The 72089-nt window shown below is 34.5% G+C and overlaps 1 pseudogene; it reads right to left on the minus strand.

Moving 5' to 3' along the window:
* Positions 1 to 36029: 36029 nt before the first annotated feature.
* Positions 36030 to 36621, minus strand: LOC123591369 (annotated as a pseudogene).
* Between the last annotated feature and the right edge of the window lie 35468 nt (positions 36622 to 72089).

Here is a 72089-nt window from a genome sequence, read left to right on the forward strand (position 1 = left end):
TCTCCGTTCCACCCACCTTAATTGCCTTTGCTCCAAGGAAATGACATTGATATTGGATATACCAGGTTAATGAGTTGCTTCTTAGTCAAACTAAAAATAATCCTGAGCTAATTTTATAATCTATTGATTTCCAGAACAAGTTTGACAAAACCCATGCATTTCCATAGAGAGACTCAACTTCTCTATGTGGATGCTTTGAACATATACAGATACTGGCTATTTGTAACAAATAATCTTGTGTTTTGAAGGCTTAAACAACCTGGCTAAATGTGGGGAAAATGTTAAGTATCAATAATAAAAACTGGCTAAAATGTTGAACTCACTTTGTAAAATGTGTATTTTGATTCCAGTGTAAAGAAGCATTTATATATGACATACACAATACACAAAATACTGAAACGTTACAGAAGCTATAAGTGATGCACGCAGGCTACAAAAAATTGATTTATCTGTTAAGAAATGCAAGACTACAGAAATGTTTATATGATATCTGTTCTAAGGATGGTATGGTAAAGTTGGTGCAGCCATAGGAAGACATGAAAACTAGACTTAGGAGGAAGTTTATCATACTTACAGGTCCCAGAAAGAGAGTCACTGCATGCCATGCAGGGCCACCTGGCCAGGAGAGGTGCCAGGTTTTGGTCAGTTGGCAGAAGATAAGAAAGAAAGGAAAAGTCTAGGGTAGAGATTTTATTGTTTTTTTTTTTCTTTTTTTGTGTGTGTGGGAAAAAACAAGGCAAGTCAGAATAAAGAGTTTAGGATTAAGTAATTCTTGGGAACTTTGGGCTCCAGGGGTGGTCTGTGGTTGGTGGTACCTGGGTCAGGGATGACTTAGACCTTGGTGTGTGAGAGTTAGATAAGCAAGTGGTTAGGGTGTAGACTTGAATTGATTGGTTTGTTCTTGAAAAGTGTGCCCTAGGAAATGGTTAGCCCTATTAGGATCTATCTCTCCTTGGCCAGGAAGCTTTTTAAGATGTCAAATCATAAAATACAGAATATTAAAAAATTATCAATATGGCATCTTTAGTAACTTTCACAATAAATTAGGTGCTATGAATGTTAAAATATATAGAAGACATAGTTTCTGTATTTCACAATCCCATACTGTGTGGAACAAGGGAATTTTTAAGGGAAATGATTATACAAGAGAAAAAATAAAATATCTTAGACTTCTTGATAAAGTAGGAGTGAGTAGGATCCAAAGCACAAATAGAAGTAAGGGTCTCAAGTCTAAAAAGATGCTGCTCCACTGTTGTACACGTTGTTCAATTAAAAAAATATATTACTAATATTTTTAAAACCTTCTTAGTTGCCATCCTTAATAAATTCTTACCTCTGCTCTCAGAGCTAACTAACTTTTGTATCTATCTTGTTCTTTTTTTTTTTTCACTCTCCAAAGTCTAAATCGTTTTTTTTAAAGACTTTATTTCATGAAGAAATTTTAGGTTTACAGTGAAATTAAAAAGGTACAGAGATTTCAGTTTTGTTGATTGTTTCCTTCACTGTGCAGAAGCTTTTTATTCTGATGTAGTTCCAATAGTTTTGCTTTTATTTCCCTGGCCTTAGGAGACATATCTAGAAAAATGTTTCAATGGCCGATGTCAGAGACATTACTGCCTATGTTCTCTTCTAGGATTTTTATGATTTCAGGTCTCACATTTAGGTATTTAATTAATTTTGAGTTTATTTTTATGTATGGTGTAAGAAAGTGGTCCAGTTTCATTCTGTTGCATGTAGCTGCCCAGTTTTCCCAACACGATTTGTTGAAGAGACTGTCTTTTTCCCATCAGATATTCTTTCATCCTTTGTTGAAGATTAACTGGCCATATAATTATGTGTTTATTTCTGGGTATTGTTTTCTGTTGTATTGATCTATGTGTCCATTTTTGTGCCACTACCATACTGTTTTGATTACTACTGCTTTATAATATAATTTTAAGTCTGGAATTGTGGTGCCTCCAGCTTTGCTTTTCTTTTTAAAGATTGTTTTGGCTATTCAGGGTCTTTTGTAGTTTCATACAAATTTTATGATTGTTGGTTCAACAAAACTAAAAGGCAACCTACTGAATGGAAGAAGATATTTGCATATTACATGTCTGATAAAGGGTTAGTACTCAAAATATATTAAAGCTTACACAACTCAATACCCAAAGAATAATCCAATTAAAAATGGGAAAAAGACATGAATAGACATTTCTCCAAAGAAGACATCCAGATGGCCAACAGTCAAATTTTTTTCTCAGAGACTCAACATCACTCCTCATCAGGGAAATACAAATCAAGATCACACTCAGATACCACCTCACACCAGTCAGAGTGGCTAAAATGAACAAATCAGGAGAATATAGATGCTGGAGAAGATGTGGAGAAACGGGAACCCTCTTGCACTGTTGGTGGGAATGCAAACTGGTGCAGCCACTCTGGAAAACAGTGTGGAGGTTCCTCAAAAAAAAAAAAAAAAATAGACCTACCCTATGACCCAGCAATAGCACTGCTAGGAATTTACCCAAGGGATACAGGAGTGTTGATGCATAGGGGCACTTGTACCCCAATGTTTATAACAAAGACAGTTTTATGTTTTCCTTTCCAATCTGTGTAGTTTTTATTTCCCTTTCTTTTCTCATTGCATTAGCTAGAGCTTTCAGCATGATGTTGAAAGGAGTGATAAGATGGGCCATCTTTACGTTGTTTCTGATCTTAGTTGGAAAGCTTCAGTTTTCTTAAACATTAATGTTAAGTTTTTTGTAGATGTTCTTTACCAAGTTGAGGAAGTTCCTTCCCAGTTGACTGAGAGTTTTTCAATATCATGAATGGGTGCTGGATTTTGTCAAATACTTTTTCTGCATCTATTGATTGGACCATATTTTCTTTTTCAGTCTATTAATGTGGTGGATTACATTCACTGATATTTGAATGCTGAACCAAACGTGCATACATGAGATCAATCTCATGCTGTCATGGTAGATATTTATTTTTATATATTGTTGGATTTAATTCATTAGGATTTTGTTGGGGATTTTTCCATCAATATTTATGAGAGATTTGGGTCTATAATTTTCTTTTCTTATAATACCTTTATCTGGTTTGCTATTAGGGTAATTACAGTTTCATAGAAAGAGAATGACTTAGCATGTAGTCCTCTTTCTATTTTTGAAAGAGATTATTGAGAACTGTTATAATTTCTACCTTCAATGTTTGGTAGAATTCATTAGTGAATCCATCTGATTAATCAGTTCAATTTATTTAGCATATGTATGCCTACTAAGATTGTCTATTTCTTTTTGTGTGAATTTTAGAAGATTGTGTCTTATAAGGAATTAGTCCATTTTATCGTGGTTATCAGATTTGTGGGCATAGAGTTGTTCATAATATTCATCATAATCTTTTTTTTTAAATGTTTATTTATTTTTGACAGAGAGAGAGAGAGAGAGAGAGAGAGAGAGAGAGAGTGGGGGAGGGGCAGAGAGAGAGAGAGAGGGGGAGACACAGAATCCGAAGCAGGCTCCAGGCTCTGAGCTGTCAGCACAGAGCCCGACACGGGGCTGAACTCACAGACCACCAGATCGTGACCTGAGCCGAAGTCGGACGCTCAACTGACTGAGCCACCCAGGCGCCCCTGTCATAATCCTTTTAATGTCTAAATTATCTGTAGAGATGCCCCTCTTTTATTTCCAATATTAACAATTTGTGCTGTCTCTCCTTTTTTTTTCTATTAATTTTATTGATATTTTCAAAGAACCAGCTTTTGGTTTCATTGTTTTTCTCTATTGGTGTCTTGTTTTTAATTTCATTGATTTCTACTTTAATTCTTATTATTTCCTTTCTTCTGCCTACTTTGGATTTAATTTGTTCTGCTTTTTTTCCTAGCTTAATTTTTATGTGCAATTTATTTATTTTTATTTATTATTGAAGTGTAATTGACACACAATGTTGTATTACTTTCCAATGTACAACATTGATTTGACAATTCAATACATTGCTCAATATTCACCACAGTAAATGTAGTCACATTTGTCACCATACAACATTATTACATTATTATTGACTATATTTTCTATGCTGTACTTTTCATTTCTGCGACTTATTTATTTTATGACTGGAAGTTTGTGACTCTTAATCCCTTTCATCTATTTCATCCATTCCCCCACTCACCTCCCCTCTGGCAACAAGCAGTTTGTTTTGTTTTTGGTTTTTTTTTTTTTTTTTTTTTTTGTATTTAAGAGTCTGTTTTTCTCTTCATTTATTTTTCCCCTAGTTACTTAAGGTGAAAGATTAGATGGTTTATTTGTTTTTTTTTTAAGTTTATTCATTTTTGGGAGACAGAGAGACACAGAACATGAGTGGGGAAGGGGCAAAGAGAGAGAGGGAGACACAGAATCCCAAGCAGGCTCCAGACTCTGAGCTGTCAGCACAGGGCCTGAAGTGGGGCTTGAACCCCCCAATTGTGAGATCATGACCTAAGCTGAAGTCAGTCGCTCAACTGGCTGAGCTACCCAAGTGCCCCTAGATGATTTATTTTAGATCTTTCTTGTTTTCTAACATATGCATTGAATACTATAAATTTCCCTTTACTGAATCTCACAAAATTTAAAAAGTTGTATTTTCATTTTCATTTAGTTCAAAATATTTTATTATTTCACTTGATATGTCTTCTCTGACCTATGTGTCATTTAGAAGTCTATTGTTTAATCTCTAAATTTTTAGGGGATTTTCCAGCTCTTTTTTTTTTTTTTGTTATTGATTTCTAGTTTAATTTCATTGTGGTCTGAGAGTAGGCATTGAATAATATATACTTTTTCAATTTGTTGAGGTGTGTTTTCTGGCTCAGAAATGGTATATCTTGATGAATGTCCCAGGTGGTCTTGAGAATTATGTGTATTTCTGCTGTTTTCGGATCAAGTAGGCTATATATGCCAATTAAATGTAGTTATTGATAATGTTGTTCAGGTCAGCTCTGCCTTTTGATTTTATACCTGCTGTGTGTGTCCATTTCTTTTTCTTTTTTTTAACTATTTATTTTTGAGAGAGAGAGAGAGAGAGAGAGAGAGAGAAGGGCAGAGAGAGGGAGAGAGAGAATCCCAAGTAATATCAGTGCTGTCAGTGTGAAGCCCAAAGTGGGACTCAATCTCTGAACTGTGAGATCATGACCTGAACTCAAATCAAGAATAGGCCACTTAACCAACTGAGCCACCCAGGTGCTCTGGATGTGTCCATTTTTTTTTTTTTAATTTTTTTTTCAACGTTTATTTATTTTTGGGACAGAGAGAGACAGAGCATGAACGGGGGAGGGGCAGAGAGAGAGGGAGACACAGAATCGGAAACAGGCTCCAGGCTCTGAGCCATCAGCCCAGAGCCTGACGCGGGGCTCGAACTCATGGACCGCGAGATGGTGACCTGGCTGAAGTCGGACGCTTAACCGACTGCGCCACCCAGGCGCCCCAGGATGTGTCCATTTTTGAGAGAAGCCTCCTTAGTCTCCAGTCATAAAAGTGAATTCATCTATTTCTCTTTTCAGTTCTATCCATTTTTGCTTCTTGCTTTCATTTAAAAGAAAAGTAATTTCACCATTATCAGCATTATTGCTGTCAAACACTAAAAGATACAGGGGAGTAGTTCCCAAACCATTTGCCTTGGAAATCTGGGACACAGAGGAGATGTGGTACTGAGAGATCAAAGAATTTATGTATTTATATGTGTGTGTGTGTATGTGTTGTGTATGTGTGCATGTGAATATATATATATATATATATATATATATATATATATATAATATATTTTAGTATCCATTGACCAGAAAAAATATATATATTATATTATATATATTATATATGTATATATATTATATATATATACATACTTATATATAAACAATTATAATGACATTTTTTAAAGTAAAAAAATAAATGTTCAGCTCCACTAGTGAATTTTGATGGTATTTACTGGCAAACATGAAATAAAATAAAATAAGATAAAACAAAATAAAATGCAGAAAAAAACCACAAAAAATAGAATATGAGAGTTTAAAGTAAAGGAACGGTCAGATCCAAAGCAATAGTATATTTCTCCATCCATTTACTTTTTTTTGTAGCACAAAAATCTTTATTTTTATTATGTGTTTTTTTTGTTAAGAAAATTTTTTTATTTATATAAATAAATTTACTTGTTTATTTTTAATTTATTTTTATTATGTGTTCTTTTTGTTTATTTTTAAAATTTTATTTATTTATTTTTCTCCCAAGTTTTTATTTAAATTCAAGCTAGTTAACAGTGTAATATTGGTCTCAGAATTAGAATTTGGTAATTCATCACTTAAATATAATATCCAGTGCTCATCACCACAACTGCCCTCCTTAATGCCCATCATCTATTTAGCCCATCCCCACCACCTCCCTCCAGCAATGCTGTTTGTTCTCTATAGTTAAGAGTCTCTTATGGTTTGCCTCCCTCTCTGTTTTTATCTTATTTTATTTTTCCTTCTCTTATGTTCATCACTTTGTTTCTTAAATTCCACATATAAGTGAAAACATATGGTATTTGTCCTTATCTGACTGACTTATTTCACTTAGCATAATACACTCTAGTTCCATCCACACTGTGGCAAATGGCAAGATTTCATTCTTTTTGATGGATAAGTAATACTACATTGTATGTATATACCACATTTTCTTTATCCACTCGTCAGTTGATGGATTTTGGGCTGTTTCCATAATTTGGTTATTGTTTATAGTGCTGCTATAAACATTGGGATGCCTGTGCCCCTTCAAAGCAATATTTTTGTATCCTTTGGATAAATATCGAGTAGTGCAATGCTGGATCATAGGGTAGTTCTATTTTTAGCTTTTTGAGCAACCTCCATACTGTTTTCCAGAGTGGCTGCACCAGTTTGCATTCCCATCAAGTGTATAAGAGGATTTCTCTTTCTCCACATCCTCACCAATATTTGTTCTTCCAATCCATGAACTTGAAATGTTTTTTTTTTTTTCATTTCTTTGTGTCTTCTTCAATTTCTTCCATAAGTGTTCTATAGTTTCCAGAGTAACCATCCATTTACTTTTAATTTATATGTGTCTATATATTTAAAGTGGATTTCTTGTACACACCATAAAGTTGGCTCTTCTTTTTGATCTGTTCTGATAATTTTTGTCTTTTAATTGATGCATTTAGACCATTGATATTCAAAGTGATTATTGAAGTAGTTGGATTAACAATCTAGGGTATTTGTTACTGTTTTCTATTTGTTTACCTTATTCTTTTTTCCTGTTCTTATTTTGTCTTTTTCTCCCTTTTGTGATCTTAATTGAGGATTTTATGGGATTCCAACACCTCCTCTTTGGTGGGGTATGAGTTATGTTTTTTTTTAAAAACTTTTTTATTGGTCACACTAAAGATTGAAATAAGCATTGACAACTAATCCAAGACCACTTTTAAATAACACTATACCACTTCACAGGTAATGTAAGTACCTTACAATAACAAATTAATCCTAATTCTTCCTTCCAACTTCTTGAATCATTCCCTTTATTTATTTCACTTATACATGAGCATACATAAGCAAGTATATACACATAATCATTCATAATCAAAGATATTGTAGCTATTATTATTTTCAACAAACTCTTATCTGTTAGATCAATCAAAAATAAGAACAAAATTTTATTTTACCTTCATTTTTTTTGATGCTCTTTTCTTCATGTCTGTCTTTCTGACCTATATCACTTTCCCTATCTTTAGAGAATCTATTTTAATATTTCTTGCTGGGCAAGTCATAAACTCCCCCAATTTTTGTTTGTCTGGAGAAATTCTTTATTTCTCCTTCAATTTAGAAAAATAATTCCACTGGGTACAGAATTCTGGTTGATGTTATTTTTTTCTCACAACACTTTAAATAGATCACTCAACTCTCTTTTTACTTGCATGGTATCTTAGGAAGACTTGTAATTCTTATTGTTGATTCTCTATAAGTAAGGTGTTTTTATCCTCTAGCTTCTTTTAGGATATTTTATTTATCTTTGATTTTCTTTAGTTTGAAAATAATATGCCTAGGTGTAGGGATTTGTTGTTGTTGTTTTGCATTTGTTCTTGTTGGTGTCTCTGAGTTTCCTAGATCTACAGCTTGGTGTCTGACATTAATTTGGGGAAATTCTGTGTCCTTATTGTTTTTTTAAAAATTTTTATTGTTTATTTATTTTTGAGAGAGAGAGACAGTGAGCGGGGGAGGGACAGAGAGAGATGGAGACACAGAATCCAAAGCAGGCTCCAGGCTCTGAGCTGTCAGCATGGAGCCCAATGCAGGGCTCACAAACCACGAGATCATGACCTGAGCAAAAGTTGGGTACTTAACCAAGTGAGCCATCCAGGTGTCCCTGTGTCCTTACTGTTTAAAATAATTCTTCTGTTTCTTTATTTTTATCTTTTGATATTCCCACTACATATATTTTATGCCCTTTATATTTACCCCATAGTTTTTGGCTATTCTTTTTCATTCTTCTTAAAGTTCTTTCTCTTTGCTTTTCATTTTGGAGGTTACTATTGAGATAACCTCACACTGAGAGATTTTTTTCCTCATACATGTTCACTCCACTAATAATCTCATCAAAGGCATTGATCTATATAGCATTTCTTTTTGTCTCTTAAGATTTCCATTTCTTTGCTTACATTGCCCATATGTTCTTGCTTGCTGTCTACTCTATCCATTAGAGCCTTTAACATATTAATCATAATTAATTTAAATTTCCAGTCTGATAATTCCAATATCCCTTCCATATCAGAGTCTCGTTCTGATGCTTGTTTTGTCTCTTCAAACTGGGTTTTGTTTTTCCTTTTAGTGTATATATTAATTTTTTTCTTGATAGCTGGACATGATATACTAGGTAAAGGAATTTAGGTAAATAGGCCTTTAGTTATGTGATGGTAATGTTTAGGGAGAGGGGAAGTGTTCTATAGTTCTATGAATAGGTCTCAGTCTTTTGGGGAGGTTGAAACTCTGGGCTATGAATATCATACATGTTTCTGGGTTTTTTGCTCTTCATTCCTTTGTTGAGACAGGATGACTTGAGTGAACTGAAGTTGAGTATTTCCTTTTCCTCAAAACAGTGAGGCTCTTCTAAACCCCTAGTCATTCAAGCTCTTACCCTTCTTCTAATCAGAACCATGAGGGGATTTTTCTTTGATATTCACTGTGAGAACCATTTCAGGCCCTTGGAGTTAACATTCACAAAAATGTGAGGCCCCACCATGACCAAATGGTTTCCTCTGGAGTTTTTAACTCTCTGAGTTGTCCATACTAATCTTCCAACAATTTATCAAGTACTATTCAGATTTTCCTACTCTGGCCTGGTCTACAGAGATTTCAGCTCTTGAGTTTCTACTCTGGTAGGTTGTGATTCTCTGTATTTGCCTGATGGTCTCCAATTTAAAAAAAAATCTTTATTTTTGAGAGAGAGACAGAGAGAGACAGAGAGAGACAGAGAGAGAGAGAGAGAGAAAGAGAATCTGAAGCAGGCTTCAGGCTCTGAGCTGTCAGCACAGAGCCCGATGCAGGGCTCAAAGTCACAAACTGAAAGATCATGACCTGAGGTGAAGTCGCTTAACCAGCAGAGCCACCCAGGAGCCCCAATGTTGGTCTCCAATTAAAAGCAATAGTTTGTCCTATAACTTCCCTTCTCTTACAGACCTAAGAAGAGTTGTTGATTTTTCAGTTTGTTCAACTTTTCACTTGTTAGGATGAAATGACAATTCTAAGCTTCATACATGCTGGCCCAAAAAACAATGCTATGTTATTTAGCTTTGCATATTTTTGACCTTTATAGAAAAGGAATAACAAAATACATATTCTTCTGCTATGTGTATTTTCACTAACCATTTTGCCTTAAAATTAATTCATGTTGATGAACATATCAGTGGTTGAATAACTTTCAATGTTCTGGGATATTCATGTGTGTATGTGTAATTTATCTTTTCTATCAATAAACACTTGAGTGATGTTCAATTTTTTGTTTTATAAACAGCATTTGTATGACAATTTTGTACATTTCCATGTTTTCATACTTATGTAGAAAGGTTTCTTATGGGATATCTTCTATCATCTATTATCTATCTATCTATCTATCTATCTATCTATCTATCTCATCATCATCTAGTTAGCTAGCTATCATCTATCTGTCATCTATAAGATCTATTTATCATCTATTATTACTATCATCATCATCTATCATCTGTTTATTTTCTCCAGAATGTAATTATTAGACTAAATGTATACACCATCTTAAGCTTTAGTTGGCAATGCTAAAATACATGCCAAATTACTTTCCATGGCTTCAGTAACTCTGGTATGATCAAACTTCTTGATTTTTGATAATTTGATGTGGAGGAAAACAATGCCTTACTTTGATTTTAATTTACATCTTTTTTTATTCCTAGTGAGTTTTGGCTAAATATATTTCCCCTTCAAATGCCTTCTTATGCTATTTGCCATTTTCTCGCTACTCATTAATTTAGAGGAATTGTTTGATTTATAGGATTCTTTTAATTTATACAATTGTAGTGACTAATCATTTGTCAAATGATATGTGTTGCAATTATCATCTTTTAATTTATGTTTTTTTTAAATTAATTGGTGTCTTTGATCAAGAGATTTTAATGTAGTAAAATATATTAAAGCTTTTCCTGGTGCACCTGGGTGCCTCAGTAGGTTAAGCATCTGATGCTTGGTTTCAGTTCAGGTCATGATCTCTCAGTTTTGTGATTTTGAGCCGACATCAAGCTCTGCACTGGCAGCATGGAGCCTGCTTGGGATTTTCTTTCTCTCCCTCTCTCTCTGGCCCTCCCCCACTTGCGCTTTCTTTGTCTCTCTCAAAATAAATAAATGTAAAAAAAATTAAAATTTTTTCTTTATGATTTATTCTCTTCTCTTTGTTTTTAAGAAATCTTTATCTACCATGAAGTATTAAGGAACACATTTTCTTCTAAATGTCTTAATAATTTGACTTTCAGATAAGACTTAATCAATCCAGATCTGATTTTTATATGTTAAGTGATTTTTGTGTGTTTTGTTTTCACGTATATGAGTGTATACCCAAGTACTATTTGTTGAGTAATTTATTCTTTCTCCACTGAACTATATAATGTCACAGATATTCTATGTCAAGTTTTCTTATATGCATGGATTTACTTTCAAGCACTCTTTTCTTCATTGGTCTATTAGTCTACCCCCACATTAATATTATATTAATTACTGTAGCTTAATTGTATTTCTTGATATCTGGCATTCATGACATCTCCAATTTTTCCTCCTCTTTCTTCTCCCCCTCCATCCCTCCACTTCTCCCTCCACCCTCTCTTTCTCCCATTCCTCCTCCTCCTTCTTCACCTCTTCTTCTTCCTCCTTCTCCTCCTTTGTCTTCTTCATTTTTTTCTCCCTTTTTCTTTAATTGTCTTGGCTCTTCTTGGACTTTTTTTCCCAATGCATTTTAGAATCTATCCTCTATCTATCTATCTATCTATCTAGAAATTGCCTTTTAGATTTTTATTCAATCTAAGGAGCAAGTTGTCTAAAGTGACATCTTTATGATAGTAAGCTTTCCCATCCAAAAATCAATCTATTTCCTTTTACTGAGGTCTTCTTTGGTATTTTTTAAATGAAAGTTTGGAATTTCTCCATAAAAATCTTACACAATATTAATTATATTTACTGACAGGTATATTATTATAGTTTCTGTATAACAAAATATCCCAAAACTAGTGACTTAAAATAATAATTTGTTATCAGCCCTTATAGTTATATGGATTGGGATAGTTCAACTAGGGACTGGTTCTTATTTTGTGTATAACACTGTCATACAGTGTTAATCAGACCATCAGATAGTGATGGTGGTGAAGCTGGTATCACCTGAGGGCTCAACTTTGCAAAATTGTGGACTGTTTGATGTTTATTAAACATGTACATGACTCTTGAATAGAGACCATCTACTCATCTTTTACTGCCCATGTTCATATTTATTGATAATATCATGAGTCATTAGGATAAAGATCTAGCATGCTAGAAACCATCTTTCTCACCACCTGGAAATAGCTTATGTGAGAATAACACAAACATACAGTGAGATGCAGATTCCAGATATGATAAGATAGCCAGAACCCTTCCAACATCATTTGAGCACCTGGATCCAACAATGCCTGAAGCTATATATCCTATAACCCATTTCAAACTAAGTTGAACAAATGAACAGCAACAAAACAACAACAACAACAAATAAATTCATTGTCTAAACAAACAAAAAAGATGATTTACTTACATTGCTGGCAGGTGATCTTAACGGTTGGCTAGATGCTCAACTAGAGCTACAAAAACACCAGCTTTTGGAACTTTCTATCTGGTCTCTCAATGTAAATTGATCTTTTTTTAGGTTTATTTATTTTGAGAGAAAGAGAGAAAGCAGGAGCAGGGGAGGGGCAGAGAGAGTGAATCCCAAGCAGGCTCCACAATGTCAGCGCAGAGCCTGATGCAGGGCTTGAACTTACAAACTATGAGATCATGACCTTAGTCAAAATCAAGAGTCAGACATTTAACTAACTGAACCACCCAGGTGCCCCACAAATTGATCTTCTTATAGTGTGTTGGCTTTGTTTAAAAGAGATTGCCCCGTAAGCAAATGTAGTAAGAGCAGGTGTTCTAAGAGAAAAAGGTAAAAGCTATACAAATTTTTGCCATGTAGCCTTGAAAGACACATAGCATCACTTCTGCTACATTGACGGAAATAGTCACAAACTCTCCTTTGAATGAAAGGAATAGCAATGCATTTTGGAGCCCTATTATAAAACTGCCACACTAGGAAACTTCTTATCTTATTTATTTTTTGTTGCTACAAAGAAGACTAATGATATTTTTAACTACCTGCATTTTCTGTTAAGTGTATAAAAATGCAACTAAATTAAATATTAATTATATATCCAAAAATCTTCCTAAGGTATCTTATTAATTTACATAATTTTTCTGTAGGTTCTTTGGAGTTTTTCATGTAGTAATCATATCATCTACAAGTAAGGAATGTTTGTTCCTTTCTTTGCAATCCTTATATTTTAAGGTATTATTATTATTATTATGTATTATTGTTGTTATTACTTTATCCAATATGAAAAATTTAGATATACATGATAATGCTCAACATAAATGGTAATTTTAGGGGCGCCTGAGTGGCTCAGTTGGTTAAGCACCTGACTTCGGCTCAGGTCATGATCTCATAACGGTTGTGGGTTTGAGCCCTGCATCAGGCTCTGTGCTGACAGCTCAGAGCCTGGAGCCTGCAGAGCCCTGAGCCTGCTTCAGGTTCTGTGTGTCTCTCTCTCTCTGCCCCTCCCCCACTCATGCTCTGTCTCTCTCTGTGTCTCAATAATGAATAAAAGTCAAAAAGAAAAGAAAAGAAATGGTAATTTTAGTCTTGCTCCTGAGTTTGAAGGGAATGTTTTCAGATAAAGAAAATTCCTTCTATTTGTAATTTAATGCTTTGTCTTATTGTGAATAGGTACTGAATTTTATTCACTACTTTGCATCTGTTGAGGTAATCCTATTTTTTTTTTTTACTTTATTTTGATAGTGCATTTAATTAATAGGGTTCCTTAAGTTGAACCACTCTTGTGCTCTTGAGGTAAACCCAATGAGGTCACACGGTCTTAATACATTATCTTATATTTGTTTTCTTATATTTTACTTAGATTTCTGCATTTATGTTCTTGAGTGAAATTGGCCTATAATTATTTTTTATCTCATGCTTTTTTGTCTGGATTTGGTAACAAGATTGTAATGACTTCAACAATAGGGAGGATTCTGTTTCCCTTACTCTGTTCCCTTTTCCCTTTCTCTGAAAGAATTTTTTTTCCCATGAATGTGTAACTGCATCTGTAAAACGACTGATGCTTTCTTGGTAAGGATGTTTTAAAGTGTGATCCATTTTTCAAAACGGATGTAGCAAGTGATGTTTTCTACTTCTTTTTGAGGTAGTTTGGGTAATTTATATTTTTGTAAGGATTTGTCCATTTATCCTAAGATTTTAAATTTATTTGCATAAATATATTCCCAATATTCTTATAGAGACTGTCTCTCCTGTCTGACTAAATATGTTCTCTTTTTAGTTCTTAATATTATTTTTACCCTTTTTTCTTCAGTCTTGTCATGGGTTTCTCATGTTTATTATTCTTTTTGAAGAACTAATTTTCTTTCTATTTTATTAACTTCTGCTCTTGGTTTATTATTTTCTTACTTCTGCTTGCTTTTTTTGGTGCATTTATTCTGTTTTCTTTTCCTAACTCTTTAAAGAAAATGTTTGACATATTAATGTTATCTTTCCTTCTTTTTTAGTACAAGAATTTTAGCTTTTAAAATTACCATTAGTCTTTTAGCACAATCACACAAATATTTATATTTAATATTTTTACCATGTAGTTCTTTTTTTTTTAAGTTTATTTATTTATTTTGAGAGTGAGAGAGAGCTCACAGGAGGGGCAGAGGGAGAGGAGAGAGAGAATCCCAAGCAGGGTCTACACTATCAGCATGGATCCCTATATATATATATATATATATATATATATATATATATATAAAATCTGTGAGCTATTCAAAGTTACATCTCACACATTTCCAATTTACGGGATTCAAAAGTTCTTTTTATAACTTAATTGTGTTGGGATTAGAGAAGGTATTCTTCCTGATACATGATTTTTTGACATTTATTAGACTTGCTTAATGGTATAGCATGTCTTTAAATGTTTCTGAATTTTCAAGAGTTTTGAAAAATGCTCTTCAACCATTCCACATAATATCCTGTAACTGTCTATTAGGTTCTAAGTTTCTGAATTGTGTTGCTCAAATTTTCTAATCTCTAATAAATTATGACTCTTGGAGAATATGAAAACATTCCACTATGATGGGATTTCCCATTATAATTTTTTCAATTTTTCCATTATATATTTTAAAGTTTAATATCATCTTCCTGGTCAATTGGATATTTCACTATTATCTAGAGACTATATATTTTTCTGTAGATATAATTGTTGCTTTAAGTCTGGTAATATGCTTCATCAGCAACTTTGTTTTGGAAGGAGGGAGGAAATACTATTTACCTGGTATATCTTTTTATGTAATTTCCTTTCAACATTTTGAAACTCAGTTTTCTATAAAAAATAATTTTTATATTTTAAAAGGAAGTTATTTATATTTATTATTATTATATGAATATTTAGGCTTACTGATACCATTTTTTTAAATTTCTATTTGTCTCACTTTTTTAGGTTTTACTTTTCTTCACTTCTTTAAAGGTACTTGTTTTTTGTTATACTGTTTCCCCTATTTTTATATTTTAATTATTACCTGAACAAGTTCACCATAATAAAGTTAAACAGAACTTAATAATGTCTAAAACTAGGGATGCCTGTATGGCTCAGTCATGTCCAACTTCAGTTCAGGTCATGATCTCATGGTTTGTGAGTTTGAGCCCAGCATTGGGCTCTCTGGTCTCAGCACAGAGCCTGCTTTGGATCCTCTGTCTCCTTCTCTCTCTATCCCTCCCTGGCTCACATTCTTTCTCCCTCTTTCTCAAAAATAAATAAACATTTAAAAAATGTCTAAAACTAATCAGTATCTTTACGGTCTTTCTGAAAAATTCAAAATCTCATGCTTATGATCACTTTCTTTCCACTTTGTATACTTTAATGCAAATATTTTAAGCTCTATTTTAAACTCTACTTTATTAAATTCTATAAAAATGTATTATTATTACGTTGTTGTCTGTACAACCATTGTTTGACTAGATTTCCAGACATATTACTTTCTCTTTCTTTCTAGAGAATAGCCTTTAGAGTTTCCTATAGAGAAAGTCTGTGTTTTAGAAAATCTCTCAGTATTTGTCTAAAAATGTTATTATTTTCTCTTTGAAAGATTTTCCTTCTTTAATTATAAAATTATTTGTCTTACCTTTTGGTTTATTCATTCAAAACTTTTAATTTATTGAATGTTCTCCAACTTTTGCTCTTTAAACAATCTACTGAGTTAAAGAAGTGGCAAAAGGTTTTATTACAGGATTCATTTATGTTGTATTTAATGTTTCATATCATTTATCTTCAAAAGACAAATTAAAACAAAACTAAATTCACTTATTGGCTAATGGATGAACAATGGGTGATTTGAGTTAAAATTCATTTTAAATGCCATTGTTTAAGAGACAATGCATTTTGATGCAAATTTCTCTTGCAATTTCAAAAAATCATACTTATTACATAAAGCTAATTTTGAGTGACAAGATCAATGCTCAGACCAATTGGTCCCATTTTGACATCACATGTTTTAAGGGTCCTGACTCACATAATAGCTCTACAAAATGACACTTTCTGATATGAAGTAAAGTCAGAATAATGACTGAGAAGAGATACTTAAAATTCTGCCAGAAAAGGGACATATTAGAGTACAGGGGTCACATACCAGTGACCTGAGAATAAAATGTGGACCCTTCCCCAAGAAAGGAAAATAACTGCCTTTAGCAGATATTCTCTCTTACTTCCTCAGGCTCACTAATTTATGTAGCCGTTAGGGCATTTGAGGTTTGTGCTTCTTGGTGTTTCAAGCTATTGCTGAAGAAATTCATTAACTGTATCTCTTAGGTCACTTTGTTATATAGCCAATATATACTATGAGGGTCTCTGATATGACTGCAAAATACTCATTCACACTCTTTTAGATAATGATAGATGGTTTTAGATTATCTTACCATAGATACTTTGACACCAGCAAATCAAGAGTCCAATGATTCATAATCTCCAATGTCAAATTTCTTCATCCAACTTACCTTCCTTATAGCAATCTTCATAGGCAATTGAAACATGTAGCTTTGCCTTGACTTAAGGTATTCAGCCTTAAGAATATATCTGGTAAACAAGTTAACTCTAGGTCAACAAACATTTTTCAGGATTTTAGCCTTTTAAAAAATGTGTTACCTTCTCTATATTTCACAAATAAAAATAATAATTAAATGTGAGTATAAAAATGCTGTCCATCATCTAACCCTGAGTGTACCAGAATAGATCTATGTTGTAGAGCAAACTTCCAAAGTTCATTTCCATTTTAATTCAGATTTTCTAAAGAATGAATATTCAAACCAATATTTTTATTGTTTTAAGAACATTTAACATTCTTACCATCAATGAATAAAGTAAACAATATCATAAATAAAACTATTTGAGACAGGTGTTCTTGCTGAGTGATTCAGTAATTACTGGCAAAAATGGGGTTTTGATGGCCTCGATGTGAGTGATGACTCATATAGTTTTAACCACTTGTAAATTGTTCCCTATCCACACAGGCACATGTGTATTCTTCAAGTGAAAAGTGCTAGATTGACAAATAACTCATATAAATATCTTTATTGTTAAAATTTTAAATTTAAAAAATTAAAAAGAAAAAACTATAAACATTTTCAATAAACATATCTTCATAGATAAAATCAGTAAAAATATAGTGAAAAAATCTAAAATATAATGTGAACTAATTGCCCAAGAACCTAAAGTCTGTTAACCAATTCAATTTGGATTTTTGGTCACTTAAAAGTGTGTTATTGGGCAATATGTGTGAAGGAAGTAATTTTTTTCTTTAGCTTTGTTGTCTTTGTTTTATCAAAAGGAGATATTTTTCATATCTGAAGAATAGAAATTTACCTTATTTTCTTATTTCATAAGCATCACCTTTCAAAGTGATTCTGAAATTGGTTATCAAACCTGAAAGATTAAAATTTTTTAGTTTGATTTGTGCTGTTTTTTAAAAAATAATTTAATGTAATTTTTGTTTACTTGTAATAATCTGTTGAGTTTCCTTTGAGATGTGCATGATTTGTTTTAAATTTACTTCAAGAACAACAATTTGATAGAGTTATTACTCTGGGTAGTTTTGTTTGTTTCTTTGTTTCTTTGTTGCACGAGGGACATCAAGGTTTCTACTCATTTTCATCCTTACAGTAATATTAATCATATTGTACATAAGCTTGGATGAATAGTGCATGCCTTGTTTATTTGACTGCCATTATGGCCTGAATTGTGGTCCCACCTTCTCTGCTGCAAGCGTATTAGTATTGTGACTACTCAGGAACCATACCATCTATCTCACTTGGCCCATACTGGTCTTTCTCAGTATCAATAATATACTTAAGACTTGTAATTTTTATCTACCAATCTTGTCCTCATTTGAAACTATATTTTAAAAATTATATCACTTTGGGTATGCCTGGGTGGCTCAGTCGGTTGAACAACTGACTCTTGATTTTGGTGCAGGTCCTGATCCTGGGTAGTAGGATCCAGCCCATTTTGGGCTCTGCACTGAGCATGGAGCCAGCTTGGGATTCTCTCTCTCTATTTCCCTGTGCTCCTCTCCCCAGCTCATTCTCTCTCTCTCAGAGGACAGAGAGAGAAAGAAGTGAAGAATGATGCAAAAAAATCACAAACCTTGGAATTTCAGTACTTTTAAGTTATTAAGGATAATCCTTTGGTGAGTAGTGATACTAAACATAGTCAATACATATTTTGGCGATCAATTATGAAGTTGAAATTTTAAAAAAGGCATTAAAGTTAAGAATTTATTTTAAAGTCCAATTTGTGATCTTCCACCCACTTTCTAAGAAATCCACAGTGTCAACAAGTCTACTTTGGTATTAGCTATGTAAGTCAGTCACCAACTTTTCAAAACCCCTACTACATATAAGTATTTCTTTCCCTAGCTATCAAATAAATAAACAAATAAATATTCATACTGGCAGGAGTGGAAAAGTGCAAGTGGAGATTTTTGCAGAAGTACATTTAACATAATATTTCTAAGTTTCAAACATTTAAATTGTTGTTTCTCTATACCTACAGTAAAATGTTGGGAAGCGCATCATTTTTACCTAATGTTTGAAATGCACCCTAGCCTCTGAACAGATGCCTCTGGGAAATATGTGCCCCATATTGAGAGAATGAACATTAGGGGAGAATATGACTTTTAGAATCAAGAGGAAAAGTTTGAATTCTGGCTATGCCACTTTTTTCTTAGGTGATTGTAGGTAGCATACTTCGGCCCTCTGAGCCTAACGTTCATATTTTTTTAAGGACTGAATGAGGGATGCCTGGGTGCCTCAGTCAATTAAGCATCCAACTTTGGCTCACATCATGACATCATGGTCAGTGATTTGAGCCCTGCATCTGTCTCTGCACTGTAGCTTGGAACCTGTTTCAGATTGTCTCAGTCTCTCTTCCCCTCTCCTGCTCGTGCATGCACAGGCACTCACAGATGCTCTCACTCTCTCTCAAAAATAAATAAATAAAACATTAAAAAAATAAAAGAACTGAATGAGACAACATATAAGGGATACAAAGCAATTTCCCTGGCATATAAGGAATGTTCAATAAACATAAAAAGTTATTACTAAGCAAATTATGTATTGTGGAAGAATCCCCTTTTTAGTACCCTGCTGATTACTCCATACGTTTTATTGTTTACTTTTTTTTTTTTTTTTTGGCAGGGGGTGTGGGGAGAGAGGAGAAGAGGGAAATAGAGAATCCTAAACAGTCTTCAAGCTTAGCACAGACCCCCAGAGGGAGTTCCATCTCACAACCCTGAGATCATGACCATAGAAGAAATCAAGAGTGGGACACTTAACTGACTGAACCACCCAGGCACCCCTGTTTACTCTTTATATAAGCAAATTATTTGGAATTAGTTATACTTTGAAAAATTAAATTTAGTTGCTATGTTCTAGCATAACCCACGAAATGCTAGGTAGGTGTAACTACTTGGAAACCCAATTGTGTCAGGTTTGGGTTTGTGTTGGCGACTTTCTTTTTCGGGGATTCTAGCAGCTTCTAAGTTACACCCACCCATTCCATTTACCCATTTGTGGAGAAGTAGAATCATTCTCTTGCAAGAAGTTGAGTTTTGCAGCTTGTGAAATTCCCTGGTTAAAACTGCTGACAGTTTGGGCAAAGAAAAACCCTATCTGAAAAGGCGGCTCTTTGATTTGACCATGGCATCTTCCCTTCTGGAAGTGTCACTGCCGACAAATGATGGTATATCTGCTCTCAGTTTTTGTTGTATTCTGTCTTACAACTGACATAAAATGACATCTCTAATCTTTCTGCACTTTGGGTTACAGCCCCATATGTCAAAATAAAAGCCAGCAGGGGAGGCTAAGAAGTCTTACTAAACATCCTCTCTCTCTATCCACCCTCCCTCCAGACTGCCCAGTCCACGCCTGTGGCAGCTATATTCTGAGAGGTGAGAGCAGCTGGTTACAGCACATGTAAGCCCAGCTTGGGTTTGTATGGATTGTTAATGAGCTGTCAAGAGTCACAAGAACATTTCAGGAAAAAAGAAATACATGTGAATGCCATATATTTCAAGAATCTTAATACTATAGTAACATACGGCAATTTTTTGGGGGGGGATTTCATTAGCAATTGGGGGAAAGTTTTTTTTTCTTGTGCTTTTTATTATTCATACAACCAAAGGGAGGAACATGGAGATAATTCCAAATAAAAAATAATGCCATTGTTATTTTCATTTGGCACTGAAATGCTGTTTGTGATTTTCTTTGGGCCACAGATTTTTTTTTTCAGGTAAAATTTTGTTTTAATGCTTACATTTTCTGAGCTCATCAACTGCCCTGGGTTGGAAGTACCATAGCAGCAAACCAGTCTGCTCAAAAAGACCTAATCTACATGTAAATCACCACCTCCTAATGAGAGTGATAATTGCGATGATGCCAGCAACTAAAGTTTATTGATTACTCATTATGTGCTTGGCACTTTTATGAGTTTCTCAGTTTTGTCATCTGTAAAATGAGAAAATAGTATTTACCTCAAAGGTTTGCTGTAGAAATTAATATGCATAGAGTACTTGGAATAGTGCTGGACACATAAAAATATGTTATTAATGTTGTACATGGGATCATTTAATCTTCATTACATCTTTGTAAGTCAGTGCTATCATTGATGCCATCTTACAGATAAGGAAATTGAAGGGCAAATGAAGTGAACTTGCTTAAAGTCTCAACAGTAAGTGTCAGAGCCAGCATTGGAACCCAGGTGGTCTGACTCTTGACTAAACCTACTCATATTGTTTGAGCTTATCTATTTTCCTGGGAGAGCCTTGTCATCCAGGGATGAATGACTTAGAATTATTTATAATGCATATGATTAAAGCTCATGGAGATCTATGATTGTTCGAATTTGGTGAAGTAACTGTATAACCTTGTATTTTAATCCCCAGAAGAAAAATAAGGGAGATGAACTAAATGATCTCTAAGGATCTTCCCAACACTATGAATGGTCTGTAAAGCTATGAAGTTTATACTTTTTCTCAGGCAATTCACCTGGTTTTACTTGACCTCCAGACAAAGGGATATTGGTTTAAATTGTACCAGAAAGATTTTTTTTAAAGAATGCTTTCCTAGTAATAAAGTAGTAAAACACTGAAAAAAAGAAACTTTTAAAGCTTCTTACCTAAAGCTCTATAAGAAGAATGTGGGCATTACTACTTGGAATTGTCAGTTGACTCTTATTGCCTAGAGGCTGAGCACAAACTAGGTTATAGATTTCTTCAGCTAAATGGTTCTATTTTTCCAATGATGTTAACTCCACAGTAACTGTTAGGATTTACGATCCTAGTCAAATAATTAGCCTTAGCATCAAGCTGTGAGATTAGTGTAGGTAAAGGGAAGCAGGCAAAGGCTGCACTCATAATCCCCCCCTTGCCTGAGAAGAAGCAGGTATATAAATTAAAGGGTACTTTGTGGGCTGCAGGAAGGAAGGACTTCAGCAGGATCAGCTTTGGCCCATGATGAAATTGTGAAGTAGACTAGGTTTTCTTTGGGCTCTTCCAGCCACTTTGTGCTCTGCTCTTCCCTTCGGGAATGTGTGTGTCATGATTTAAGAATTCCTCCAACACCCAATGCTAGTTTTTCCTTCCTTTCTTCCCATATCCATTCCCATAGGTCCAATACTTTGGCAAGAAAGGGCCCATGATGGTTTAATAGGTAATACCTTTTAGCTAACCTTTCTGCTTTCATAGCTGCCTGAAATATTCAGGCTAAAATTTAACATTAGGGGATAATTTTAGACAAAGAAGTAAGATGTTTGTATGTGAAATGTCTTCTTGTTATGTAAAAAAGGAGATGGCTTCTCACCCTACTTATGGGCAAGGGCAGACTTACCTGGAAGTGGGAGGATTAGAAATACAAAGTGAACATCTATTTTTAAAGTGTGAGAATGTAAATCAACAAAGTGGAATGAAATTTTGAATATATTTGGTTATAAAAAATTTTCTAAGAAATTATTAAGACATCATGTTCAGTTTATTTTCCATGGTTTCTACAAGTTATTTAAATTACTCACAGTAGTGACAGTGGTAGAATAAAGCAAAAGGGAGTTAACATAATCAAGAACAATAACATTTTAGTTGTCATGATTAAAACCTAGAAAGAGTCTTTTATAGTAGGTGTGTTCATTAACACACTAAATACTGAGATAATGAGACAATTTCATTTAAAATAATAAAACAAAATTTGGGACACCTGGATGGCTCAGTTGGTTAAGTGTCCAACTTTGGCTCAGATCATGATCTCACAGCTCATGAGTTTGAGCCCTGTGTCGGGTCTGTGCTGACAGCTCAGAGCCTGGAGTCTGCTTTGAATTCTGTGTGTCCCTCTCTCTCTGTCCCTCCCCTGCTTGCGCTCTCTCTCTCTCTCAAAAATAAATAAGCATTAAAAAAAACTAAAAAAATAATAAAACAAAATTTAACCAAATATTTATATTTCCATTTTTTTTGAAAAATAGGCCCACATATGTATATAATTTCTCTTGCTAATTTCAGTTATTTATGGTAAGATAAATCCATATTATTACAAAGCTGAATTTTCTCTTATTTAAAAGATTCTCTGTTTAAGCTCCGGGCAGGTTGCAATTAATTTCAAAGAAATTATTATTTTCTTAGACATCTACAAATATTTTGAATAAACTCATAAAAGTCTTTTTTGACATATAAGTATAACTTGCCCAGTTATAATATCCCTCCCCATTATGTGAAGACATATTGGTGGGACATTCTTAATTATCTACTATTTCTTGGGCAATATGTCATACATGATCCTATTTAATCTTTACTGAAAGTTAACTATCATCATTTCTGCTTTTCAGATGAAGAAATTGTAGCTCAAGAAATAAAATGAGTTACCCATGATGCCATAGCATGGGTATGCTTTCCATCGTGGGAAGGGATTTAGGGCATGGCACACCCAACATTAGTCTACGAGAAAAATGCACTTTAAAATCTCTCTTATTTCCATATGACTTAATTTCTGAAGCTAGCAAGGCCTACTGTTTTCTTTATGCATCAGAACTGCTAAGTCATGGTCCAATGATGTCCTGTGGACTAAATACTTTCTCCTTTGGATAGATAATAAAGCAGACAAATTTGTTTACAGTTGTTTTCTAGGAATGCTTTACAACTATCATGTAAATGTTTACAATTCACCTTGGATATGACATTTAGTTGGATTTTTAATGTTAAGATACATTAGGGGTAAAGAAGTCTGGGTGAAATTATATTTCACTAACTGAAACCTATGCTGTATTTCCAACCTACTCTATAGGTATTCTAAAATCTCTTAGCTTCTGGAATGAATATCTGAATAATATGAATATTTTGGATCCACTCAATTCTAGAACCAAATCCCATGAATGTTTTTCTCAGAGCAGATATAATCTTTGGATGTGGCCTAGGATTATTCTTAGCTCCTTAGAAGCTCCTTAGAACTCCTCCCAGCCTTCATAATAGCAGTTTTCTTGAGTCTCTTGATATTGTTAGGATGTATTAGCAACTTCCTCCACATCTTTCTCCCCTTTCTGTTCCCAAATACTAACTGCTCTCCCATGAAGTAAGCCAGAACTCAGTGGATCCTTAATATAAAATGTAGTTTTATTGGCCATTTACATTTCTAAATTGTTGTGATGAAGATGACATAACAATTATTTATGAACTCATTTATTTATCTTCAAAATACCATTGATACCATCACTACAAATCTTATTAGGTTATATTAGAATTGACAAATCTAGATAATTTTATAGCATCTGAAAATATTGTTATTAAATGTCAACTATATGTAATCATCTAAAACTTAAGACTAAACTTTATGGTGTCATGTGTAGATATTTTGATGATATCATGTTTTTTTATTATTATTTCATGAAAGTCATGGCATCCTAGCTTACTTATTCTGAAATAGTTTGTTTGGGTATTTGTAGAGTGGGTATTGAATCATATGGTTGTTTGCCTTCATTATGGCTATGTCTTTAATATTTTATATATTACTCATTTCACAGAAAAAACCTGCAAAATTTTTTTATTTACCTCTCCAAAGATACCCATGTCTTTCTGAAGTATACAGTAAGGATTCCAGGAGAGAAAAGTGTTGAGAATGACATCTATGGCAATAAAACAAACACACAAACAAACAAAAAACAAAAAATTGCTTCAGGAAGTTAGATTTATTCAGTTGAAGTAGCTGATATATAATAAGTAAGCCCAAATAAATTACCTGTGGCAAACCCATGAGAATGTCACACTATCCACTACTACAGGGTTTTGATTCTTAGGCAAGGTTGAAAGCCTTCAGCCACCTGTTTCCATGGAATGGATGACAAGAATTGAGGTGCCATGAACAGTGTTCATGTTATAAAGGGCCACCATAAACAGTCTGTAGAGCTTGTTTCTATAGGCAGTATTTAATATTTAGGAGTTTATGAACATCTTTTCATTTTCCTCTACAATATTTTCATAACCTTATATTTATTAATTTACTGATCCATTTTCCAATTCCTTCTAAACCAAAATTCATAACTGATATGTGTTTATCCACAGACCTCAGCTCTAGAAAGTATATTTAATACAGCTTGGATTCAAAGTCATGATATTTCCATTGAAAAGCTCATATGTCTAAACATTCATTTAATTCAGTTCAAAAGGAAGCTCTATGTCATCTTGGAACACATAGAAAACACATAAGACACATTATGGAAATAAATTTCTTGAAACAAACCAGTCAATAAGCTTCTTTTTGGTTTATAGAAAGCTGCTATTTGGTGCTATTGGAGCATTGTTTAGTTCTGGCATAGCAAACTTGTATCACACTGGTTATTTTCATAGATAGCAACTCTTTAGAAGTACTAGATGGTGCATATAAACACAGGCTTGCATTATATTCTTATGTGTTTAAGGGTGTTGATGTTTGATTAAAATAAGACATATTTATAAATCTTTATAAAATCTAAATAAAAGCATTTGAAATTGTTTTTTTTCTCTCTTTCTCCATTCAATGCTGTCCATATGCTCTGAGTGGTTATTCACAGGCATTTACTTCCCTGACCAGCACCAGTCCTAGAAATTATGCCTTCTTTACATAAACTCTTTAGGAAATAGGAAAAATATAAGAATCATGAAAAAATAACTTTCTTTCCTTATGAGAGAAGCAAAAGAAAAAAGTAGCAACCCCCCTTCTTCATTATTATATCCCCATTTTGTTGTTTTTAAATCATTGCAGCTGATTGCCCTAAGTCCTTTTGCTCAAAGGCCTTCCCAAGGTCAAGACCATGAGATCGCCCAGGCAACCAACCTTTAGAAAAGAGAAACTCAAGAGGCAATTTGCTAATGGAGCAGAAACTAGTGATGGTTACAGGAGGAAGAGCAGAAAGTGAGTCATAGCTCCTGATTCACTGGCTGGATAGGTAAAAATGAAGAGAAAATTAATTAGCAGTAAATCTAGCAGGAGATTGAACCGGGTACTGGAGTAATTAGCCTTTTGCTCTAAATCCACTTTCTGCCTCACAGTGGCTGTGTTGCACTGCCTAGCTAATGAATTCTCCTGACCTTCTGCCAGATTTCTGTTTCATTCCCAACAGACTAAGGGGCACCTTGCTATATTTGCAGAGTTTCCAAGACTCTTGGGTTTCCTGAGCTGCTGTGACTTTGACCTATCTGGGCAAATAGATGAGGACTGAGGTGGACATTTTAGTGTTAACAGGCAGCAAAGCCTTTGTAGAGATCCTCCAGAGAGAACTGCCCCAAATCTGAGGACACATGAGAAGTTAACCAGCACCGGGAGAAAATAACAAAGATATCTGGTCTTGTTTCCTACCCTTTGGGAATCATTATAATTCATGTTTGTTTAAAAATTATTTCTAGTACCCTAAAAGTACTGATTATATGATTTAACAAAACCTAGTTCTTTCAAGAATTCGGTGATTTAATTTGAGATGAATAGACACTCTGAGGTGTCCATAGGAAAATGGCACTCTATATGCATTGGAGAGAAGAAGAAGGAGAAGGAGAAAAACAATTCTGAGATCAATCAGTCATTTTGAGAACAAATTGGGCATATTGTATACTTGAATAGTTTATATTCAGAAATGATTGCTTTAGTAATGCATCTAGTTAGAAAAAAACTGAGGCCCTTCATTCAGTGATCCTAAAAAGATAATTTCATTGTGTCATTTATAAATCTTTCCAGTTGTCTAAAAATATTTTACTAAAAAGTAAGATTTATCTTAGATATAAAGCAGGGCCATGTCCAATAAATTTGTTCAACAAACACATTTATTCATTAAGAAGTCATTAAATTCTGGGGCGCCTGGGTGGCGCAGTCGGTTAAGCGTCCGACTTCAGCCAGGTCACGATCTCGCGGTCCGTGAGTTCGAGCCCCGCGTCGGGCTCTGGGCTGATGGCTCAGAGCCTGGAGCCTGTTTCCGATTCTGTGTCTCCCTCTCTCTCTGCCCCTCCCCTGTTCATGCCCTGTCTCTCTCTGTCCCAAAAATAAATAAACGTTGAAAAAAAAAATTTAAAAAAAAGAAGTCATTAAATTCTTAACCATTTATGGAGGACAGGAAAAGTGGGTATCCCAAATCTAAAATTATAGACAAAAGATCAAGTTCACTTATGCCAGGCACTTTTACCACTTCATTCCTCTCTGTTCTCTCTCCAGGAAGAATTCTAAAAAATGCATTGGCTTAATGAATCTATTTAGTTTGGTTAGTGCCAGAACTTGGTTTGGATACTAAAAATGTGCATATTTTCATCAGGAAGGGAGCAGACAGATGAAAAGGGATGCAGAATCACTGGTTGCCACACACTTGGCTGTCAGTAATTTTGTTTTGCCATGTGATGTTCAATGGAGTCACGGGCCATGCTGTTGTTGATGCTTACAAAGTAAAATATAGTACCTACTGTTGGCTCAGATGTCACAGCTATGTATAAGATTAGAGAGCTTCCCTTAATTTTCTAGAACTTTGACTGGGTCTGAATATCAATTTATTGAAATAGAGGAATATAATCCATGGTGAGTACATGGGAGTTAGAAGACAATTGCAGAAGTATTATACTATTGGGTAAATATGGGAGTTTTTTAAATATAGAAATGGTCTTGTTTAGAATTTATTATCATGTTGAAAAAATAATTCGATTTATAAATATATTATTATTTGCTAGAAGATAAGTAAAAATTATACATGATCTTTCTATGTTATAATTCTAGAATTGGAAAACTACATCCTGCATGCATAATATGGCCAACTAAATGCTTTTGTAAATAAAGTTTTATTGGAATACAGTCCCACTCATTTATTAATATATCACCTATGGGCGCACCTGGGAGGCTCAGTCTGTTAAGCATCTGACTCTTGGTTTCTGCTAAGGTCATGTTCTCACGCTTCATGAGCTTGAGGCCCACATCAGGCTCCATGCTGTCAGTGCAGAGCCTTCTTGGGATTCTCTCTCTCTCTCTCTCTCTGGCTCTCCCCTGCTTGTTCTCTCTCTCTCTCTCAAAAAAAAAACTTAAAAAAACTACCATCTACAGTAGCTTTTGTGCTGCAATGACAGAATAGGTGTGACAGAGTCCATATAGCCCACAAAACCCAACATATTTGCCATCTGGCCCTTTACAATAGAAGTTTGCTCTCACCTGTTTTGAAGGAAATATATTAGGCTGATTAGCTTCTCATAAAATTCAAAATTCAGTGTTATTTGTTAATTGAATCCAAATGTCTTTAAAATTTCAAACAATAGAAGAACTATGACTTTCTGAAAACAAAACTTTTCCCCTCTATGTTTGCTAAAATCCTCCTTATGCTTATTTTTATGAGAGAATATCTTATTGAGAGTTTAAAGCCTTTGATGATGGGATTGGTTTCAGTAGCATTCCATTCTCTACTTTCATTTGGTTGCCAAATAAACACAAATTAAAACTAGACTTGGTTGTATCAGAAGTAGTTTCTGCAGCTTTTAACTATGGAATTCCCTGGTGGTATGATATATCTTTTGCTATTCTCTGGATAATCTTTTGTATAGCAAACTTGACCATATAGTATCACTAGATTTAAGAAGATGCTGCCATATTAAGTCCATAAAATAGTTGGTGAGCACTTGCAGAGTACCAGTCAAATGCTTTCCTGCCCTTTCAGGTTCCCATGTCATGTAGAGTGTGGCATCTGGCTGGTCATGCTTTATTCCTATCACCCTGGTATGGCATTGTGTGGTTAGAGCAGCACTCTCAAAACTGAGTGCCTGAGTTCCAGTGGCCTCCTGGGTAGGCCTTTATCATATTTCTTAAACTCCTGTCTTTCACTTTCTTTGTATACACTTTGTAGGGTGTATTGAATGCTAAGAATTTAGAACAGTGTGTAAGTGTGAAGTGTTATTATTATTATCCTCTAAATGCATAGTAATGTAAGAAGCAGGTAAGGATCTTTGCAAAACAGTAAAATAATTATTTTTTGAAAAACAAATGTTCCACATTTCTATAGTGATTCTAATTAAGCAGGATATTCTTAGAGAAAGAACTCAAATACAATACCTCTTCTTCAGATGGCAGAACATTTGTCTCTTGCTTACTCTCTCATTTTTCAGTGTTTAGGAAATAAAAAAGTCACACATGTAGTTTAGGTTTTACGCACACTGTCTTGGCTTAGGCACCACCTGCCACACTTCCCCCAAGTCTACAAAAGAGACTGATTTCCTGACAGAAACAAGAAGTCTAGCAAGTCAAAACATTGACTCAATAGCTTGGTTGAGGTTATCCTGTTGTCAGACATGCATGTTTTCACCTGTACCATCTCTCTAAAGTGTGCAGGGTAATACATTTAGCCACAGTTTTGGAAAACAGTAGCAGCTTAGCCAAACAGATGAAAAGGACAGCTACTGCAGTATGCAGTGTGAACCAGTTTTTGTTTTTAATGTTTCATCTTCCCTAGTATAACACATAACATTTTATTGTGAAAACAGAAAGGCAAGTGTTAAAAGGGCCAACGTGTGGCACCTAGAGAGAATGCCAAACATAACAAGTTATCCTGTCAGTGCCTGCACAGAGCCACACCTTTAAGCATCACTCAGAGACTGGCCTCTCAATGAGTTTTATTTCCCCCAAAGAATAGGTTTGATCTGCTAATGTAAATTCTGCAGGAAGCATCAAAACCTTAAAGCTGCAGTAGAACTTTAAATTGACCCACAATTTAAATGCACAATGATGAAGCTCCTAGCTAGGAAAATGAATAGTAGAATGAAAACCCAGTTTAAAGATCAGTTTTGAAGGAAATGCCAAAAAATGTTTTTAAAGATATACTTCCTGCGGCTTTTGTCTTTCCTTTATATTACAGCAAATTTCTTTTCTCACAGTGGGATTTTAAATTAATTTATAATTATACACACTTGCAGGGGATGAGAGAGAAATGACCTAATTATAGACCAAATGGATACCCTCTGGCTATCCTGCAATTAGAGCTACTGGGGTAATAGATGTGCTTTATCCTGCCTTGAGTGGACTCAGTGGTTAACCTGGCAGTGAGTGTTGAAAGTGGTTCATGGAGTCCGCAGCGAAATGTCAAAATCTGTGCAAATTATTTGGAAGAAAAAATAAACAGATAAAACTAAACTTGAAAAGTGATTGTAGAACTGAAACTTCCCCTGCCCTGAACAGATATAAGCACAAACTGTGACCATCAAGGGAGAAAAAATAAGCAAAGAGTTTTAATGCTGTCTCTGTATGTAACTAGATTCTAATTAGTTACAATTATGCTGCCAGGGAATAACAGCTACAGTGACACTGAAGAAGAAAATGCCCAGTTCTAACATAATTCCCACCATTTCTTTAGATTTCTCTTTTTTGCTGAGATTTAGTTAGAAATGATGGAGGAAGCAAAAGGTCTTAACAGGTATCTAACAGGGTCACTGAAGCAGCAAATTCCTTTTTAGTAATTCTTTGGCCTTCTTACTTTTCTCTCTTATACTCTACAGCAAAGGGAATAATTGCTTTTATAATGTGTACTCAATTCTTTTCCCTTCTTCCAGCCAAGAGGGCATTTCTCTGCCTGTTCTTTCTGTACCCACCCCAAACAGGATACTTAACCTGCAATTTGAAAAGAGCCATGTTCTTTGTCTAGTTAACAAAAATATTCTAGCTATAGAGTTCCTAAAACCCATATGAAACACTTAGCAAATAATGACATGTCATTGAGAAGGAGAAAAAGAGCCAATAATGTACTTTTCATGCATTGGGAAAAAATCAACAGAAGAGAATATTGTCACGGTGTATACAATGGCTACACAGAGTATCTCCATGAGGTGAGGAGATTGTGGCCTCGTATATGTGTACTGATGTGGATTGTGGTGGCGTGTGATTGCTGACTGCAGAGGCAATTCTTGCATTTTAATTACTTGGTACTCCTTTCCATTTTCTTATATATAAATCAGATTTTCTAAAGCTGTGGAATAGTAAATACTTAAGGGAAAAATATTTTATAGCATCATTGATACATTTATGTGGTTCTGTTTAAACAAAACTAAGTAACATTCTTTTAATGAAATTACACATATTTTAGTGAGAGCTATTGGTTAAAAATAGCTTGTCTAGATTTTCTGTTGTTTCTTTTTCAATAATGACAAAAAATTTCAAATATTTACTCAAATCATATAAAGTGAAATCATGAGATATTCTATTCTCAGATCCATATATATGGGATATATTCTAAAAAGAGGAATCATTCAAGTGAATCAGAAACATAGTTCTTCCTAAAGAGAATGGGAAAAATATTGAGATTCAAGTGACAGTTTTAACTTTATCAAAATGGACTGATGTGAAAATATATAGAGTAATAGAAGATGACGAACATTTAAGAAGTTACTCAAAAGAAGCAATGAAGAACAAATTGGATATCTCACAAAACCAAATAGGTAAATATGGATGGCTATTCATCTATGCAATATTCACAAGTATTTATTGTGTGCCAGGTGGGTGGTGGAAAAGACTGAGTATGGAGTTTAGAGTCTACAGGGTGGTGAGCTGGACCCAGACTCTTAGGAGAAAATATAGTGATGGAAATTTTAAGAGAATAAACACAAATTTGGTTCCATTTTCATGTTGCTAAATATAAGTGAAAATACACTTAAAGATGGAATAGCCAGTGGAATAAAAATAGAAAAAAAAATTTCCAAATCAGAGAGCTCTGGAGTCAGACTATCCGGTTCCATTTCCTGACTCCACCACTTACAGAACTCCCTACCTTGAGTAGTCTCTGAATATATATGTGTGTATACACACACACACACACACACACACACACACACATATATATATACATATATATGTGTGTGTGTGTATATACATACATATAATGTCTATTTATCTTGAGAGAGAGAGAGAGAAGTATCCCAAGCAGGCTCCATACCACCAGTGCAGAGCCCAATGAGGGACTTGAATTCATGAACCAAGAGATCATGACCTGAGCCAAAGTCCAATGCTTAACCAATTGAGCCTCCCAGGCACCCCTTGAATTTTTTTTACGTCAATTTTTTCCTCTTTGTAGTGGGTATAACAATGGTACCAACTTACCTGCTGTAAGTATTAAATCTGTTAATGTAGCTTGAAATTTGGAGACTGTATCTATTTTATGGAAACCTTTAATAAATTTTGACTATTACTATTACAGTTATAATTAGGGGAAGGACAAATTAACTGGGCAATGATATTTGGCACACAGGTGCTTAATAAATATCTTGAATGATCTAATGAATTAATATGGAAAAAATACAAAAAAATAAATACATTTTAAAAAAGAAAACATGAGAAGACTGAAATAAGAATACAATTATTAAAACAAATGTAAGTAAAATATATTACTCTTGAAAAACAAGGACTTTAATAGAAAAAAGTTCATTTTTATTCTATCTTTAAGGCATCACTCTTCAACAAAAATGAAAGAGTAATGTTGAAAACATAGGGTATATTAAGCTAATGAAAACCAACAGAAAGCAGATAAGCAATATCAACATCAGACAAAGAAGAATTCAAAATAGACACATACTAAATGGGAGAAAAGAATGTTATCTTGAGATAGAATATATGGTTTAGAATAAAGATAAGCAAAAATGTATCACTATGAACCTGAAGTATTATACCATATTAAAAGAAATAACCCATATAAACATAAGGAGAAACTATAAGATCTCAAAGTAAGAAGGTATAACATATTTGTCTTATACTTTACCAATTAAGTAGCCAAAAATAATTAAGTAATCATTCTCATGGTTTAAAAAAACAATTCTCCCTTTTTATAAACATATAAATTTCACACTCTCCTTAAGTGTTCTCTAAAATTTCAAAATAAATTGCAGTATTAGCAAAATAAAATTAATGGTAAGTATAAATTTTTGAAATTATAGACACTGTGCAATTTTATATAGCAAGCAGGAGTTTGTGGCTAGAAGTTGAAAAGCCCCTGTTATACAGCATCTGAATAATATGGTTAATTAAATTAATTGGGGGGGGGGGTTATTTTTTTATTTTTTATTTTTTTTAAATTTACATCCAAGTTAGTTAGCATATAGTGAAACAATGATTTCAAGAGTAGATTCCTTAATGCCCCTTACCCATTTAGCCCATCCTCCTCCCACAATCCCTCCAACAACCCTCTGTTTATTCTCCATATTTATGAGCCTCTTCTGTTTTGTCCCCCTCCCTGTTTTTATATTATTTTTGCCTCCTTTCCCTTATGTTCATCTGTTCTGTGTCTTAAAGTCCTCATATGAGTGAAGTCATATGATATTTGCCTTTCTCTGACTGACTAGTTTAACTTAGCATAATATCCTCTAGTTCCATTCACGTAGTTGCAAATGGCAAGATTTCATTCTTTTTGATTGCTGAGTAATACTTCATTGTTGTGTGTATGTGTGTGTGTGTGTGTGTGTGTGTGTATGTGTATACACACACCACATCTTCTTTGTCCATTCATCCATCGACGGACATTAGGGCTCTTTCCATACTTTGGCTATTGTTGATAGTGCTGCTATAAACATTGGGGTGCATGTGTCCCTTCAAAACAGGAAACCTGTATCCCTTGTATAAATACTTAATAGTGCAGTTGCTGGGTCGTAGGGTAGTTCCATTTTTAATTTTTTGAGGAACCTCCATACTGTTTTCCAGAGTGGCTGCACCAGTTTGCATTCCCACTAGCAATGCAAAAGAAACCCTCTTTCTCCACATCCTCGCCAACATCTGTTGTTGCCTGAGTTGTTAATGTTAGCTATTCTGACAGGTGTGAAGTGGTATCTCACTGTGGTTTTGATCTGTATTTCCCTGATGATGAGTGATGTTGAGCATTTTTTAATAAACATACAGGTTATATATTTCACAAAGAAAACACATTTTATTTTTTTATTTTTTATTTTTTAGAGAAAGAGAGAGAACACATGAGTAGGGAAAGGGGCAGAAGGGGAGAGAGAGAAATCTTAAGCAAGCTCCACACTCAGCATGGAGCCCAACATGGGGCACAATCCCACAACTCTGGGATCATGGTCTGATCTGAAATCAAGAGTCAGGTGTTCAACTCACTGAGCCACCCACGTGCCCCAAAAACAATGTTATTTTTAAGTATTTATGAGGTACTTATAAAAATTGGTAATAAGGAAAACATGAATTCATTCCCCAAAGTGTTGTTTGAAACATACAAAACTACTGTTTTCACAAGCCACAAAGCAATCTCACACAGACTAACCTAGTCAGAATTGCAGTCTGTTTAACAGACTGTAGAGTGCAACAAAGCTATACAAACACAGCTAAAAGCTAAAACACAGTTTCCTTGGAAAATAGTTTTTAAACACCCTTTAAATGCATATTGACAGGTTCAATGAGAAAACAAAAACCAACATTTCATGTCATTTAAAAATTCACAGCAATGAGGGCGCCTGGGTGGCGCAGTCGGTTAAGCGTCCGACTTCAGCCAGGTCACGATCTCGCGGTCCGTGAGTTCGAGCCCTGCGTCAGGCTCTGGGCTGATGGCTCAGAGCCTGGAGCCTGTTTCCGATCCTGTGTTTCTCTCTCTCTCTGCCCCTCCCCCGTTCATGCTCTGTCTCTCTCTGTCCCAAAAATAAATAAACGTTGAAAAAAAAAATTTATAAGAAAAAAAAATTCACAGCAATGAAAACAGTATATACTATAATCTTTAGCATTTGTTATCAGTCTCTCTTGTCTGTGTGATTCTAGATCTCCATTTTGTTTATACCAGCAAAATTCTACCTTTTTTTTTTTTCTCTTGAGTTAGAGTTTTTGATAATAATTTGAATAAAGGGCCTTACTGCTAAGGATCAACGCCAGAACCAAGAGAGAACAATTTGCTAAAAAGGAATAAAACAATAAAAACAAGATATTTAGTCAATTAAAAAGGAGACTGGGTCACCTGGATGACTCAGTGGTTGTGTGTCTGATTCTTGATTTCAGCTCAGCTCATGATTTGCGGTTCATTGGCTCGAGCTCCGAGTCAGGCTCTATGCTGACATTGTGGAGCCTGCTTGGGCTTCTCCCTCCCTCTCTCTCTGTCCCTACCCCACTTGCATTCTCTGTCTCTCTCTCAAAACAAATAAATAAATATTAAAAAAATTTTTTGACATTACAGTAACCTTTATTACTTTCAATCTATAGGATCTCCTTGCCTAAAACAAACAAACAAACAAACAAAAAACCTCTTTTTTTTTTAAGAAGACTGTAATAAAATTGACAATTCAACTCCAGAGTGAGAAAACCTAACAAAAAAGCCAAATGAAATTCATGTTCAGACATTAGGAATTAGACTACATAGACATCATTAATGAAAAACAAATATTAATTTGAATTTTGGTCTAACATATATGTGTGTGTGTGTGTGTGTGTGTGTGGTATGTATGAAATATGAATCACTAAAAGTGAAGCAATAAGAGTTAAAAGGAAAACCCCCAAACAAGACAAACCATAACAAAGTAAAGTACTTCTTAGAATAGAAACTATAAAGAATGAGACAAGTCACAAAAGAATTTATTCCCAAAACTTTGGTTTTAAAAATGAGCTCTACCAGGAATTCAAGGAACAGATAAATTTTATATTAGGATAATATTGAAAGCTTTTCAATTTCCTGAGGCTTGATACTTCTAAACATCGCTACAAAAGCATAGAAAAGAACAGTATAAACTATACTCCCATATGAATATAGATAAAACATCTCTAAAAAATCATTAGCATGTTCAACCAGATAGTGTGCTTGAAGAATGTAGCACATAATGTAATTCAAGACACTGGTTGGCTTGATAGGACAGACAGGGCACTGATATATAAGACATTGAAAATGTTCGTATTCCTAGCCTGGGTGGAAATTTCTTGAGAGTGTTTTTAGAAGTTATGTTTTATAACTTATGCATATGCTGCTTATGTTTGTTTACATGTATCAAATATTGCCTTAATTAAAATAACAGAAGACAAAAGAAAAGAAGATTATGCATAAAAATTTTTACTTAGTCCAAGAATGTAAGTCTTATTAGATACTGGCAAATACAGTAATGTGATTCCTCATATTAGTAGAAAAATTCATGGCCATCATGACCAATTAACAAACAAACATTAGTTATAATCCAGCATCCATTTTTTAAAAAATATAACACACTAGTCATTTAATGATGATTATACTGACCATTTCCATTGGTTAGCAAGAGGCTTTTCTGAAAACTAAAGTTTCCCATGGTTTCCACTGTATCATTTTTTTTGCCAGATCGAGTTCATTTTCAACCTGAAGAATCAGGTGGCCACCCTGAAGCTGGTCTTCTAATTTCTTAACAATTGTTTCCATTTTGGGGTGCCTGTGTGGCTCAGTCGGTTAAGCGTCTGACTTCAGCTCAGGTCACGATCTTGCGGTCCGTGAGTTCCAGACCCGCGTCAGGCTCTGGGCTGATGGCTCAGAGTCTGGAGCCTGCTTTGAATTTTGTGTCTCCCTCTCTCTCTGCCCCTCCCCCATTCATGCTCTGTCTCTCTCTGTCTCAAAAATAAGTAAACGTTAAAAAAAACAAGAAAACACACAAAAAAACCAATTGTTTCCATTTTAACCATACTGGGCTTCTCATTTGTAATCTGTTATGTATACTTTCTATATGCTACATTTTTAAGAATTTGCTCAAGAACCTCAAGAACCTTTGTGTATAATATTCTTAGCCTCTTGTGTGGACTCATAAAAAGCCAATCCTATAAGGCTGGTGGTTTTCTTCAGGAAACTTGCCATGACAACCATTTAGAATCCATTCCCATAAAATTTTTTAAAAACCAAATCGATGGTAAACTAGGTATAGTTAAGATGTTTTATCTGAACCAAGAGCAGATGTCATGCTGAATGAAGGTACACTAAAAGGATGTTCTGTTAATGACAAGAACTACCAATGCCTGCTCTTGCCTCTACAACCAACAGTGTTCTTGAAGTCCTAACAAGTATAAAAAGAAAATAAAAAGAAATAAGAATCCATTCACTTTGGAATGAACTTGCCATTAGCTACTATTTTTTGATACTGTAGAAAACATAAGATAATCAATTACAAAATCATCTGAACTAATAAAAATTTGAATAGGTAATCATTTATTTAGTAAAGATACCAAGACATAATAGCTTTCCTATATACATTAGAAAATACAATTGAAAAATAAACATATCCACAATAGCAAATAATCTATAAATTATTCAAGAATAAATTTAATAAAAGACATATAAGACATGTAATTATGAAACTCTACTGGGTGTCATAGAATAAAAGCTGAATAAAAGAAGTGGCATGCTATTTTCCTGGATAATGAGAGTAAATAATTTAAATGTTGAAATCTTTAAAAATTAAACTAAACTCTTGGTATGATTTAATTTTGATAAAATAATCCTTAAATTAATATTAAAGAATATATATGAAAGAATATGGTTAGGAAAGTTTTGAAAAAATAATAATTTATCCTTTCACATATTAAAACATATTATGAAGTTATAATAAATAGACAACATTTTTCTAGTAGATTAGATTAGAACCAGACTATAATGGTAAGGTAAATCAAGACAAGTATAGATAAAAATATAGTATATGAACCATCAGGCCATATGTACTGTAGTATTACAATATTGTATTATAGGGGTACCTGGGTGGCTCAGTTAATTAAGCGTCCTACTCTTGATCTCAGCTCAGGTCATGGTGTCACTGTCATGGGTTCAAGCCCGTTGTCAGGCTCTGCACTAACAATGTGAGCCTACTTGAGATTCTCTCTTTCCCTCTCCTTCTGTCCCTCCCCAAATCGTGCTCATCCTCCCTCTCTCTCTCTCTTTCAAAAATAAATAAATTAACTTAAAATATGCATATAGTATTATAAGTCATAATATTATGACACATCAAATCATTAAGTAAAAAGTGAACTATATTTAACAAAATGAGCTAACCATATTTTATGGGCAATATTACATTGTTATGTCATACTTTAACTGTAACTAAATTGAAAACTACCAAAACAGATCCATAAAATACTTGATGCAAATTGGTGAATATACAAACAATTTTCCCGTTGGGTCAGGCCTTTCTATGCATGGCCAACTGTAAAACCATAGGGAAATGTTCATAGATTGACAACAAAAACCTTAAATAAAAACAGGAGATAAAAAAAATTTATAATGTCAGAAAACCACTATAAAACAATAATAGAAAGCTAACCACGAATCTGAAAAAAAAATCTAGTTTCTATAGGCAAATGACTAATTCTGATATGTGAACATTTCTTTCAAGTTGATAAGGAAAAAAGGAACATCCTAATGGAATATTGGGCAAAAGATATAACATGGAATTAAAAAATTAATAAATTAAAATGGACAATAAACAAAAAAAAAGATGCTTGGATTCAATAGTAAGCAAATAATTGCAAATAAAACAAAACCAAGGTAATATTTTCTACCTATCTTATTTTCTTTTTTTTTTTTTTTTTAATATTTTTTTCAACGTTTATTTATTTTTGGGACAGAGAGAGACAGAGCTGAATGGGGGAGGGGCAGAGAGAGAGGGAGACACAGAATCGGAAACAGGCTCCAGGCTCTGAGCCATCAGCCCAGAGCCCGACGCGGGGCTCGAACTCACGGACCGCGAGATCGTGACCTGGCTGAAGTCGGACGCTTAACCGACTGCGCCACCCAGGCGCCCCTACCTATCTTATTTTCAAAGATGAAAAATAAACACTAATAGTATAATCAGTATGTTGGAAAGTACTCAAACTTCTTTTGAAAATTAATAAAAACTTTCTAAAGAGTTATTTAAAAATATGTATTATGGGGCACTTGGATGGCTCAGTCAGTTAAACATCCGACTTCAGCTCAGGTTGTGATCTCATAGTTCTTGAGTTTGAGCCCCACATTGGGCTTGCTGCTGTCAGCCTGTCAATGCAGAACACACTTCAGATCCTCTGCCCGTCCCCCGCTTATGATCTCTTTCAAAAAATAAATAAAAACATTAAAAAAAATAAGTATCATGTATGCATATCCTTTAATCCAGCAATTCCATTTACAGTCATTTCTCCTAAAGAAACAATTCCTTCAAAAGTCCAAATGAATGTACATGTAGGTTTAATATAGAGTTTAGATAGATAGATAACTTATATGTATTAAGTAATCATAAACAATCTAAGTGTTGAATATAATTATATATGACAAAAAATATATCAATGGATAATGAACAAGCACATTATAAATTTGGATGCCTAACAGGGTCTCATTTGATATGAAAATAGAAATCTCCCTCTTTCTTTCTGTATGTACATACTTATGTATGTATGTTTTAGGCAAAACTGTGTCCCCTCAAAATTCATATTTTGAAGTTCTAATCTCCCAAACCTCAGAATGTGAATATATTTGGGGATAGGACCTTAAAAGACATGAGTACATTAAAATGAGACCATTAGGGTAACCCAATCTGACTGACATATAAGAAGAGGAAATTTGCGCAGATAAAACAACACCAAGGAAGCAGGTATGCACAGAGAAGGCTATGTGAGGACACAAGTGAGAAAGAAACCATTTACAAGCCCAAAGAGAGGACTCAGAAAGAAATAAACCTGCCCACACCTTAATCTTGGACTGCTAGCCTCCAGAATTTAGAGAAAATAAATCCCCATTGTTTAAGTCACCCAGTTGTGATATTTTGTTATGGTAGCCCTAACAAACTAATGCTATATGTTTCAGTGTGTACATGAGTGTATGCATGTATATATAAATATTAAATATAAATTATAAGTATATAAGCATATCCTTTTATAATATACCTGTTTATATAGAGACATATATAACATTTTCATGTTTATATATTTGAGAGACTAGAATAATATATCCCACGATGTTAATAGTGGTTATTTCTAGACAGTATTTACAGTTTTTGGCATATTTTTTCTAGATATTTACAATTAGTATCTGTTTTTAGAAGAATAAAAATAAATCCATTTTAATTCACAAAAAAAAAAAAAGATCAGTACTCAGTTGACTCTTGTTTTTCTTCTACATCTAGCATAGTGCTTTATGTATGGAAAGGGCATAATAAAAATTGTATTGATTAAAACAAATAAAGACTAGATTGTATAAATTGGCAGGTTTTTGTTAAAATGACTTTCAAAAGCACAATAAGCCTTCATGGAAACACAGTATTGCTAGATTCTATTTATTTTCAGTTCTCTTTTCATGGTGCTCTCTCTCCTACACTATCCAGGAGGCAGATGTTTAGGACTAATATTTGATTCTTAAGTATGTTTACTTGAGTTTTTCTTTTGAGAAGTTTAAGTTCTTTACTAATTACGGATTCCATTTTTAGGCTTGATTGGCATCCTTTTAATTTTTTCTTCTGACATTTGATTTGTCTCTTTTTTTTCTGACATTGCATTTTGGTTAGGTTATGTAGGGAGTTGGTGAAATGGTTCCCTGACTTTCAGGTTTCTCTTCGTGTGGCCCATCATCTCCCTGTTTCCAGCTCTGAAGCTATCATGGCATATTGACAAGTGAGAATGGATAGAGCCCCAGTGTCTGACATAGATAAAGCTATCAAAAAACACCCTGCAGGGGCAAGCCCCAGGTCCAAATAGGTCTTGTTAGATCTGTATAGACACTTTAGAGTTCCTCTTTCTGAACATACATTTAATCATTGTACAGATGCAAGCCATTTTCCCTTTGACCCTAAACTCTGGATCCTGAGATCATAAATCTGTACCTCCTGCAGGCATGTATCTTTTATTAATGGAAACATCAAAATTCTAGTGCAGCTTTGGCAACTCAGTTTGCAGAGAATTATTAAGCTATTTTGAGTGCTCCAGAAAAGTAACATGCATATCTGGCATTAAAAAATATCATGCAGAGATAGAAATCTAATCAATCATATTTTAGATGAAGGAATAAATGGCCTTTGTGATTTATGTTATTAGTATAAGTAGTTAATAGAAGCAAATTAGATTTATGTGTGACAGAGACATTATCAATTAATAGCTCTTGGGTTTTCAGTACTTTGTATCTAAAAATAAAATAAGTAAAAGAAAATAATAAAACAAAATAAAATAAAATAAAATAATCCTTGTCTTTGGACCTAGAATCATAAGTGTCACCAGGCAGAAATTTATTTCCTCCCTTTTTGGCTCAATCATTTAAGATTTCTCAAAGGCACAGTAGATAAGTTAATGAAAGCAAGGCTGGTCATGGAAAGGGGAAAATCTTAAGTTTCTGTGACAGTGAAAAAAAGAGAGTACAACTAATGTCATATATCTACTAATAACCATCACTGAAATTTGTGGATTCAGAGTTGCTACAACTAGAAAATTGAAATAGAAAGACCTCATGTTGGGAATATGTGTTGCCTTTCATAGCCAAGCTTCTCAGAGATTTGAGCTCAGGACATCATCAAAGGAAGGAAGCTTTGAATGTAATATATGAGATTGCAGGTATCATTGTTCTAAAAAGCATATTTTCTGAAATATGATCTTAATTTAATTTTCTATCGCCTTTCTGGGGATGGTTTTCCTAAGGTCACCATTTCTGTAGCTTCATGGTGCAGCATTTGTGGGGCTTGGGTTCAATGACTTTGCTCAGGCAGATCCTGCTGCACTGAACTTGCCCCCATGTTGGCCAAACTGAAGAAAACTAGCTATTTCCAATTTTCTGTTATGTAACAAAGTAGGATGATGGAGATTAAAAATTAAACTACTTTTATAGAGAACCTGAGAGATGTGAAGTGGAAGGTTTCAGTTTGAAGTAAAGAGGGATTTTCTAAATGGGAACAATATTGATGAAAATCTGTTAGAAATATCCTAGGAAAGATATACTTAGGAAATTTAAACTGGATTATTTTATTCATTCTCATTAATATTGAGGCTTTAAAGGCAAAACACTAAATGCTTATATGCCTAAGACTAATTACCTGACATCACACAGTTAATTAGTGATGGAACCAGGTTTAAATTCATTTAGCCTGAATCCAGAGCTTTGTTAACTACCAAGTTGTATGTTTCTCTTTTATTATGAATGATGAGAGACAGAAAGCTACTCAAGGCAGTGAATCATAAAAATACCCTCTGGTCTAGTAGAATCTCCTTTAGATCTCAGAGTGTCTTATAAAATAATATTTTGATCAAATATAAAAAATATGTAATTATCACAGTCTGGTGTTGATGGTACAGAAATTAGTTAAGAGGAAGAAATTTTAAAAATTTTAGAAAGATAACTATAATTCCTCCCTCAATTCTTCCCTCCCTCCTTCGTTTCCTTCCTTCCTTCCTTCCTTCCTTCCTTCCTTCCTTCCTTCTCCTTATATTTGATATTTATTCACTTGCTATAAAAATTGAATTGTCTTTTTCATCCAGACTGTCTAATTTTCTTTTCAAAAATTATTAGATTTTATTTTTTTAAGATGTATCAGGTTTACAAAAAAATGAACAAACAGTACAGCAAGTTTCCATATAACCTCTTGCCTTTGTCTCAGTTCTCCCCCATTTAACCAGTATTGATACATAATTATTAACTAAAGTACATTATCTCCCTTCTCCTTGGTTGTGGGTTGGATGTAGTAATTCACTTCTAAAGACTGGAGTATGGTGGAAATAATGGTATGTGACTTCCAAGACTGGGTTATAAAAGACATTATAGCTTTTTCCATGCTTATTCTCTTGCTCTGGGGGAAGCCAGTTGCCAATGTCACAACAATACCCTGTCAAGCAGCCCTATGGAGAGATTCACATTGTAAGGAACTGAGGCCACCTGCCAATAGCCATGTGAATGGGCTATTTTGGAAGTAGGTCCTCCAACCCCAATAAGCCCTCTGATGACAGCATTTCTGACCAGCATTTTGGTAGCATCCTTATGAAAAAAGCCAAGCCAGGCCACTTAGCTAAGCTGCTCCCAAATTCATGACTGACAGAAACTATATAACATAGTAAATGTCCATTGTTATGTAATCTTTTGTTTTCAGCATAATTTATCTCACTGTAATAGATAACTTGATACCCAAGGAGAGATGACTTGTCAGAAAATTTCCTTCTAACTTTTGAAGTAGAAAAGGGGGAAAGATTGGAAGAAAACAAGGAAGTAAGGTCTACAGCATATTGAAACATGGAAAGAAATGGAACAATGGAAACAGGAACCCTGGCTCGAACTGAAACCATGTACAAAGATCTTTAAGGAGTAGTAAGTACATTGATATTCTAGGAAAAATATTGTCATGTTAGGATATAATATTGTAAGAATTTAAGAATCATCTTCTTTGCAAATACTTATGGTATTTAGGTTACCTAGTGAATCCATCCATCCATCGAATTTCCCAAGCCAGAAATTTGAAGTCTAGCAGATTCTGTTCTTTAACTTACTCTCTTTGCTAACTGGAAACGAAGTGCTGTTGATTTCAAAACTTAATTAATTTAAAAAATCTGTCTCTCTTTCCTCACTTCTGCCACTGCTTTATTTCCAGCACTCACTGCTTACAGCTTAGAATTCTGCAGTTATTTCCTAACAACCTCAATGTATTCTTCATAATGATATCAAAATAATCTTCCTAGAATACAAATACAATCTTGTCACTCATCTCCCTCGATGAAGTTCAAAATCATTAACTCAACATAGAGAATCCATGATTTGGTCTTAAATTTCCTGATCTTCTCACATTCTTTCCTAATACAATGTTGTTTCACACCTCTCTACCTCCCTATAGGTGTAAACCTGAGCTCTGCTATTTACTTGTGTGAGCGTGTGGGCTTTTTCCTACCTTCTCTAAGTCTCAGAAACCTCATCTATAAAAAAAAACAAGAGCAGCCATAGGATATGATCAAAAGAGTTGTTTTGATGATTATGTTATAATACATGTAAAGTACTTGGGTGAGTGTCTGATGCATCATAAATGCTTAACAAATGACTATTATCTCCATAAGTTCTTCTCTCTACCTCCATCCCCTCTTCTTTGCCTGACCCACTCCTACTCTCTTAAGATTTAATTGGGGCGCCTGGGTGGCGCAGTCGGTTAAGCGTCCGACTTCAGCCAGGTCACGATCTCGCGGTCCGTGAGTTCGAGCCCCGCGTCGGGCTCTGGGCTGATGGCTCAGAGCCTGGAGCCTGCTTCCGATTCTGTGTCTCCCTCTCTCTCTGACCCTCCCCCGTTCATGCTCTGTCTCTCTCTGTCTCAAAAATAAATAAAAACATTAAAAAAAATTAAAAAAAAAAGATTTAATTAAGATGTTAACACCTTGGAAAGTTTTCATTCAGCCAGGTTGACTTTGATTCCTTCTGTTTGTGTTTCTACAGACCCATTGCCATGGTAATAATCTAACTTTGTTTTTATTGTTGCTTTATTTGTCAAGCTCAATCTCTCTAAACTTAGCTCTTTATTATATATTTACTGCCTGGCGTCTGCCCATAGTATATTTAGGAAAAATATTTATGAAATAAATGAATGTACTTAGAATGACTAAGTAAAACTGGAAGCTGTCTACACCAGTAGCTTAATTTAATTATACTTTTGTGTTCTCGAAGTAGATGAAAATCAGTGAATACTCACCAAAATTTATAAAATGTCTAATGTAACATAAGTCTTCAAAGTAACTATTATCAATTCACCCTGAATGAGATATTTCATTTCACAAATCCATCAAACAAATAAACAGACAATCCAGGATATCAGAAGTTCCAACTTGAAAGAAATTAACTGATAGACAAACAAGTATAGAGTATTTACTGATATATATATAACCATAATATTAGACAATGTGGTATGTCTAATGAAATGACATTATCAATATTTTATAATGTACATCAAAACTTTGGATAAAACCTTAGAGTTTGATTGTATATAGTATGATTACACTTGTTATATTTTTTGAAATAATATATTTTAAATTGGGGTGCCTGGGTGGCTCAGTCGGTTGAGCGGCTGACTTCAGCTCAGGTCATGATCTCACAGTCCGTTAGTTCGAGCCCCGCGTCCGGCTCTGTGCTGACAGCTCAGAGCCTGGAGCCTGTTTCAGATTCTGTGTCTCCCTCTCTCTGACCCTCCCCTGTTCATGCTCTGTCTCTCTCTGTCTCAAAAATAAATAAACATTAAAAAAGAAATAATATATTTAAAATTGACAAAATTAAATAATCTTCAACAAGCAAGCAATCTGTTATATATAAGTCCCTATCATCTATGCTATTCAGATCTACCTATTCCATAAATGCCTATACCTGTTAGTATCCAAATATATTTCAGAATTAAAAGACTCATTCCCTTAGCTATCAGATCTTTCTAGGAATTGCCCTTGACAGAAAAAAATCACCTTTCTCAAGGTCGTGCCCACTCCCAGGGGTAAATCTGCATTCAGTGACTGGTCAAGTTGGAAGTTTAATGTCTCAGTCCCCTCCTTTCAACTCAAGTCAATTCTGAAGAATCATTCCAGCTTTAGAGCAACCAGAGGGGTCTACTGAGGCCTTTGTGAGTACAATGAAACCCAGTTCTGCTGAATGTCCTGTGCAATCCCTCCCTTCCCCCACAGTTATTAATCCCTAAAGTTCTTCCTAATAAACTTTCTGCATGCTAATCTCTGTATGGATATTGTTTTTGTGAGCAGTCTTCCATATAGCAAGTATTAAATTTTCAAATCATTCTTATGATTGAATTTCCATAACAGTATATTTGACTTTTAATATCACACTTGCACTTATTTAAGCACACATTCCATTACTCATGCACTCATTCACTAATTCGTCTAATTTATTAATTCTTTAATTCATCTCTTCTTTTGTGGAATTTCTAAAAGTATTTAGAAAAGCAAGTAGTACTACTTGGTTGGTAAAAGTCAGAATTGCCCTATTTCATTCATTCTGAGATGATTTTTTTTTTTTTTTTTGCATTGTACCATCTCTGTGACATCTTGATAGAGTGGGCAGTTAGCCAGATATGAGGAAGGAACAAATGCTTTCTGACTATTAAAAAGGGCAGAAACCAAGTTCCAAACAGCCTGAAAAGACCCTGGGGGGATATGCATGTGTTCTTCCCTATGATTGCTGTCCTACAGTAATCTATAGCTTTATTATAATATATTTACACTGAGGGTTTTTTTGACAGATTTTATTATTTATTTTGGAGAGACAGAGTGCAAGTGGGGAAGGGGCAGAGACAGGGAGACACAGAATCCAAAGCGGACTCCAGGCTTTGAGCTGTCAGCACAGAGTCCAACAGGGGGCTCGAATTCATAGACCTGAGCTGAAGTCCAACCAACTGAGCCACCCAGGTGCCCCTACATTGAGGTTCTGATCCCACCCTGTGCAGGGGAGGGCTGCCATGACAGTTCCAACAAGGACCATATAGGGCCAAAAACTTCCCTTCCCAACCTACGGGAGGAATCCCCAAGATGATTGGAAGGAACTTCAATCAGCGACCACCCTAGCTATGACTCATAACCCATGCAAGTATAAAAAACAAGACAAACCTACCCCCTGGTATAGTTGCTGCCTTTGGGTCTGTCCACTCTCCCATCTTGAGAGTATACTTTCTTTTAAATTGCTATTAAACTCTTTCTTACTTGAAAGTTTGGCTCTGAATTCTTTCTTAACTGAACTCAAGAACCAAGGTTGGTGCTGAGGCAGGGGAGGGACCTATCATGAATACCTTACCTGTTGTCCAGACAAATCCATATATATGGTACTTGCCATTGCCTATGAAAATACAAACTTGGTTATTATTGTTAATGACTGACAGAACAATTAGAACCTCTTATTAATTTAGTTGATGTATCATTTAGAGACTATTGGAAGTTATGTGAATCCAAATTGTTGAAAATATACCTTCGTTGATATTTTTGGATTAGATTAAGATGCAACCTGTATTAAAACTTGCAGAATGGTTTCTAACTTCTAAAATAATGATTGATTTATACAGAGGATATTAATGAATACTAAAAATGTTATGTAATAGATGGTTGAGGGAATGGGATATTGACAATGTCTTGGAGTATTTCTCAATAGATACTTATTAATTTTTAAGGGAAATGTTACCTTTATAATGAGATTATAGTAGCCATCAGATTAATCAAGTAATTAAGTTTAGCAATACCAATAGTGGAACAAACTGATATCATTTGCCTCCTGATGTGATATAATTAGACATATAAAACATCACTTATGTAACATTTTATCAAAAATGTTTAACGTGAATATAATCATGAGGAAACTATTAGGAAATCCATAATGTGAGACATTCTACAAGATAGCCTGGACTTTCCAACAAAGTTAATTCCACAATACAAACCACATTCAGATGCACACACGCACACACACACACATGTAATGTGGGAAACTATACCATAATAGAATAAACTTACAGATGTAATAACCAACTTGATTGAACCTTGGATCAGGGGAAAAACAGCTACAAAAGACCATTTTGGGACAGTTATGGAAGCTTAAATATGGATTGACTGTATTGCTGATTTAATGTAAATTTTCTTTAATAGGATGCTGATATTATGGCTATGTTGGATAATGTTCTTTTCATAGGAGATGCACACTAAAATATTTAAGAGTGACATGTCATGATGTCAAAACTTGTTTTCAGATGGCTTGTCAAAGTCCAAATAGGGAGAGATAAAGCAACTGTGTAATATGTATAATATATCAGGGTTTACAAGTATTCATCATACATTTTTTCAACTTTCCTACAGGTTTGATAATTTTCAAAATAAAAAGCTTAGACAAATAATACTATATATGTAGAATTTACACATATATACACACACACAAACTTACAGAATAGATGTCAGTGGCTTGGAAAAAATTTCTGGAGACAAGAATGGAGCACTCCCAAGAAATATTGCATCATCAATGCTCTTCATGATATGGAGGTTGATACTGTGTGCAAAGTTATAGACTTTAGCACCTCCTAATCAGAGTAGGAAGTAAAGAATTCTTACTAATTTATTTTGTTTATATTCTCATTTTTATGTATGCTTAAGTGTTGTATGATAATCATGATGTCTAAATAATTCCAGAAGAGTTTTTACTAAAATAAAAGTAAAAAATTAAAATGAAATAAATTATAAAGGGATGAGAGATGATTTTCAATAATTTAATTGTCAGGGTTCATCTTCCATAATATAACACTGTGTCTTATATTTTGTTGATGACATTTGACATTAGATAAAATATGCTTAAAGAATTGCAATGTGTAATTCTCAAATAATATTAGTGAATGGTATAGTGACCTCATGTCAAAATAACAAAATATTTTGTAGAATAGATTGGTGACATTAGTGTAAATAATAATATCGACACATCAATTTCCAATTTTTGATTAAATTATATGACAGAGATTATCTACACGTAATAGAAACTGTGATTCTTTGCTTTTGTATTTTTTAAAAAGTGGGCTCCACACTCAGCACAGAGCCCAGCACAGGGCTTGAACTCATGACCCTGAGATCAATACCCAAGCTGAGATCAAGAGTCAGATGCTTAACCGAATGAGCCATCCAGGCACTCTATGATTCCCTGAATGAGGAAAAACAATTACTGAAAGCAAAACAACAAAAAAGAAAATAAAAATAACAGCATAGCCTTCCATTTCTTATATTTAACATTTCACTATGAACATTGTAAAACGTGCACATTTGTGGAAAGAATAGAACAATTAAACCCCAAATACATCATCCAGACTCAACAATCACTACTATTTGCTCAATGTCCACCATCTCTTTTGAAATGACCCAAAAAAACGATTTATTTATAGACAGGGTCCAAAGACTTCTCAAAGTTTCTCTTGGATCTATGCCTTTTAAATTTGTTGCCTTAGGGGACATTTGAATGGATATACATTCACGGTATGTATAAAAATACATATGTCTATGTGTATATACATCTATATAGATATATAGATGAATACATATACACATCTATATGTAAATATATAGGTATAAACACATAATTGCCACTACATATATATGTATGTTTGCATTTATGTTCTGTGAATTCTATTTTATTGTGAGAAGCTGAAGGATGGAGGTGATTTGCTCCAGGGAATTAAGGTTACTTAAACTAGATTTCGAATGATGACCATTGAAAACTTTCATCCTTGAACTTCCTGAAATAAAGGGCAGTGAAGATAACTCAGAGATATCTTACAGTAAATAAGAAAATGATTAAAATAAACATAAATTAAAAATGGAAGCTTTTGTCAAGAACTAGTTTGGAAATATGAAATAAGCATAGGTTATTTATTATTCCTTGCTTGAAAACTTAAAACCCTACTGAATTAAGTCACCATACATCTGAGAACATTTTACTCTGAGCTGATTTACCAGGTTTCACCTATCACCCACATTCCTAATATTTATACTTTCTTCTTACTCCAATTACAAATATTCTATAAATTAAACTCTGGTTATCTAGATTTTTAAATTCTTGCCCCATTAAAAAATACATATATAAATGGCCAAGAATGAATATACACACACACACACACACACACACACACACACACATATATATATGAATATGTGTGTGTGTATATATACACACACACACACACGCACACACATATATATATATGAATATGTGTGTGTGTATATATATATATACACACACACACACATATTCACCTTTGCTTTGCATACCATGCTCTATTTGGTGAATATGCACTCTTCTGTGTCTAAGGAATTATTGATTTTGATGTAGCTGGATCTCTCCTATATGAGTCAGTTTGAAAATGCTATTTTTATTCAGATTAAAGAATTTGGAATTCAACAAGTCAATAGCATATGGAGGATGTCAGGCTGATTCACTCCCTAAGTAGTCTTTTCAGATACCCTGGGGTATGGATAAACTACATATCGATTATTCAGGTCTGACTGTACAGCATTCTATTTTAATTCCATTTTACGTTAATAGCTATGCAGAATGTCTAAGGGCAGCAAATCAATTGAACTACAAGGGATGTATTGAATCATTGATTCAAACACAGCATAGGCCTAGCAAAATATAAAATATTGATTAAAACAAACTAAAGCAGTTTTTTTCTACTTTCTTCATTTAAAGTTATTTAACATTTTGATTTCACTAGTTAGATGTAGTTATGCAAAAATTATGAGATATATATGAGACTATGTCAAGACTCTTTCAATGCTCATGATTGAGAACCTTTGAGACTTTTATTAATATTCTAAAATGACATTTTCTAAATATTCAACTTTTACTGATTAGTTGCTGCAGACATAATTTACCTATTGATATTTATTAGGCTCTGAGTCTTGGCATAGAGTGGGGTTCTTTTAAAATTATGCTAAAAAACAAGTTTTTAAAAAGTCACGTAGAATTATTTATAAATGACAATTTTCTTGATAGTTTCACAATGTGATGAAAGAGACTGATTATTAACACTCTTACATAATAATGGACATGCACATCTATAAAATGCAGTTTTAAAATTAAATTGAAATCTTGAAAATAAACAGACACTATCAAAATAATTTCAAGTGTTCTAGAGAAGGTGAACAAAGGTTAAGTCCCCCCAAAACATTTCAGAAATGATGGTTTCCTCTTGGTCCAATTAGAGAACCTGAATGTCATTATGTTGTTGTGGTTCTCAGGAGCCTAATTGCACATAAAAATCTCCCTTCAAATCATAACACATGTGCTATTTCTAAGTCTTTTTCCATCCTAAACAAAAGACGAATTATTAAAATGTGGTGAGATTTCATGTAGAATTGGCAGTAAGTTTAGAGGGCAATAATTTAACACTTGCACAGTGAAATTAAAATTTAACTCCACTCAATGTATTTCCACCGACCAGCAGCAGACAGTTGTATTTTTATTTTATTTTACTTTTATGAGAGCAGAGAGATTTAATTACTTCAGTTTAAACAGAATGGCCTACCACTGCCTGTTGACAGGGTCTCTGGTGCAGGCAAATTATGGCAGATAATGTTACTGTTCCAAGGAGCTTCCTTAGGGGTGCCTTGTCTCTCTGCTCTGAGCTGAGCTGAATAGAAGCCCCAGAGGCAGTGGCTCAGGATCCCCTGCCAAAAAGGTACCTTTTTGCTAAAAAGAAAGATGCTTTGAGGATCAGATTTGCTGCTCAACTCTGCTGCCCCTGTAATCTCATGCTTTTTACTTTTGTAAATTCTTGCTTTTGAAGACAAAAATTTGTCCCCTTTCTTTTAGGTACAGTTTAACAAGAGAAAAGAATAATTTCCTTTTAAATAAGAAATGTGGGCAGTTAAATATACATTTTTTTGTTATAAGAAACAAATCATAGCTTACCTTTATTTAGGGTAGGAATGGTCAAACTCTCTCTCCTCAAACAAACAGATTTATAACAGTGTATTTTAAATAAACTTTCTCTCCCAGTGTCTAATCCTGGAGCAGTGAATATAATTTCCAGCTAAACAACGAGTTCAGATTTTGTTCCTGTCAAATTGATGTAAAATTCAGATTACTATGTCTGAGCAGAAAAATATGGAAAGAATTATACTGACTGTAAGCATTTGCTACACAACCACACATTTTTTTTTAAAAAGCTTAAAAATCTATAGAATGTGTATCATTGTGTATTTATATTTTAAAAGCACAATGTTGTTATAGAAAAATACAGATGAGGGACGCTGTTTCTCTCTATCTGTAGCAATGACATCTCACTCTTCTTAACTAGTCAGCTATTTTTAAAAGGTAGCCTTAGGCCTAGCTTCAAGCACAAGTGGCCTGTGCAGTTAACAGGGCCAGGCAATTTAGCAGGCCCTCATACTTGGTTTAATGCCCTGCTGTCCCTGTCTTGAAATTCATAATTTTTTAACAAGGGGCCCTTCATTTTCACTTTGCACTGGGGCTTGCAAACACTGTGGCTGGGCCTGGATATCCCTAATTGTGAATAAGCTGCTGCTGTACTCCACAGGCTTAATTTTTTCCTTCTCCTTCTTCCAAGTATGTTGTATGGTTCTTGTCTGGGTTATGGGGTTTAGCCTATTTTTACCTTTCTGCACTGCTTCTTATGTTCCATTTTCATGGTGTTTAGATTATAGCAGACACGAACTTCCTGTGTCTCAGCACCAGCCATGAATCAGGCTGGGAGCTGGGACTGCAAGGCTGTCAGGGGAGCTGCCTGGTTCCAGCTTTAAAATAACAAGTGCTTGACAGCTTAGTTTACATAACTGGAAAATTGTGGCTATATTCTAAAACGCAGTTACCTGTGACATAATAACTAGGGACTTAATTTATTTAGACTTTTTCCTCACAATATAATCTCCAATAAATAAATCTCCCAGGGGCAGGAAGACATGGCAGTTCACAATGCTCACATTTTCCTCCCTGAGTTTAGACCTGCTTTCCTTTCTCGGTAGTTAACAAAACGAACACTACACCTCATAATTTTACTTTTACCCTGCTAGCAACAGCTGATGTGCAAGGCACATGAGAATGTATGGAGTGCTCATGGACTGTGTTAAAAAAAGTTTCATTTCATTTTTAATGTGTTTTTTTTTCCCCAATATTTTTTTTTGTGAGTAGTGTTTTTCTTTAAGGCACTATAACAGTGTGCAGAAATTAGGTTTCATTTGTATATATGTTGTTTGGTTATTTTTAAAAATACAGGTTTCAGTTAAAATGTTTAAATGATAAGTGAGGAAGGTGAAAGTAAGTACTGGAAAACATCCCCTTCCCTCCAGGGGAAAGAACAGTCATTGTCTTGTTATTATTTAATATTTATACAAGGGCAGAGACATCTAGGGCCAAGCACAATGGATGAAATTGTGCCAAAGATGAACACAATCCCTGCCTTGAGGTGCTTTCTGCCCAGGGTTGGGTCAAGAGTGCATTCAAGGGAAGGAAGCAAGCTGAAGCATCTAGAATTCCACTGTGTGGTGAGTGCCAAGCCAGCTGTGGGATTTGAACAATGACTTTGGTTGGGAAATGGAGAATTTCTTCTGAAATGTAGAAAAGCACATGGTAAGACTTGAAGGTTAACCATTGTCATGAGTGCCTATGAACAAGTGGACATGGATTAATTTATTGTTAATGTTTGATAAGTGCCAATTATTAAAGTAGGAAGTTCTTAGAACATTAAAAGAAAATTCTGTGAATAGCCATTAAGATCTTGAGCAGAGGAGCACCTGGGTGGCTTAGTCCTTTAAGTGACTATGGGTTCCTTCTTAGGTCATGATGTCATGGTTTGTGAGTTCAACCCCCATATCGGGCTCCATGATGATAGTGCAGATCCTGCTTGGGATTCTCTCTCTGACTCTCCCCTGCTCACTCTCTCTGTCTCTTTCAAAACTAAGTAAATAAACTTAGAAAAAAAAATATCTTTGGCAGAAACCTAACCATGGCTGACTTCAGCCAATCAGACTGCAGTTTCCAGTCTAAGTGGTCAGTCAGAAAAGTCATCAATGAATTCTCTCAGAGCCAGAAATTCTCTGTGAAAGGGAACTCTGAAGAATTCAGTCTTCTTCTCAAATTATAGCCTTGAAGATTCTATGTAAAGTTAAATGAGCTGTGTTAGACTGAATAGCATTTGTCCCTCATTATCTCCATATTTATAACTTCTTAACTTACGTAGTGAATGAAAGTTTTGGTGGTGAGAAAAGGAATAAAGGCATAGAGGGATAGTTTAAATGTTTTGTGTAGCTCCTTCCGTGTGTATTTTGTTTTCATTGGAGATACTCATAATCAATCAGTGTAAGATGCTTTATAATACAAAACGATATAGTAAGTTAATGGTAAAAAGAGAAAGACAAAATAATTGGATGGATGATTGTGTGTGAAAGAAAATTAAAACATAATATAGGAAGAACAATAAATTCCATTCTTCAGTCCAAGGATTGGATACTTGGCAGCTCTCAGTAGATTCTTAAAAAATCATCTTAGGAATCCCTTCTCTACTGTTTCAAATCCACTAATCCTATTTTGGGTATTCTCCCCTGCAAGGAGTAACAGACACCCTTTTCTTATGACTTCAGTAAGTTTGCATCTTTTCAAGGTTCTCCTCCATCATTTTTCCTCCACTTGATTTTCTCTCTTGCGTAGTGCATAGTACCAGTATATGTAGTTTCTGGCTACACAGGAGATGGTAAAAAAATAGAGAGTCCAGAAATGAATTGTCACATATATGGTCAAATAATTTTCAATGAGGGTGCCAAGACCATTTAATGAGGAAAGGCCAGTCTTTTCAGAAAATGGTATTGGGAAAATGAAAGATGCATTCAAGAGAATGAAGTTGGACTTTTACCTTATATTATATAGGCATTAATTCAAAATGAATAAAAAATTTTAACTATAAGAACAAAAAAATATAAAACTCTTAGAAGAAATCATAGGAGAAAATCTTTATGACACTGGATTTGACCGTGATTTCTTATATATGACACCAAAAACATAGGAAATAAAAGAAAAAAATAGTTAAGTTGGACTTCAAAATTAAAAATTTTGTGCATCAGAGGCCACTGTCAATAAGTTGAAAAGACATCCACAACATGAGAAAAATATTTGCAAATCACATGTCTGATATGGTATAAATATCTAAGAATTTAGAAAGTACTCCTCCAGCTCAAGAACAAGAAAAAAATAAAAGCAAAAAACCCAACTAAAAAACGAGCAAAAGTTCTTGATAAAGAGAGTTTTCCAAAGATGATATACAAATGGTCAATAAGTACATGAAAATTTTCTCAACACCCATAGCCATAAGGAAAATGCAAATTAAAACCAGAAAGAGACCACTTCATATCCATAAAAGTGATTTTTATAAAATGAAATGAAATAAAATAAAATAAAATAAAATAAAATAAAATAAAATGGGGTGCCTGGGTGGCTCAGTCAATCATCAGACTTTGTTTGGCTTAGGTCATGATCTCATGGTTCGTGAGTTTAGGTCCCATATGGGGTTCTGTGCTGACAGCTTAAAACCTGGAACCTGTTTTGGATTCTGTGACTCTGTCTCTCTCTGCCTCTCCCATGTTCACGCTTTGTCTCTCTCTCTCAAAAATAAAATAAAATAAAATAAAATAAAATAAAATATTAAAAATTAAAAAAAAGAATGTATAAGTGTTAGCAAGGATGTGAGATTAGAATATTTGTGTATAGCTGTAGGAATATAAAAAGGTATAGCCACTGTTGGAAACAGTATAATATTTCCTCAAAAGTTAAACATAGAATTACCATAACACTAGCAATTCCACTCCTAAGTATATACTCAAAATAATTAAAAGCAGGACCTCTAACATAAATTTGTATACTGATATTCATAGCAGTTTTATTTGCAATAGTCAAAAAGTAGAAACAATGCAAATGTCCATCCACAGATGAATGAGTAAACAAAATGTGGCATATGCATACAATAGAATATTATTCAGCCATAGAGAAGGATGAATTTTGATACATGATACAACATGAATGAAACTTGAAGACACATGGTAAGTGAAATAAGCCAGATACAAAAGGACAAATACTGTATGATCTGACCTACTTGAAATACCTAGCATAGGCAGATTCATAGAAACAAACCAAAGTAGTGGTTTCCAGGGGCTAGAGGAATAGAAAATTATTGTTTAATAAGTAAAGAGTTTCAGTTTAGGATGATAGAAAACTTCTGGAGAATAGTGGTGATGATCACACAACATTGTGAATGTACTTAATGTCACCACATTGCATACTTATGTAAATAAAAATTATATGTAAAAATGATTAAAATGGTATTAAAAAGGCAAAAAAAAAAAAGAATACTCAGGAAATTTTCATGGATATACATTTCTTTCTTTTGCTCTGGCAGGTAATGTTTATCCACTTTTTATTGTTGTGAAGAGGAAATTGGAGCTGCATGTTTACCATGAGACTGTGCTATGTGCTGTAACCATATTGACTTTACTGAGTAACTTGCCAGTCAATAACCTACATTAAAAATAAAGTGAGTTTGTTAAATAATTAATTTGTACATTTAGACATAGTGTGCTGATCCTGACTGCAGTTTTAGGACCAATTAAATCTAAATACTCCTAAAACTTAACAATATGTTACCAGTATCTCCTTATCAACATTGATGAAACAATAAAATTCTAGGCAATATGTCATGTAGACATGAAGATAGTGAAGATATATATATATATATATATATATATATATATATATATATATATGAAGCTATCTGATTTTACATATATACATGTCATATCTTCCCATTTGGACTGTAACATTCCTGAGAGGGCATATGGAAAGGTTTTGGATCCCTTACAAAGCTCAGCACAAAGCTTTGAATTATTAAATATTCCATTAATCTTCCCACCTTTTACCAAATAATTTTTCTGTTTGAGGTATTGGGTGAGGGCTAGAGTAACAAAAATGGAAAAACAGAAAACCAAAATCTGTTGTTTTGTGGGCAGAGACAATTACAGTCTTACTGGTGGGAGGTGAGCAACGTGTGCTACAGGGGAGCCCAGATCAATCCAGAATATTTCAATAATAGTTTTCTTGGGGGGTATAATATCCACACAAGGAGAGTTAGAGTAGCCAGACAAGTGAACAAAATAAAATGGAGTCACAGAAAAGTTATGGTTACTCAGACCCAAGGGAGAAGACAGCTTAAAAGCTGGAACTAAAAACCTTGCCTCCAGATTTCTGTTTTCTACTATTAGGATTCATCAAAAGTAAGTTTTGAAATAATACACTTTTTATAGAGACAAAGTAGAATGATGGGTCTTAAAGACTCATTCATGTTGACAGTCCTTTCTCTACTTTCTCCAGTCCATAAAGTATCCACTGATCTTATTCTGGGTATTCTACCTACTTTATTAGGTTTCATCTAGTGATGAAACATAACTACTAAACACATATTACATATAAAAGGTGTTATAAAACTTACCATCAAATTAATTAAACTTGACAACAGAGTATGCCCTTTACCTTTCCTATGCCCTATTTAATTCCTACTTTATATGTATCTTTTATGTTCTACAGTTCCAGCTGGTTGCATGTGACAGTGTGCAAATAAGGGATGTAAAGGCAAACAATTAAGGATGAACTGACGAGTCAGAAGGTTGGCGAGTTGTATGTGATTTGTAATTATGACATTTTCCCCCCATGGCTTTAATGACTTAGGCTATGTTTCTTCTTTACTAATTATTTTATCACTAAATATTTACAAAATGACTCCAGAGAGGAAAAGGACAGTTCTAACTGTAAATAAATCAGTGTTTGCCTGGACATGAGTGAAGTCCTTATTTAACAACACACAATTACATTCACACTTTGTTTCAAATGTTAGATATTATGGCATAAATTTCTTATATAAGTAACTTAAGACAATTTAAAGTATGAATGAGTTCTGATGAAAGTTTTAGATTGTGATGTATTTATAAGTGCAAGATTCCAAGGTGAATGTGGAATTTAGATGTCATTAGTCTGAAAAAGCTAGGTTTGAAAAGAAATCGGAAAGTGATTTCCTATATGAATAAAATAAGGACACCAAATATGGTTTTTGAACTTCTGGCATAAAGCATTATGGATCTTTTTTAAAAATTCACTTATTTAATTACTATTAACTGAGTAGTATGCTATTGCCGAGGTCACAAATTAGAATAAGATATACTCTGGACTCTTACAGTATAGTTTGGGAAGAGACACTGATACAAATATGCATATCACAGTATGGTATTAGTGAAATGAACAAAATACTTAAGAGAAGACAAAGCTAATTTGGCAGGTAACCCAAAGATTTCTCCAAGGATGTGACATTTGAGCTGGGCCTGAAAATATTTCTAAGGGAGGAAGAGAGGGAAGCATTATTACGGTTAGAGGGGAGGAGGATCTTAGAATTACCATTGAGAAACCACAGTAGTTTATGCCTAGATGATGATGATGATGATGATGATGATGATGATGGTAACTATGATTGTTAATATTAATACTGACTATTTCCTGCATATCAGCACAACTCCAAGCATTCACATCTTTTTTAATCCTCACAATACTTCTGTGAAGTAGATTCTTGTATCAATTTTGTATTGTGTCCTACACCAAGACTTGGTGGCTTAAAACAATAAATATTTGTTTAGCTCATGATTCTCTGTGGGTTGGCTATTTAAGCTAGAGCCCATTGGGTGATTATTCTGATCTTTCTGGGCTCCCTTGTGAATCTGTAGTCAGCTGTTGGGTTATCAGGAGGCAGGTTGGTCTAGAATGGGCTGAGCTGTATTGTTTTTATAGCCCCATATGGTATCTTGCTTTCAGCATTCTGGCCTAAGCTTCTTCATGTAGCAGCTGGGAAGGTTTCTAAGAGAAGGAGTAGACAGAAGATTCCTGGAGTCTATGTCCAGAACAAGCACACTATCATTTCTGCTGTTTTTCTGTTGCCCAAGGCAAGTCACAAGCCACAAGACCAGCGCTAATTCAAGGGGAGGGACATAGACTCTGCCTCTTGATGGGAAGAGTTATAAAGTCACTTTACAATGGGACATAGCTTTAGGAGTAAAATTAGGACCGTTCTTACAAAGAATCTTCCATAGTACTATTACTGTTTCCAATTTACAGATGAGGAAACGGAGGTTAGCCTGAGAAACTATTTTAAGAAGGTGAGCCATGATTTATGCTTTGAGCTGCCTAATGCCACAAACTGGACTCTGCTATGAACTGAATTTAAAAAATAATATGGGGTGATGAACTGACAAAGGGATGAACAAATGGATTGAAATGCGATAAATCAAATACTGTATAATGTTAACTACAGAATCTAGGTGTTTAGTATCCCATCTAAAATTCTTTCCACTTATTTACATTTGTCATAGTAATGGTTTTGAAATAGGGTTTTGAAAATAGGATATGAAATTAGGCTCTGGGTTTGAACTTAGGTTCTGTTACCTGTTATCTTGAGAAATATCCAGAAAATTAAGAAAGCCTCAGTTCCTCCATCTGTCAGCTGGGGGAGATGTTGACATAAGTGTCCAATAAATATGAAGGTGCAAAGAACTAAGCACTTCACATGTAAGCACTCCAATAAATAATGTCTTCAATAAATAATAACCATCATGTAATAACACAAAACATGCTTGAAATCCTTTCAGTTGTAAAAATTTTCTCCCAAAATATCTATAATAAATCTTACCTGATTCATTCCTTTAAAAAAATCTGACCCTATTGAACAAATAATCATGTATATTTTTACTGAACACTTAGTTCTTTGTTGATAGATTTCAGAAAGAGAAGGTTTGTTACTTGATACATTATTTTTATAGAAAAATTTAGCAAGATATAGAAAATTTTAGAATATTAAGAATTTAAAATCAATATATTTTTGAAGCATCCTAAATATCAATGCAGATCAGAATTTCATTTTAAGTCATTTAATGACTTAAATGAAAAAAAAAAACAATTCAAATCTAGATACTTAAAAAGTCTTTTATTCAGTCATTAAAAGGAATGGAATATTGATACACACCATAACAAGGATAAACCTTGAAAACATTAAGTACAAGAAGCAAGTCATAAAACAACGCATATTACCTGATTCTGTTTATGTGAAATTTCCAGAATAGACAAATCTATAAAGACAGAATATAGATTCGTGGCTGCTTAGAACTGAGGATGGAAATAGGGGGAGGGAGATAAGGAGGCTATAGCTAACATATGGAGTTTCTTTTTAAGGTAATGAAAATATTGTAAATTTGGCTGTGATGATGACTGTACATATACACATATAACAAAAACTATTAAATTGTACAGTTTTAAATTGTTGAACTGTGTGATATGTGCCATATCTCAATAAAACTGTTACCAAAAACACTTAACCAAGAGTACACAGTAGTGAACACTACAACATGTAAATGCTCACACTTTTTTTAGTTCACATATTTTGTCTCAAAAATATATTCTTACTAATACAATATTTCTTTGTAAGATTCACATTTAAATTAAATTAAATTAAATTAAATTAAAATTGACAATTTCCAATCATAATTTTAAATATACAAACATAATACAATTTTTATGTATAAACATCAATTGTGTAGGTTGGCAATATATTTTTTTATTTAAAGTAAAATAAACCTAAAATTTAGTTTCTTTGCTTTTCCACATCAACAAAAATATTTAACAAAGATAACAAAATTCTGAGAAGGCAGAAAAACTGGAGAAAAGATAAAACAAAACATGGTTAAATTATTAACTTATTCCTGAATAAACTAGAAACCTAGGAGAGAAGGAGAGAATGGAGATTTCTGCAAAATTCATCAGCATTAAGCGAGTCTACAAATATCACAGGATCAGTACCCCAGACGGTCAGCTTGGCTTCCAATCTTTCCCCTGGTAAAACTTTTCCAAGGTTTGCTGAGTGATGTCAATGCAAAGTTTTCCCAAACTTCCTGGAAATTTTACAAGCAATTCACTGGAGATACAAAAAATATCTGGGGCCTTAGCCAAGAGCATTCCTCTATGAATACAGGCTCTCATTTTGCTTTTTATTTTTCTTAATTGGGGTTATGCAATGTTAAAGATTTACAGTTAAGGAGAGAAGCAAAATATAAAACTTAAAGAAGAAGTAACAAATATGAAAATGATAATCCTTTTTAACCCTATTATGGGCATGATTGTTTTTTCATTCTTATGTAAAAATAGGCTGGATTTTTCTACACAAGCATCCTTTTAATTTACTCTGCTATATGATAAATTCCCAGTTTAAATTTTCTTGCATCCTATTAAAATGAATGTTTTAATCTAATGGCTTAGTTAGTAAAGTGTAATTTATGTCATTTTTGGAAAAAGGCACATTTCCTCAACTGGTTAAAAAAAAAAAAAAGGCAAAAGAAAAAGAATCATGTCTTATTTTTCTCCAAAATTTTTTTTTAAACATTGACATTTTATTCATTGGTTTTCCTTTTTGTGTCTCTAATTCCATTGTCTGGACATGTCTCAGTGTGAGTACTAAATATGAGATCGACTAGGCATTTGCTGCACCTCAGACAAAATCTTATTCTGGGTTATTAGACAGTGTCTGATGATGCCGACTTCTTCTCACGGGTTTAGCAAGCACAGTCTCAGGGAGAGGCTTTTTTTGGGGAAAGATCGCTCAGGAAAAATGCGTGTCCTTGACGAGTCGTTCCAGGTTGGGTGTCCCTGAAAGTATATGGGGGTGGTGTCCCTTTAAGCACAAGGAAAGGGCAGGTCCCGCTGTTATCCTTGACCCTCTGACAAAATAGTCAGGCGCTGTTTGTAAAAGAGCCAAGTAATTAAAAGTATCCCAGGGTTATGGTGAAATAGGGCAAGTAAAATACGCTCCTGGATACCAGCTCTCTTTCAGGACCAGCTCTTTTGTATTTTCTCTCTATTTTGTTTTCTTCTTTATTTCAATTTTTCATGGCACAGTTTCCCTCTCCTACATTGTTCTTCCCTGCCTGTCAGTTGGTAAAATGATAAGTACGATTATTACTGCTTATCTAGCTTGAGTTCTTTCTGGAACTGTTTGCTTTCAACCCCCAAGTCACCCCCAAACTCCTGAACTATATTTTTTACTCTTAGTTTCAGAACAAATTATTAATTCTTATGTGTAATAGGGAAGGGTATGGAGTGATTCAATTGCACAGGGAGAGGATGAGGCAATTCTCATCATTTCATTTGTATTTTTCTTTATGATGTCTTTAACAGAGAGATCCAGGACATGCACTTTGGCTACCTTTAGATTGACCATATATCCCAATTATCATAGAACAGTTGGGTGTATGCTTATTGTGATGGCTTAAGTATTAACAGTATGTCATTTCACTCTCAAAAGTGTTCTGAATTAGCTGATAGATGATGTAGTCATTCTAGTTACTTTGTTTGTTGAATTGTTGGGTCACTACTCAATAAATAGAGAAATTAGTTCTAATTTTGTGTGTAGAAAGCTATTCTCCGGGTAATCACCTGTACCTTGTTATGAAACAGCTATTTGTACCATTAGAAATGGAAAACATTCGTTACTGTTCAGATATTCATTCCTTGTATCTCTAAATTGTATTAGGAAGCAGTAGATGCATGGATGTTGTGTCAGGTAGGATGAGTATGAATTGGTTATGTCACTCAAAAGCTATATAACCTTGGACAGATATTTAACTCCTCTGAGCTGTATCTTCCTTTTCTGTAATATACACATTATAGTTTTGGCTCTGGATTATCATGAGCATTAAATAATAGATGGTTGTAGTTATATAATTATATTAATTTATATATCCACTATCCATCTATCATCCATCCATTAATCCATTTGTACATCCATCCATGTGGATATTTTATCTTTATTAAGCACAATGCCTGGCACTACAACTCAAAGTGATTTAAACTAATAGGAATGCATTATGTTGCTACACAAAACTCTAAACTTAAATAATGAAGATTAATTCATTTCCTAAATTGAGTATATTCTAAGGCTGGTTCCTAAGGATTACATTTTAGCTACAGCAGTTCCAGGCATCACATCCACAGCTAAGCAACTTCCACAGGCAGAAGAAAGTGTTGCCTCTCTCTTGAGTCCCTATTTTCTGAGGAAACTGTGCCCAAAAGCACCTCACTACACCTCCTCTCTTTTTCTACAATGCATGCCAGCGCACTTGTCTATTATTGGTAATGGAAATGTGATCCTCAAAGTGAGTTGGCCAAGATGGCTCTTCCCACTTGGAGAAAAGTCAATGACTAATTAAATCAGGGATCTGTGTGCTAGGAGCAATCTGTGTGCATGTGCCCAGGGTGAATGTAATGTAGTCATCAGGATATCTGAATTCCAGCCAAGGATGTAACATCAGATAGCTCCAAACTTGAAATTTTCTTTCCTATTCAGGCTTCCATTTATCTGTGCATAAAATGTGTTGACTTCCTAGTAGTAAAAGGTTCCTTAAACCATTAACATTGTTTGGTTTACTTAAAAACAATAGTCCTAAATTCACATGCACACCATTCCTCTCATAATCTCAGTTTCACCACACAATTTTCAGATACTGGGTAAACTGAAAGGATACTAGTATAAGAGTTAGAAGACCTGGTTTCAAGCCCAAATTCACTGCTTAATAATGCTATGACTACAATTAATGAAAGAAAAAACTCTTTGGAAGCTATAAAGAACTTTGTGTAAAGCACTATACAAATCCCAATGATGATTAGAGTGCATTTGACAAACGACTATGATTATTAAAAAACACTTTCTTTCTTAAAAATTCAGGGTCCCTTTGGAGCTTAGTTTGCATAACTAGTTTGGGGATAGTAAAACAATTAGGACTGTAGCTTGAACTGTTTCCACATCTGCTTTTTGTTTCTTCTGGAGCAGGGTTTGTATATAAAAAGAAAAATGAGGCTTTTGCTAAATCCAGTATTCCCAACACATTCACTATTCACAAATTATTTTCATATACCATGCTTAAGTTTAGAACATGAGGATGTTTGCATGACTTACATAAAAGTATAAAATTAATAAGTAGTAATAATATAACCTGCTGTTGCCAAGTACCATGCTCTTTCCACCATTCCTTTGTCTTAGTGCCCAAATTTAGACACGGCCTTCATGAAGTGACAAAAAGCACATTTCCTTGGAAGACTTCCTGTGGCACGTGTGCAGATGTTGTTTCTGCATAATAAGAAGAAAGTGGAAGCAAGGAGTATGATGCTGTGCAGCACTATGGGTCTTCCCTAGTGTAACTCCTTTGAATGATCAAGCTGCGTCTCAAAGAGCTCCTTTAATTACCATCCTTAGGAGATACAGAGGGTGGAATGAACGCCGAGGGACTAGTACACTGATTTAATCTGCTTTATATCTCTGGACCTTGGTTTTCTCATGAAAAAAGTGTGTGTGTGGGGTGTGTGTGGGTGGGTATGGGTATGTGAAAGAGAGGGAGAGAGAGAAAGAGAGAGAGAGAGAGTGTTGGGTATTGACAGGGGTGGGATTGAGATATGAGAAATAAATGGGTCTCTAGCCTTTTCCAGGGCTAGCTTTCGAAAGAGCCACTCTGTGGGGGTGGAGATGAGAGAATTTCACTATGCAGAATTACAGCTTCAGAATGTGTGTGACCAGATGACAGGGTGAAAGGACAGGTGCTTGGAGAATTAGTAACTGCTATCAGAAGGTGCGACCACATAAGAGTGGCATGGGTGACAACTGTACTAACCGCGGGGAGATTTCACTGGTGACCACACACCCACGGATAGGTGCTGGTGGGTGCCACTGATTGGAGCTTCCTTCAAGGCTGTAACTGGGACTGTCACAGAGGACAACAGATTAAGCTCATGCCAGGAAATGCTTATGACTTAGAGGTTTTCAATCCTTTACTATCTGTTGTCTTTCTAGAAAGACCCAGATTTCTTTTTACACTTCATCTTTCTTTCTTCTGATTTTTGAATGCCTGAAACCATTTTAATAAATGATCTTGTTTTACTTCTTTTTTACGATTCTTGTGGGGAAGGGTCTTGAAAAATAAACCTTGTTAAAAAACTAAACCGCATATATTTATTCAAGAAGCTCCCTGAATAGGTCAACAAGTAGCAGTCAGTTCTCAGCTGTCACATTCTTTGTTATCATCCTAGTACTTTGTTTTTATCCTCTTTCCTGTCTTCTGGTCATTTTTCTGCTCATTAGATATTTGAGCTTAGGGTGGGCAAGAAATGAGATGGAATTTTAAACCTGTCAATTTGAAGTCTGGTTAACAGCCATGCCAAGGTGCAATGGGCAGAGAGGAGGAAATGAATTCTATTATTTTGTAGCAAAAGTAGCTGCTGTAGAAAATTACCTTAACTTTTCTTTCCCTGATATTAGTTGCTGACTGTGACACAGTCTTCAATATCTCCTACACGTGAGCCTTTTCAAAATTAGGTTTAAAGAATTATAGATACAATAGTTCCAAGAGGGCTTTCCTATCTATCAAACCTCTTAATTTATAGATGAGAGAATTACTATCTAAAGATATAAAGAGACTTACTTTTAGTGAATAGAATAGTCACCATTTATTAAATGTTGGAGAGGTTTGAGGACAAGGTCCAAAACCCTAATTTGACAGCTTTTCCATCATGCTACCTTGATTTGCCAAATGTCATAGTGCTTATGACAAACAAGGATCCAACTGGAGCACATTTATTAAAGAACATTGAAAGTAAATCTGTTGTGAAGACTTTTGTAAGTTTATAATTCCCCTTAGGGTAAAACAGGTATCTTTAATCTCTGTATTTCCAGAGCCAACCATAGTTTATGATATGAAGTAGATTTTCATTAACTGCTTGGTTAATTAAATGAATATTTTATGTCTTCTTGAGTTAAAGATTTTTTAACTATGTATCAAGATTTCATAATTAAATACACTTAGAAGTAGAAATATTTATATTTTTAATATTCAAAAAATCAAGCTGTTGGTTTGATTTTCCTTTTTGATTATGCAATTTTGTTGTTATGCATGAAGCTGTGTGTCCTTGGTCCTTTCTGGTTTATTGTGGTAGCACCAACACTGCTAATGCTGTGCTTTCTCTGCACAAAGCAGACTCACAACAAATATTATTAATTTTTAAAGTATTTTTTACTTTCTTTCACTTTTATACTCAATACTGAAAAGATAATTATTGATTATATGGCTGCCCATGACCCTACAACAAGCTTTTCTTTGGGTTATGTCACCCGCTGTGATTTTAGTATTTAAATGGCATAACTCAGTGAAATAGTAATCCTAATTTTTGACATCATTTTGTATGCTACCATAAGAGCATCATAATAAGCTAGAAATTGCACAGACTTTGAACTCAAAACACACTTGATTTAAGTTTTCTGTTCTGTCACATAATAGCTCTGTGGCTGGAAAAACCTCAGGTGAAAATGGGGGCTAGAATCATCCTTGCCTCAAGACTAGAATATAGTGTTAATAAAATAATCACATTAAGTATTAGAAACATACCATGAGGCACACTTCCTAGCACATGGCAAATGCCTAATAAATTTCTGATGCTCAATAACCGTATTTCTCTCAATTTGGTTTCAGCCGAACCAGCCAGATAAAGTGCCATCTTCTTCTTTCCTTCTTTTGTTCCTTCTGCTACTATCCAGGCACATGAGTGATCTCTCTTCTGTCAGAAATACTAGGAGGGAATACAAATGGGAAACACATTCTTCATTTAGCTCTCAGCCTATTTGAGCTGGGCTGGGTGAAAATGCAGCCTGGCTTCTGGGATTTTTGCTCTTTTGTCATACCCTTGAGGAAAGAGATGAGTTTTACATCTGTTGCTGGATGTGGTAATATTCGGCTGAAGAGGTACATCTCCGCTGGAAGACATTTAGACCTTCTGGCTCTCAATCAAAACAGCTCTTCCTCTCGATGCTCAGTTTCGCCCCGGAGACTCCCAGTTGAGATGGTTATTGCAGATGTGAGAGTAAAAGCAGCTGATAGAAGCAGGATGCAGAAACTCAAGACCTCATATCCCCAAATACACTCTAATTGTGTGATTTAAAAGAAAAAAAGAAAGGGAAAAAAGGATGGCTGAGCTTAATAGATGTAACATGTAATTCCTCACTGCCTGGCAGAGGCTCTCCTACCAGTTGGGCAGCACCAGGCACAGAAAAGCCAAGAAACTGGTTTATGCTTCAAGCAAAAACAAGCAACAACAAACCCCTGGTAGCTCCCCCAAAGCCTGTGTGGATTTTTAATGGGGATCTCTTGGGATTTTAGTCAAATGCAGTCAGAGTGGTTGAACGTCTAATCTGCCTTTCAGAAAGAGTATCCTGAACATAATGGAAAGAAGAAAAGTGAAAATAAAGCCACCTGAATCTAAATAAAAAGGCTTGCATAGCAGGGGTTTTCAGTGGGTTTCCAGATTTGAAGTATGAGCCAGAGGACCGAGCTGAGCACTGCCTGGGGCAGTGCAGAGGTAATTTGAAGAGGCAGCCTTGGCTGTTGTTGACATTACCTTCTGTTGTATAAATTCCAGCCCCTGCTGAAAGGGTCCAGCTACACAGAGAGAAATAACGATGAGAATTGTTCATGAAAAGCCTGGGCAGTTGGGTGTTTGGCCTTCTGTGGAACTACTCCACTGAAATTGACAGCTCCAGCGTTTCCAGTGTGTTGTGGTTGGATTAGACATTTTTCTCCAAGCCAAGATTGCTTCTAACAGCTGGCGTAAGAACCCCTCCCCACCTCCCCACCTCTGTTCCATTTCTTTCTTGAGACCATCTGAAAGAGGAGTTTAAAATTGCTAAATGTCTTTTGGGTAAAGAGCTTTTACTTTTCCAGACTGAACTGCCAAAGACCTTAAGGGAATTAAAGAAAGAAAGAAAAAGTGAGCTGCTATGTCTGGTAAATGACATATCTCTAATTTGGTGGCTGTATGGTTATTAAGGTAGAGTTGTTGGATACTCTGAAGTGTTATTTATTTACCTTGGCACACACACTTAGAATGCTGAACAGTAGAGTGGAAATATGGTGACAGGATAAGGGTAATGAGGGGAAGCAAATCCATTGTGAGATAGCTGAGTTCTGAAAATCTTATAGAATTTGTTTCCCCAGAGGAGAGAAACAGGAATATTACTTCATTGCAAAACAGTTATTAAAACATAATTGCTTGCTTCACAGATGACAACAGCTCACAGTTAACCATGTCTAATTTCACTTTCAGTGAATATTAATGTCAAAATCAATACCCTGATGCAAAACAATAACACAAATCAAGGAACAATACCAGAAAGCTTTTCTGGGAGATTTATAATATGCTTTAATTAAAAGAAAAAAGAAAAAAAAGAATCCTTACTCTTGCTTTTCACAGAGTATGTTCTTAGGAAAATATAGCTGGAAAAGAGACTTGCTAAACAGAAGGTCTTGGAGACAGACAGAGGAGGTGGAATATTTGTGAGCCACAATATCCTGGCTCTCTTTCCCTCCTTCCTGCAGATTCTACATCCCCATTCAGCTGTATTAAACTAGAGTAACATGGAGGCAGCATTATTCTATCTCTTCCATACTTACACACTTAATTTCATACCTTTTCAAATATATATCAAAGAAAAAATTAAAAATATTTTTCTAGTAAACATTTGTTAAGCACATATTAGGTTCAGAGTTAACATTAGTGGATATACTGTGGGTCTTGAATGGATTGACAAAGTAATTATTCTACCAGCCATAGAGGATTAGCTAATTTGAAACTATTCTATACTTAGTTTTCCATGATCCTGCCCCATATTTTCAGCTAACTGGGTCATCCCTTTAGTCATTAATTTAATCATTTAGTGAATATTTATCAAATGCCTGCAATGTGCCAGGCTCTGCACTAGAGGAAAGGCAGTCCTTATCTTACAGGGATCTGTAGATGATAGGGAAGGGAATTATCATATCATGTGGGATATAATGAAAGAAGCTTGTGCAGGACCCTATGGGAGAACATAAGAGGACATTTACTTTTCAAGTCATTGGGACCTAGGAAACATACATGGCAGGATGTAAGACCTTGGGCCCAACTGGTTTGAATCAATATCCTCACAAGAAGCTAGAGTCTCTGAAGGGTTAAAATGCCTGTCAAGGAATACACTGAGAAAAATTCTTCCTGGGATATAAGGTAAAAAGGAAAAAAGAAACAAAAAGAAAGAAGGTCATCTTATTCTGTGTAGTAAGTGGGGAGAAAAAAAAACTCTTTTTGAGAGTTTATAGCTATTGCCTTTTCTCCTACAGCTTTTGGTTCCAACCGATATACCCCTCACTATCTTGGAAGCTCAAAGCTGAGAAATAACTCAAACATGGTCCTAGGTCAGTAATAAGTATTGAAGTTAAAAGTAAACCTTACTTCTTCAAGTTAGTCCAAATAAAAATTCCACAGATGAAATGCCACTGAAGATGGACTGTTATGAGAAATATGAGTAGGTAATATATCAGGAGCAAGAGTCAGCAAATAGGTGAACAGCTGAACTGTACCTCAAAAAATTTCAAATAATAAATCTATGTGAAGCTATAAATAAACATGTTTAAAATGACTGAAGATATCAAAGAAAGAAGAGGAATATGAAAAAATAACAATATACTATGTAGTTAAAATAGATATGGTTAAAAATAACCAAATATAATATATAAAAATAAAAAATATAATCATTGAAATTGAAAAAAAATTGGAGCTACATAAATAACAGATTAGATATAACTGAAGAGAGAATTCTTGCAATGGAAGACTGAACTAACAAGGATGAGAAATTGGGAACAGGGAGTGCAGAGTGAATGTTTGTGTTTTTGTGTGTGTAGGAGAAATATTAGTTAAGAGAGACTAAAGATATAGCAAAGGAAGATACCTAAGCCAAGGAACATTCCAGACCCAAAAGAGGCTGGAAGTTTGGGATCCAGTTACAGGTAGAAGGATTAAACTGAGTTAGAAGGCTAACATTATCCAATTATATAAGAATAAAGGAAGTATGAGTAAGCATGATACAGATCATTTATAGGTAGAAATTTAGGAATTCTTATCCAAAGGCTTCACTTTTCTCTGTTAAGTAATAATAGTTTATTAAGCACATACTATGTGTCATACAATTTTCTAGATGCTTATTTTATATTTTTACATTTACTATTTGTTCCTAATAGCAGAGATAGGTATTGCTATTATTTCCATTTAATAAATGAGGAAACTAAAACCTGGCCAGTAAAGTAAGTTGCTTAAGATCCCACAATATAGTGGGGAAAAAAAAGATTCAAATCTAGTCGTTCTCTTATGTGGGAAAAATGTTTCAGACTACATGCTGAGTGAGGAGAGAAGTGGCAGGGTAGAAAAGAGAGAGTGACGGTATAAAAAGAAACCCAAAGGAGTGCAGGACAGAAATGGCTAAGCTTGTTGTACTTGAACAGCCCAGCTGGGGTTTAAAACAAAACCATGTGTTTTCTTTGGAATTCTTTCTTTAGTGATGCTAATAGACATTGTTCTTGGGAGGTTAAGTTTGATATAAGCTCCTTTAGAACAATTTTTCAATACCCAATAAAGTTGAAGATGAAGGGACAACACAGCTGATGCTAGCAACCTTTTCTATCCAAGGGGAAAATTCCTCATAGTACAAGGAGATGTCTACAAGAAACTATATGTATTTGAATTGATTTTGTCCACCTGGCAAATGTTCTTTCTAAGTACTCATTGATCCATAACTGAGTCTCAAATCACATGGTAAAAATGCAGTTCACAATTGCACAGTTCTCTTTCACGTTCCACATCTTCAACAACATCCATTTCAACCAGGTGGTCATGCTATACCAAAATTCATTTTTAATCTGTGTGCTTTTCTTCATTTCTTGCTATCAAATTGTACAAATTATTGTAATTTCTTGCCTGAACACCAAAAATAGCCTCCTTTCTGGTCTCTCTGTTTCCACACTTTCCCCATTTAAATCCACAAAGAAGTTAGTATGAGTTTTTAAGAACGTAAACTAGATCATAGCATTCTCCTTAAAATTCTCTGGTAATTTCATATTATTCATAAAATAAAAATTTCTTTTTCTTGTCAGTAAACCCATACTCAATCTGGCTCATGCCTACCCTTCAGCAACAATTTAACATTGTCCAGACATACTGTCTTTTTTTCTGTTCCTCAATGCCACAAACTTATTCTTACCTATGGTTGGAACTGAGGAAGACTACTGAGGCACTAGGGCACACAATTTAAAAAGGCACTCGCTCTCAGGAGCTGACTCCGCACTTGCACAGAGACACTCAGTGCTGCTTATAAATGAGGTGCCAAGGCCACAAAATATAAGGCAGTGCTCACTCTCAGGCCTGTATAGGTCCAAAAGCAGACCCTGAGATTATCTCCTTACATTCTGCATCCTAAGTGCCTTGCCTCCTTCACTTAGTCCTGGCCTTGTTCCTACCCCAGGGCCTTTTTACCATAAGTATTCTCAGCTGGGTCACAGCTCCTTCCTCACTGCCACTTCCCTGCTTATCTTCTTATGATTGGCTCTTTAACTTTCACATCTTAGTTCAAATCCTAAATGTCATAATTACTGACAGGACTTACCTGATACACTCACATGTTAAACAGCATCATTCATGTTGTTTGCTTTTTTTTTTTTCTTTTTCTCTTTCAAATAGCTATCACCATCTGGAATTATTACTACTACTACTACTACTATTATTATTATTTATTTTGTTTAGGTGTTTATTGTTGGTCTTCTAAAAATAGAGAAGAAGGGATGGGCTAAACATTGAAAGTTCAGCTTCAGGAAAACTAAGTGGAAAACTGATTTTTCTGCAAGCGATTATTTCAATTCCTCTCCTGATGGAGGATGTGGTATTCCAGAACCCAATCTAGATTTGGGGACTGAAAAGCACATAAGCAATCTCTTTAAAATCTCTCCTACCTGCATTGTGATATAGAGTATATTCCCTGGATCTGGGCTGAGATCAGGGGATACTACTAAAAAGGCAGACATGGGCCTGCTTTGAAAAGAGGAGGTCAAGAGCAAACTTAATCTTTATCCTACTCTAGAGAATTTGGGTGGGGGAATCAGGATTAGGGAGTTGGAACTAAATTTCAAAAAAATGCCCTCAGAAGTAATAAAATAAAATAAGATAATAAATAAAATAAAATAAAATAAAATAAAATAAAATATAAAATAAAATAAAAGAGTGCTGAATATCTGAGGCCTTTCAGAGCAAGGAAGTGATCAATGTAACCTGTGCCTGAGAAAGACACCAGCATTTAATACACAGGAGTCCAGCATGGTACATCATCTGTCTTGTACTACAAATTCTCAGAGTTTAGGGAGTGTGTGTGTGTGTGTGTGTGTGTGTGTGTATTTTCTTCAGAAAATTACCTAGACAGTGTAGAGCTTTATTTGGACCTTCAGAGAGCCCTAAGTCCTAGAAGAATTGTGGTGTTTTCAACATATGTACCCCCAAATTAAAATGATACTAAACTGTAAGAAGTAATCCTAAAATGTTCTCATGATGATTTTTTAAAAGTTAAACATTTTTTTTAAATAGAATTGAAAACTCACATGCAGTTGTAAAATAGAGAGATACTGTGTACTTTTACCCATTTTCTCCAATGGTTATACCCTAAGAAACTATAATGTAATATCACAACCAGGAAATTGACATTAATACAGCCCATTGATCTTATTCAGATTTCCCCGGTTTTATTTGTATTCATTTTGTATGTTTATTCAGTTCTATGCAATTTTATCACATCTAGTTTTATGCATCTGCTGCCACAGTCAAGATACAAAATAGTTCTATTACCACAAGGATTCTTAGTGTTTCTATTTTATAACTAC

The sequence above is a fragment of the Leopardus geoffroyi genome, chromosome B4 (assembly GCF_018350155.1).
Source record: "Leopardus geoffroyi isolate Oge1 chromosome B4, O.geoffroyi_Oge1_pat1.0, whole genome shotgun sequence".
NCBI lineage: Eukaryota > Metazoa > Chordata > Mammalia > Carnivora > Felidae > Leopardus > Leopardus geoffroyi.